The sequence below is a fragment of the Schistocerca piceifrons genome, chromosome 7 (assembly GCF_021461385.2).
Source record: "Schistocerca piceifrons isolate TAMUIC-IGC-003096 chromosome 7, iqSchPice1.1, whole genome shotgun sequence".
NCBI lineage: Eukaryota > Metazoa > Arthropoda > Insecta > Orthoptera > Acrididae > Schistocerca > Schistocerca piceifrons.
The window spans coordinates 122203087-122275175 of NC_060144.1; the positions used below are offsets into that span (position 1 = coordinate 122203087).

General features: G+C 38.1%; 1 protein-coding gene across 1 annotated transcript; it reads left to right on the plus strand.

The window, feature by feature from the left end:
- Positions 1–4137: 4137 nt before the first annotated feature.
- LOC124805376 (COPII coat assembly protein sec16-like) lies at positions 4138–25479 on the plus strand. Its single transcript, XM_047265933.1, has 2 exons — positions 4138–4916; positions 24717–25479. The coding sequence occupies exons 1-2, from the start codon at positions 4158–4160 to the stop codon at positions 25251–25253; spliced, it is 1296 nt and encodes a 431-aa protein (XP_047121889.1). The 5' UTR covers positions 4138–4157; the 3' UTR covers positions 25254–25479.
- Positions 25480–72089: the final 46610 nt, after the last annotated feature.

Below are 72089 nucleotides of genomic sequence, written 5' to 3' on the forward strand. Positions count from 1 at the left end.
ATGAAAAAGTACTGTGTCTGTAATAACAATGGAGTAGACAGAAAAACCTTAAACACAAAATAGGAATAGCATGCCTACATAACAATTTCTATCAATAAACAAAACTAATAAAATCACATCAAATTAGTACTAGACAAGCATACATCAGGAGGTATGAAACATGGAGAGTGATACATAAACCAATTAAAAGAAGACTCCATTATCAATATAACCATAGAATAGATGAGGAACTTAAGCAATATCAATAAGATAAACAGAAATACTTGAATGCACGAAAATGAAGGCGTTTGAGGGAACCTACAGTAGATGCAATCTTAGAGAGTGTGGTGGTACTGCATTTTAACGTTAACATTATAATGAAAACAGTGGCTATGTAACAGTTTATATTAAATAAATGAACAAAGTCAAATATGAGCAATATTTGATGAGACAACTGCAAGGGGAATTAAACATGGACAGTAATACAAGTACCAGTTGGAAGAAAGCCTTAACTATTGAAACTACAGTCTATATGGAATGCAAAGGCAACTTCAACAAAAAAAGATAACTTAATGAATACAGGAAAATGGGAATATGTAGGAAGAGACAGTGCGGGAAGTAATGAACAACAGAGATGATTATATGAAGTTTAGGAGAGGGGAAGTGTTGAGCTGTGTCTGGTCATTTAGGATTAGATCTGGACTGTCAGTAAGAGGTTTGTTAATTTCCAGGGCTTCAGCAGGTTGAGTTTATGGCCTTTGTTTGATAGGTGAGGTACACGGGACACTGGCTGGTAGTGGTGGCCATCACTCAGCACATAGTTGGCAAATCCAGAGTCAGAATTCTGAAACCTCCAGCTGTGTTCATGTTCTGCCAGCCTAGTTGCTATGTCTGCCTGACTGACCAATGTAAAATTTGTCACAATCAGAACAGGTGATTTTGTATACCCCACTGTTGGCTAATAAGTGGATCTGATCTTTGCTATTAAAACACATTGGGCTGTCGTGTTCCTGACATAGTAGGAAAGCCTGTGGTTGCAGAATTTCAGTGCCTTGGCTACAATCTGTGATACGTGACCTAGAAATGGTAGTGTACACCATTTCTTGCAGCCAGTGGATGGGGAAGCAGGTGGGGCATACAGGAAGGGTATAATTTTCCGTTTTTGTTTCCTGTGCAAAATTTGGTCAGTAAGAACTGGTCTGTAACCAATGGCTGTGACAATAAATTTTAGTGTATTTAACACTGCTTCAAAATCATCTCTGGACATGGGGACAGATATGAGACGGTGTAACACTGAGTGGAAAGCTGCATGTTTGTGTGCTATGGGGTGTTGTGAGCAAGAAGGTATTACTGTATCTGTAACTGTAGTTTTTCCGTAAATTTTGAAACAATGTGTGTGTGTACTAATGTCAAAGGTGTGATCTAAGACGTTTATGGATTTTTTGAACTGGATATTTTTATGTTGACTGTTTAGGTTTTCCAAAAATGTGTGGAGTTGTCTTGTAGCACCAGTCCACATACACAGGACATCATCTGCACATCTAAACCAGTATTTGACATTTGCACTCAAAGGTTCTTTTAAAAAAATTTGTTCAAAATGGTCCATAAATCTTCCAGCCAACAGTGGACTAAGAGGGGAAACCATAGCTAAGCCATCTTATTGTTTATAGAGAGTTCCTTGGAACTGGAAATAGTTCTGTCCCGAGCATATCTGCACGGCTAGTCTCAAGTCATTCAATTCCACAGGACTTACATTAGACTTGTGCATCAGCTCTGTCAGAGTATCAATGCATTCTATCACTGGTATGTTAGAAAAACTGCAGACATCAAAGGATACTTATTTATCATTGTGAGAGACAGATATAACTTTTAACTAGGTCCATGGAGTTTGAAATACCATGCTTTGGTTTGAATTTAGTCTTGCTCTTAATTAGGACATACAGTGTACTAGCTACTTTGTAAGATGGAGCAGTGAATGATGATTCAACTGGACGAATAGGAACATCTTGTTTATGCAGTTTAAGAAGCCCATACTTTCTAGGAGGCACTGGGTTCATATCAGTTGACAGTTTTACTTTAAACTCAGAAAATATGCTTTTGCATGAATTGATTACATATTTAACATCCTCTTTTAACAATTTAGTAGGGTCTTTAGGAAGGACTTCGAAGCCTGTGGTATTCATGAAATCATTAGCTTTATCCAATTAATCACATTTGTTCAAAAGCTCAATACTGTGGCCTGTATCAGATTTTGTGGCAATGATATGTTGGTGTTGTAATTTCTGTTTAAAGGACTTGAGGATGTGAAAGTCAATAGACCGTGCGATGTTACACACGAAATTGCTTTCATTCAAATGGTTCAAATGGATCTGAGCGCTATGGGACTTAACATCTGTGGTCATCAGTCCCCTAGAACTTAGAACTGCTTAAACCTAACTAACCTAAGGACATCACACACATCCATGCCCGAGGCAGGATTCGAACCTGCGACTGTAGTGGTCACGCGGTTCCAGACTGAAGCGCCTAGAACCGCACAGCCACATCGGCCGGCTGGTTTCATTCTTTGGTGCATTGGCAACTATATATTTTGCCGTGGTGTCATTCGTTAGAATATATTCAATATCTTCTTTCATAACATCCAATTGTTTTTCTGATGGAGAGTGGGGAGGAGCATATTTAAAACCTTTCTCAACCACTTTTTGTTCATTTGGAGACAGAAAAAAGCGCGAAAATTTTTGTTTACAATTTGAGGTTAGAGGTACACTCACCTTCCTAATCATAGATATTTTCTTGTTCTGCTGCAAAAATACGTCGTGAATAAAATCACTTACACTTTGGAGAACTTCTCTATCGGAAACGTCAAACTCACAGGGTACAACTTTGATGTGATTGCTATATGTACCACTTTTAGATATGTGCACACGTTGTCACGAACACGATACCATTTCTTCATTTCTTCCTTTATCCACGTGTATCTCGCGACGTCAACGGCTTTATTGGCAGCGGCGGATGTTTCTCTTGACTTTATGGAGACGTATTTTGGCGTAATTTTGCGTTGCAAACACTGTTTGTTAAACCAAATGTGTTGCGTTCACTTTGCTTTTGTCTCAATAATCTAATATAAACGACGGATAATTGTGCTGTTGTGGCACATTTTATCCTGTTAACAGAATCTTCCATCAGTTCTTGGTAGAACAACATTATAATAAATGAAAAGCATCAGTTTGCTTTTGTTCTACAATATTAGTTTTACTTTGTTAACCAGTTTTCGGCTTATAAGGCCATCTTCAGACATTTACTGAGATCACCATAGAAGTTAGAATGTTTGCCAACAACGTTGGAAGAGAAGTAACACGTGTAGACTGAAGTACAAACATACAGTAAGTAACATCTTTGAGAGTGTGGTGGTAATGCAACGAAAAAGTAAAATTTGAACAGTAGATAAATAACAATGGAGTAGACAGGGAAACCATTAACACGAAATAGGAATAGCGTGCCTACATAACAGTTTCTATTAATAAACGAAACTAATAAAATAAAATAAAATTGGTACTAGACAAGGCTACATCAGGAGGTATGAAACATGGAGAATGATACGCAAACCGATTAAAAGAAGAGACAGTTACCAATGTAACTACAGAATACATAAGGAACTTAAGCAATAACAATAAGATAAACAGAAATAAATAAATGCAGTTTGTAACTGTTCACATAAACAAATGCAGTTTGTATTTGTTCTCATTCCACTGTACTTTCTGGCTTTTACGGTACCTATTTCTTAAATCTAGTTTTGTGACATTTTCTGGCGTCTGTGTGGATATGCTGTTCCACCCCAAATTCAAGTGATTTACTACTTCCAGTTGCATGTTAAATTAATGGACAACTTAACCACTTCTCATTGAAGAATAATTTAAATGCAATAAAGTGTAATAACCATTTGAGTTGCTTATTACGACTCTTGCTAAGGTGCATTTGCTAGTCTCATTGAACTACTCCTTTCTATACGAACGCAGGAAACGAAGAGTCCCTCAGAGAAAGACGTCGGTACTTCTGAGTTTGTGACGATGAGTAGTGCACCGCCGTGCACCATTGCCTCATCCGTCAGCCAGTCACATGAATCGCCCAACGACGCTCACCAGGCCGACGACCCAGCAACTGACGGCCACGGTTCCAGTGTCATGCTGCCTCCAGCGCTACCGCCATTGTCACGTTCACCACGACCCCTGCCCCCGCCATCGTCTCTGCCTGCAACCTCATTGCCACCGACTGCCGACGACCCACAGCTGTCGCCCTCGGTATCCACAACAGACCCTCCACAGGAACCCTGCAGTATAGACCAGTCCCTGGTTTCTCCGCAAACGTATTCCTCCCACCAGAGTCGCAATCCCATGCTTTCTCCAGCTCCACAAATACTGCCACTTCCACCACCATCGTCTCTACCTTCATCCCCACTGCCAACAGTTACCGAAAATCCACAGCTGTCGTCCCCAGTATTCGCAGCAGTCGCTCCAAAGCACCCATATACAGTTGATAGGGCCAACATTTCTTCACAGAAGCATCTCCCAGGTGTACAGTTCCATCAACTTCAAGAGCAGCTAGAGGCACATCCTAGAGACCTAGGCCCCGCTTCGCAGGGACGAAGCGATCCGAACCCAGCCTGCAACTCAAGTTACTCGACACCAGCTGACGCCCACGAACCAACCGCACAAGTATTGATGCCTGCCTCCCCTGCTGACAGCGTTCAGCGTCATCTAGTGCCCGTCACAGAGATCCATGGCACAGACGACATCAACATCACCAGCTCAATCGCCTCTCAAACTGAGAAGTTTCATGGATCATGGGTGAAGCCGAACGTCCAAGATGACTCCATCCGTCACCCATCTCAGCCAAAAGTTGCGTGGGAAATGCAGTCGCATTTCTTCCCCTTGCAACAGCAGGTTGGTGACTAACATCACGTACTCATTGTCTAGTTTAACGACCTATACGCTACCTACAGTCAACTAATTTCCTTACTAGATAGGAAATAACTCCTAATTCAATAATAGAAATTTGCGTACTTTATTTCGTTATGTTATCCTACTGTTCTTTCTCCTCCTGCTCTTGCTTAACCCTTTTGATGTACGGTACTTCTCTCTATTGACCGTTTCTTATTCACGTCGATATCACTAGCTGAAACGATTTGGAGTGTGAGATTTTTGTAAAAAGAAGCTTATTTGTTATATTCTAAACGATATGGAGAAGGGTTCATGAGCAGATGCAGCAATTTCCTGTTTACAGTTAGGTTTGCAAACTGAATTAGAAATTAAACAGAGACAAACTTTCCTCAATCTACGTGCTCTTTTGTGGTACGTAACTTTCAGACAACCGTAATTTCATTCGAAAATAGCTGAATTTCGTGAGTTGTCTGTTGGCGTAGGGTATACACAAAGTACCCAAAACATGTGACACAAATTTGGTTCACAACACCACAAAGGAAAAAATTTTAGAACCGATAGTTGCTTCATATTACCAAATAAACGTATGGGGAAAGCCCAATGCAACAGAGATTTCCAAAGGGCATGAATTACAACGTTCAATAAATGCCAACTTGGTAATGGAACGATAACCTTAAACATTGCAGTAGAACAAAAATACATGAATGTACAGCACAGCTTTTTAAGACTGTTTGGTGCGGTATATGCGAATATATGAAGAAATTTGCAGTGAAGGAAAGGAAGTACATGAATGTGTTAAGTAAGTAAGAAGACCATAGGTCACGGAGTCAACTTGTTCACCTTTAGTACCTACGGCCCACGAAACCGAAAAACAGTTAAATAATACAGATAAGGAAAAACTAGGCTATACTTCCTACAAACAAATGAAAAGTACCTCTCCCCACACGTTACTCTAAAGTCTCATTGAGCTCTGGAAGAGCATACCTCGACAGGAAAACAATGCTCTGTGTAAATAGTACACTGTCATTCTAGTAGACAGATTAAAGTAGATTTCAATTTTTTCTTATCACGTAACTGGTACGGTCGCTCATGCATACCCCACGCGCCTTTTTATTTTTAGTAGATTTTCTATAACACTGTAGTGCTGCAGGGCACTTTATCTTTAAGACGATGTACTCTCGCCTGTTTAACTGAGCGGTTATGTTTACAGCAGGGAAGTTCGTGACCGTAGATAAACTTTTAATTAAGTATGAGATTTTTGTAAGGAAATAATTTCTGCCATCTCAGATTGAAATGGTGTTATCTTCTGGTAATGAAGCGAACGGACGTGATCCTAAACTCGACGAAAGCGTACGGTGAGTAGCTGCTGAAGTAACGATTGAGTTCAGCGGCAATGATCAATCAGGTATTGATCTGGATTATACAACCAAACGTTACAGTGTTTCATAGTTGGGCGAGGAACTGGAAAATGAAGACGCGTTTGGAGCAACTAGTGATGTAAAAATACGTAATGCTGAACATTTGAATAATAGTAGTAATAATTTATTCAAAAGGAGTTCTGTTCTACTACCAGTGAATGCTCGAAGTCGAGCTCAGAATTTGTTTATACTAAAGGTCTTTGTCTGTCTTGCTTTGAATCCAGCACCATGCACACCTTGTAGCAGACAAGAAGACGACGTATCACGAAGAAATTACTCGTATTGGACGCAAATCTGTAGATGGGAGCTACATGTACAGACAATGAAATTATTAAAATTTCAGAAACATTGTGTGTGCACAGTGGTGTTATCTCCTAGCATGTTGTACTTTACTGAGTCGAGATAAATGTATGTGTGGGATGATGACAGTCACCTTGTCAACTGATCATCTTTGTCCGCCCCCATAATATCTGGAGGTAATGGCTGTCATCTTGTTAGTTGATGTTCATTGCACCACCCATTAGTACCCAGGGGTAATGGCAACAAGCCTCAGTTTTGCTGTAACATGAAGATGCGACTTCATTGCTTGCTTAGCTTTATCAACATAGGGTGACAAACATTTTGTATGAAAGATAAAATCAGTACTCTAGCTTGGAATTGCGATAAAGCCTGGGTAACCTTGAAGCAACGGCAAACTTTGTTTATTAGCTATATGAATGTGTATCACTGCTGTTCAGTATGACATATCCTCCAAGTGCAACATACTCACCATTATGTGACAACACATGTTACCATTACAAGCAGAATACGACAAACGTTTTCTTCTGCAATATGAAATTGATAGCCTAGCATGAAGTCGCTATAATATTCAGATGACTCTGAAAGCATAACAACCCTAATGTCTTACCTATATGAATTTGTATTACTAACTGTCAGTATGCTACTCCATCGAAGCGTCATTTACATTCCCCTGACCAAGGGTTTAAATTCCAACACGAAGTTAATACCCTTGCGTGGGTCACTACCATAGTTAGCTATACTGCAATTGTGTTTTTGCATCACCAGCTTTGCTCATGTTGTGATCAATGTAGACACTGCAGTAGTTCTATCTGTATATTACGAAAATATGCAGTTTGTATGCTGCATCACAATAAAAATATCAAAAATCTCCTTCACTCATTCATAAAATTGTATTTGTTCAGCTAGTTTACCTACAGTTTGGCGTTATTTAGTAGGTGATTATAGCAACAGGGATGGCTCTGGGAAGGTGCTGGGCGAACCGTGCCACCGGCCAAGGCGCCTGGTTTTGTGGGGTGGCAAATTTTAAATTTTAATTAGGTTCAAAAAGATATAGGTTTAGCATCAATAAAAACGTGTGAGAACAAATTGGTAATACTAATGATCCGCAAAATTTATTGTTTACTCGAAATTATCTACGACACTGTAAAACAGATGATAAATGAAGCTCCCTTAGCAATATATTTTCATACCTAAGGTTGCGAATGGCGTGTTCACACCTTAATCCCTACCACACGCCTACACACCAGTTTTCAGCTTGAAAAAGAAGCGAAAAATGTTATAATAAATAAAGAAAAATGAATGACAGCATATGATGGCATAACAATGCTTTATACACGTACAGTAATATCGCTGAGAAAAGCACTTTGTAATGAATAAATAAAGATTGAGTGAAATATGCAATGTGCACCGCATGCCATAGGCTTTTGATTCGAAACATTCTCATTAAGCGGCGTTTATATGTGGATAGATAAATGGTACAGTATATTTTTTTCTACCACTCCCTAGCAACTTGATGTGCCATTTATACGATCTTCACTCCTCTTCCTTTTGCCACACTCCTATAAATTAATTTTTTTCTGCTTTTTCTGTAACGTCTTTTAAGTTTTCCCTCATTCCTCTTTCCTTTCTCAGTGATGCCATAATCAATTGAATGCCTTTGAAAAAATGTGAGAATACGCAGGTTCATTTTTTTTTTTCGATGAGAAAAATTTATGACAGGCAGTCTTGGATGGTTGTAAACCTGCCGTGATGTTAAAGCCACTAAGCACAGCAGTACGGGAAAGTAGGACTGAACCAGTCGTCGCTGTTAAGAATAACGTTATGCATGGGTTGAAATGAGCAAAGATAAAAATACAGACAAAATACTTGCACCTATGGCTCGCAGTTTGGCAGACCTTACCCAGAATTTTGAGTTGTGTGGTTCAGTGGCGACCTGATATGAGATATATCACTCAACATTAATATTAATCTACCGATACTCGAAAAGAGAGTATTTCACAATATACAATATACCAAGATTACGCACTTTACTTAAAGAAACTGACAACCCAACTTTTTTTCTTTATGCAAAGAAACTGACAACCCAACTCCATGCAGGAAAATCATCCGTAGGTGGTACAACGCAGATACGAAAGAGATGGAAGAAAAAACGGTTCCGCTGTCAGGGAGATGATAAGAAAATTGATTCAGAATACGGTACAAAGAAGAATTTTAGTTAGAAGCACTGGATGTTATTATATGTGCTCTCAGTAACAGATGGGAACGGTTTAGAAGTCAGAGTGGACTTTTTGATTTTTTTTATAAGACATTAATGAAATTAAAGACATGTCACCTGACGTTATATGTCATAAAAGTTCCAAATTGTGTGATAGTTGCAGTCATAGACATTCTAACGACATCAGTACTGTCAGTTTTAAAGATGAAGTTAAACTGATCTTAACATTGGTAAAGCCATGTAGCACACCAAGCCAGACTTTGAAACTCATACAAAGAGTACCGATTTGTGCGTAATGTACAGATAAGCATTACAACTTTTGCGAATGCATCTACTGACAGTGGTCAGTGATAAAAACAGTTTTTCGAAACTTAATCTGATTAAAACGTGACAGTGGTTAACAATGTGATAGGCGGTACTTTGTGACCTGGCAGTGGTGTCGACTGAACATGAGTTAGCTGAATGTTTGGATTTCAAGGAAGTGATGCAAAAGTTCATTGATGCCTAAGCAAAAAATCTTAATAGAAGGTAAGTGTGCAGAAATATGTTTATCACTAATTTTGAAAGTTATTCGTTCTGAGTCTATGGCATGAGCATGAGCATTACATTTTTTGCCAGCTTTTCACTTAAAACTGAATGTATTGTCGTCTCTTATGAAAAGGTTGAACTGAAATTACTATTGTAAACAACGTGCTTCGGTGTACATATTTTCGTGATGACAAAACTAATTGGCTTTCACTGTGCAGGAAGTTAAACCAAAACTGTTACATAAAAACCACTACCAAAATGAAAATGTGCACTGCCCATAAAGTTGAAACACTGAAATCACACACCAACACACACTGTACACTGGCCCACTAATAAAATAAATTACAAATAAAATGCTTCGAATTTGCGTAGTGGAAACGTGAAACGAGAAACGAAAGAACCGACAATATACAAAAGGAATCTCACCTGAAAAATTACAGGACAATCGGCAGCTACAGCACAGCATGAAGAAATCGCACCAGCTAAAATATGCGAAAGTAAAACTCAGCTGCTGGGAGAAACATTGGTGTTCATTCAAATGACCATCAAAAACTTATCATGAGGTGTTTGGTGTCTGGGCAAGGGACCAACAGAAACTCCTCTTGCAGTGAAACACTAAGCAATAACAGAAGTCTGACCAAGCAACAAGAAGTCAATCAGTATCTAAAATAATATGTTCCATAACAAATTAACAAGTGGACCAGTATAAATTCCTACGCTCATTGAAATTGTCTGTTGCAATAACAGCTGAGGGTTTTGGCTGACAAATGGTCTCTTGCCTGCTAATGTCACGTATTGGAGAAAAAACTAAGTGATCCACTAATTGTTTTATCCTTTTCACTTGCAAAGATATTACAAAGTATAAAAACGATGTACAATATTTCTACATGACACAGAATTGTATCCGCAAAAAAATCACATAAACATATATAAGAAATTACATAAGACATCACATATACACTTATCCAATATATAGGTAATCATGAAAATTCAAACATTTGGAATAAACTATTCATGATAAAGTAAAAGGTATGAGATATTGGACAAGCAAAGAAGTCACATAAGATACACGTACGACATCTAAAAAACGAGAAACGCAGTAGTGTAATAACAACAAATTCATTTGTATTCAGAAGAAATCGAAAACATATTAGAAATTATGAAAATTAAAAAAATAATGTATCACTTGAAAATTATAGTCTTTCATATCAAAATTATCAACACTTTAAAGTTCCAGATATTTGACTTGGATTCATGATCAAGTTTTTAGGGAAGGGAAAATGGAGCTGTCTTAGTCATATATCAACAAGCCATGTTCATTAAAAATAGTCAAACATTCCCATGCATGCATCACATATCCATTTAATCACCTGTACTTGAGATATTCCTCAAATTATTTCCATCCTTCAACCACTTCAATCTCAAAGAACTTATTTCCAAAATCCCTTATTCAACACTTATCATATTCTTTTACCAAACCTCATACGTCACATCATCATTTCAAATCATTTCTTTAACTCTCATTTTCTCAATTCTGGTTAACTATCATTTTAACATATACCTCTGGTAAATTATTGCCAACTCATGAGTTTCTACCTTATATCTAGTATTGGAGATCTCGCTGATATTAGAGTAGCATATCACACCCATTCACACAATGCAGAAAAAGAGCAAAGCATCTAACTACAAGCAGAAGAAGCGCCAATCTTGATATACAACATAAGATCCAAAAGAAATTTCATCACTAACGCAATTGCACACAAAGAATCCTCGAAACCACAAAATCATAGAAGATTAAGTTGTCATTGCACATGCAACAGTGTACCACATCCTAGCAAAAATTTGTTTAACCAGTTCAAAATCTACCGCACAGCAACATGAATCAATCTGCCTCTCAAGTCACATAATCCTTATATTAATACGTGTTATGTAGTAAGTTCAAACCTTAGATGAGAAATATTTTAGTAAGTACTATAATAATTATAAATTAGTAATTATTTTGCCCTTTTACCTTCGTGACGGATTTCCTCTCTCATTTCTCACAGTTTCTGAGGAAGTCTCCCCTAATAATCTTTCAGTATGCAAACATTTTCCAGTAAAGTTTCTCATCACAAACTTCCAAATGGTCTGGTGAACAGAAACAGTTAAAGATTGGTACAAAGTGGTAAAACAATTTTTAAGTGTACATAAGTATCTAAGGGAAATTTTCAAGAAATACTGGGGTCATTCACACAAAACATCATTCACAAGAGATGTGGTATTGATAGGAAAAGCAGCAAAATCCATGTAAAGTTTTGCTAATCCTTACGTCAACTCTTTCAGGTACCCAAGCAAAAATTTTCATGTCGAATGTGTAAATTATTTCATATCATTCAATGTCAACACTTACACACTTTTTAACTTGCAACCTAATCAGTGTACTATTCTCCTAAAAACACGTGTCAACAAAAAAGAGAGTGCCTAACCAATCCCTAGTCATCATTACCCCAAATACATCAAAATATAGCCAGCCGGTGTAGCCGTGCGGTTCTAGGAGCGTCAGTCTGGAACCGCGTGACCGCTACGGTCGCAGGTTCGAATCCTGCCTCGGGCATGGATGTGTGTGACGTCCTTAGGTTAGTTAGGTTTAAGTAGTTCTAAGTTCTAGGGGACTGATGACCACAGATGTTAAGTTGGTTGGTTTGGGGAAGGAGACCAGACGGCGAGGTCATTGGTCTCATCGGATTAGGGAAGGACGGGGAAGGAAGTCGGCCGTGCCCTTTGAATGGAAACATCCTGGCATTTGCCTGGATGTTAAGTCCCTTAGTGCTCAGAGCCATTTAAACAGCAAAATATATCATCACAGTAATTAACATTAACTTCATCATACATCATCACACAAAATGTAGCACCAATGGCTTCAGTGTGCAAATTACCTCATGTCCCATAAAACTTCATTAGTTTTCAAATACAGTGCTTAGTCTGTACAAATTGCCATAACAGAATAACCACATCGTTATCTACTTAATAAGAAAATTATTAATAGTACTATTCCCACTCTTCACTTAAAACCAGAAAACTTGAATAATGTTTACCACTGTTACCCTACATACATCATGGAATTGTATACAACATCAGCAATATACTTGTTAATCATGCACTAGCTTAGTAGAAAACAAAACTGCATTCATTCCTAATGAGTTACATGAAATTCCGTTTGTATCACTATCTACAGCATTAGGTACTCCCAAGATAGTATTTACTCAACAAACACCTTCGTGTGTTATTAGGTGCATTCCTTGGGATTTCTGAGTATATAGTATTTCAACTATGATGGCATTATTTGGTGGCTTTCTGTTGTAGGGAGAATAATTTCTCACTAAGAGAATTACCTTCACTTGATACTGGATGAGATATGACCAAAACTTACTGTCCTATGTGGAATTTCCAGGCTTGTGTCTTCATATTATTAGATTTTCTGCATTTTTCAGCTGTATTCTGGACATTTGTTAAGGCTAGTTGTATGATAACTTTGTGCCATAATTTTCTGCTGTGAGGAAACTGTACGAAATCTTTCATTTTGTCTGGTGGTTGTTGGTATTTTAACACTAAGGCTGGTAGTATAGAAGTTGAGTCGTGAAGAAACACTTTTAAGATATCTTGAAATGAAGGGATATATTTATCCCAGTTTCTATGTCAACAGTGGCAATAGATTTTGCACATTTTGTTAATCTCTTTCATTACCCATTCCGATAGGTTTGGGATTAGAGAATGTAATGAAATAAATATTGGCTGGATCTTGTATCTCTTTAATGTAAGTAACCAAACATTTCCAGTTTTTTGGAGTCAGGTGCAATACCTTTCAGGAAATGATATGGCCTAATCATTTTACACTCACCTTACTAAAATGCAATTTTTCTGTTACACTGTCGAACGTAAACCTTCAAAAACGTTCAACAAATTTTCTAAGATTTTGTTATGTCTTGATCAAGTTGATTCTGCTCTAAAAATATCATCGATGTAGGTGCTGTGTCACTTCAGATGGTCTGCAAAAGTATTATTTAGCCCACAAATAAATACTGCTGATGATACGTGTAAACCAGAACGCAATTTACAGAACTGGTAATATGTCCCAAGGCATGAAAAGGCTGTATACTTCCAGCAGTCAGGCTGTAACTCTATTTGCCAAAAACAGGAGTGTAAATCTAGAGATGACAATAATTATATGCGATAGAAGTTTTATAAAAACTCTTCAAGTGCCTGGAACTGTCTGTTTGCGGAAGAACGGTAGTATTGACCTGACATTAATCCAAGACCAACCTAATTAAACCACCTCTTTTTTCAACGATGTGCAATGGACTGTTGTAGGAGCTGACAGCTGGCTCAATATCACCATTTTCTAACGTCGACTGGTTATGAACTGGTATTACATAACATCATACACAGAATTTGCTGTGATCTCTGACTGAAGGTGGTATAGCAATCTCTTGATGGTGCTGGGTCTAAGTGTAAACACTACAGCATGTTTTTCTAAAATTTCGCTAAGTTCTTTGTTGTCATGTTCATGAAAATTCTTTGCTTCCTTTTGCTTGCCAGCCGCGGTTACCAAGCAGTTCCAGGAACCACACGGCTGCTACGGTCGTAGTTTCGAATCATGCCTTGGGCATGGATGTGTGTGATGCCCTTAGGTTAGTTAGGTTTAAGTAGTTCTAAATTTAGGATCCTCATGACCTCAGCTGGTAAGTCCTATAGTGCTTAGAGTCCTTTGAACTATTGGAACCTTTTGCTTGAATAGTGTACTTACATTGATTACCTTATCGTAACTGTCGTCGTTTGTCCAGTGATATGCTGTATATCTGTCAACATAAACAGCTGATCATTGAAAAGGATTATTATGCAGGAATATGGACGGTTGGTCTCTTCTTCTTGTGATCTTAAACAATATTCAAATTTCCTAACAGTCTCATAGTTACGAGGGTCAGTCAAAAAGTAATGCCTCCTATTTTTTTTTCTACGTTTAATTGTCAGGAAATTTAAATGCAATTACATAGGTTGAAAACCACAACATTGAGGATCATTTTGTCATTTTTCAATGTAATCTCCGCCCATCTCTACAGTTTTGGTCCATCTTTGAACAAGGGCATGTATCCCAGCACGGTAAAAATCACAGCTCTGCTTCCTAAGCCATTGACGCACGGATGTTTTGACGGCCTCCTCATCTTCAAAATGAATCCCACGATGAGCTTCTTTTAGTGGCCTGAACAGATGGAAGTCTGATGGTGCCAGGTCAGGGCTGTATGGGGGATGAGGCAAAACTTCCCATCCAATTTTGACAATCTCGTCAGAGGTGTGACGACTGGTGTGTGGTCTTGCATTGTCATGCAAAAGAAGAACATCTGCCATTGATTTTGTTGGGCGAACTCGCTGAAGACGTGCTTTAAGTTTGTTGAGGGTTGTGACGTATTGAACAGAATTTATTGTGCATCCCTGCTCCAAAAAATCAACCAGAATCACACCCTCTGTATCCCAGAAAACTGTTGCCATAACTTTCCCTGCCGATCGCACAGTTTTGAATTTTTTCTTCCTCGGCGAGCTTGTGTGACGCCACTCCATTGACTGCCTCTTTGATTCGGGTTCAAAAAAATGCACCCATGTTTCGTCCCCGGTCACAATTTTTTTCAGAAACTCATCTCCCTCCAAACGGAAGCGCTGCAAGTGTTGGGAGGCTATTGTTTTCCTTGCCTCTTTATTCTGATCGGTTAACATTCTTGGAACCCACCGTGCACAAACTTTTGAGTACCCCAATTGTTTAATAATCGTGATCACACTGCCTTTACTAAGAGAAATAATGCGACACACTTCATCTGCAGTCACCCGACGGTCACCACGAATGATGTCATCAACTTGCTGAATGTTGTGTGGAGTCACTGCACTCACCTGCCTGCCGCTCCGCTTTTCGTCAGTCAACGGTGTTTGCCCTTCAGCTTCCTTACAACGACGAACCCATCGTCTAACAGTGCTGACATCCACTGTCACAACACCATACACCTTCTTCAGTCTTTCATGAATGCGTATGGGCGTTTCACCTTCTGCATTCAAGAATTCAATCACACAACGCTGTCTCAAACGAACATCGATGTCGGCCATCTTACAAACTTCTTCTGTGCTGCCACCTGTTGACACAGAAAGTTACTACTGCAGTGGATTGCAGAAGAAGGTTTGAGGAATGGCGCCAAATTCAAATTTTTCACTTAACTTAATTTCTTTAAGTAGAAAAAAAATGGGAGGCATTACTTTTTGACCGACCCTCGTAACATCACCTGTTTTTCCCAAAATGGTCCATTATGTTTCAATTTCTCTAAGAGGTAGAGTCAGGCAAAATGTTGTTTTTGTACATTTATTGTATGCTGAAGCGCTGATAACTGCTATTGCTCTGCCTGTGTCCAAAATGCCGTAAAATTATTATTGGCAATGCAAATGTTGATTATAGGGTGTAGAATTTCTTTTGGTCCATCTTCGTTTTCCTTGAGCAGAATGTCCCTAACATCTTCGAACTGCATGAAGTTAGTAATTACAGCAACAGAGTCATCTGTTCACTGTATTTTCCCTTCAGCTGCCGGGGCCTGAAATCACTAGTTTCTCTTTTTATTCTCTCACTGACTTTCGTTAGTTGTCGGTGATCTAATTTCGACTATTACCAGAGTTGTGTCTTATAGACCTGTTTTGCTGACTGTTATTCTCATATTTGTTGTTGCCTGAATTTCCAAGATTATGCCAGGTGTTGTTTTGGCTAGTCTGCTTACATTGCTGATGACTTGATTGTCTATGATTATTACTATCGTTGTTATTATATTTATGACTGTTTCCTAAACGATGTTTATTAATGGAATTAGAATTCGTAGCTTCTGAAATTGCGCCTGTCTTTATAGTTGTTTTGATGCCATAATTGTGTGTCGTAAAGATGGTGTCCATGATGGTGTTGTGATAGTTATTACCATGAAATTTATTGTGTGATCTACCATTATTCTTTTACGAGCAATCGTAATTATAAAACTTGTTCTCAGCTGATTTTCCTGTTAGGGCATGGTCATTGTCTAATTTCAACTATTGCAAAAGGCTAAAAAATTCCTTTAAATCGTACTCACTAGATTTTACAGGTTTTCCAAGGTTATTTGACGTAAGTTGGTAGGTAATTTCGTAAAGCAAATTCTTATTAACTCAGGTAGGCTGAGCAGATGGTATAGGTATTGGTTCCGGAACGTCATGTCCTCAAAATGTTGTACTGAACTTAAGAATTCCAACTGTTCAAAGTTGTTCGACATGATTATACGGTGTTTCACTCTGTCCTGCTTTGATCTAGACAAGTATGCAGTTAAAAATGCCTCCTAAAAGTCCTGATTGAATGACTTCTCGTTCATTTTCTAGGTATTTGCACGTGAATTCCAGCTTGTGTTCAAGGTGCCAATTTGGTGGTAACGCATAGATAAACTGATCAATCCATACCATAGGATAAATTTCGTTGGTGAATTTTAGGAAAACTTTGAATTTTCCTACAGTGAGAATGAGATTATTATCAAATGAGTTTTTGCGCCTCGGCACAGTGTTTTCGCGGTTGCGCCAAGCGCTCTTTTCGCTGTCATATCTTGACATCTATAACGGTTCACATTGGTAATCTCGCAAGCGCTGTAGGTTACTTTTGTCGCCTAGGTTTTCATAGTATGGACTTGTGTTACTAAGTATGAACTCTTGTTTACGGTTATTATTGATCAGTTTTTCTTCAGTACACGTGAGTTGTGACTGTACGATTGCAATATTATTCCTTTCCTGTTTATTGATTTTTATCTGATTTTCCTTGAAGTGTTTCAAACATTGGCATTAGATTCTGTCCTCGAAGTGCACAAGCACTTGTCATTGAAATTTGGATAATTGTTGGCAGACGAATTTGTTATTTTTGCGCATAGTTCATCTGTTTGTTCGGGATTTTTACTTATTTGTTCTTTCTGTATTTCTGATCGTAAGTATAAGGTTTCGGATTTTTCGTTAATTTTTTTGACATTCCCTTGTAAAAATGCGGTCTGTTCTTTTACCTGAATAATTATTTCGTTGGGGCGGACGTCGCTAATTTTCACCATTATTTCTGCGCGGTCGGCTTTTTGTGTGGTTTTAATTTGCTCAATGTCGGTTTTTAAAGCTCTTAATCGGTTAGTAACACCGTCAAATATTGGTTGAAAATCTTTCCTTATTTCTTCTCTGAGTTGATTAATAAACTCTGTATCTTTTCTTGTGTCTGTTTAAACTGCTCATTAGTTTGTTCTTGTGACTGTTTTATCTGTTCTCTTGAAACTGTTCGACATTGTGACAGATTCTGATCTATTAAAAAAAGATGCAAAACCTGAATCTGTGCCATCCAACTGAACATCCCTATCTGTGTTGTTCACTGTTTGCGGTCCGGTTTGCATGTTGCAAACTGACGACTTATCGCTTAGCGATTCTTCTTCTTTTTGACAACTATCGCTCTTTTTCAGAATTTTGTTCTATTTCAAATATAGGCACCTCTACCTATACTTGCGTAATTAGATTACGTTCGTGTCAGTTGTAGTACTGATGCTAAACGGCAACTGTTCGTTATTAAATGAGTTAAATGACATGCTTTCTCTGTGTTGCGTCAAGTTCTGTTGCTGCTCATCGCTGTGCTGAACGCGTCTGGTAGTCGCTGTTATAACAAAATGAGATTGGCAACCGTTACCAAAAGTGCTAAAACTGTAATATGGTCCATCGCTCAGTATAAATTTCTAAAAACATTGCAGTAACTGAAAACATAACGTAGCCATTGCCCAACAGGAAAATCAAATAGTCAAATTTTTACACTTAATTAAACTTGAAATGAATTAAACTGAAATTACCTAAACTGTGGTGGGAGGTGAACTGTTGTGTTGTGACATTATCAGTATGTGCAAGTAAAAGTTACTACCTTAAAAACATTTCAAAAATGCAAATCCATTCTGTCTGCTCGACAAATGCTGCTGCGTCTGCAGGTCCTTCCATCAGATTAATAATTCCTGACAATTTTATAAAGTAAAATCCTCCTGCAATATACGCTACGCTAAAAGTCCCGCCATCTTACTCCATGTCCAACACTTGACTGCTCTCCAATGTCCAGCAGAGCCAAAGCTACCCAAGGTCAGAGATACTACTGTCACTGCTGTTGACCATTTCACAGACGTCACATGGGGCTGCTTCGCTCTCGTAAAATGAAACTTCCACTCATTCTGAAACTACCCGCAAATAAATGTCCAGTCCACTTATATAACTTCACCTTTCAATTTTAGTTTTGATTTATTTACCTATGTGGTGATTTTTCATTCTTTTATGCCGCATAGGTTGCCAATTGTCACTCACCTGTTCGAACACATTCTTGGAGATCATGTTTCACATACTATACTCCGTTTACTTTTCCTTGTTCACTGGGACCCATATTTGTGCTAGGAACTCGTTGACTTAGTTTCGGAAGTTTCATGCGTTTTGCAATTTCTGCCAGTGTATACGTTGTAGAATTGTTCAGCACTGCAGTGAATAGTTGTTCAGTGCACTGTGAGTTGGTGTGCGTTTGTTTCTTCACGCAGGGTGGTGCACGGAATGTGTTACCAATTGTTTCTTTCACAATTTACGGCGCACATTATGTATCCCACTGGGATCTCTACAGCAGTACCAGCACAGCTTGGAAAAACAAATGAGTTACGAAATGACGTGTAATTCACGATACTGCCGCTAGGAGACTTGTAAGCAGCAATGGCTGACAATGGAAGAGACAGCTACGATCGGCAATTGTGTTACTTTTTCATGAAACGAAAATCCTTGTTGTGACTCACAGGCGTTTTCGACAACGATTTAACACACGATGGGTCCCTTGCAAGAAGACCATCGACACGTTGTACGATAAATTTGTACAGGAAGGAACAGTATTGGAAGCGAAGCGACCTCGGCCTAAGCCTGTTTGTTCGCCGGAGAATATTGAAGCGGTACGAGTTGCTGAACAGACAAGTCCCGGGAAATCGTGTAGAAAGGCAGCAGTGCAACTGGGAATATCCAGACGCTGCGTTCAACGCATTCTTTAAAGTGACCTCCATATATACCAGATGACCTGTCCACAGAAGCTCACTGAAGAACACAAGCAGCAGAGACTACTGTTTGCTCGGTGGGCGGAGGATAGGGAAGAAACTCTCAACAACGTTTGGTTTTCAGACGAAGCACATTTTCATTTAGACGGTGTGGTTAACAAACAAAATGTACGCTTTTGGGCCACTGAAAATCCACAAGTGCATCATGAACGACAACATTATGCTCCGAGGATTACAGCGTGGGCAGCAATTTTCCTTTCAAGAAACTGTGAACAGCAAGCCATATTTGAGCATACTTCGCAGTAGCTTCATTCCACAGCTTCTTGCTACTGCCTTGCCCTTCAACACCCAGTGTTTCATGCAAGATGGAGTAAGGCCACATACTGCAAACACTGTGTTGGAGTTATTACAAGAGTATATCGACATGCGGATCATTTCACTCAGGTTTCCAGGTCCCTTCAATGACGGACAAAATTGGCCCCCCAATAGTCCAGACCTCAATCCATGTGACTTGTTTCTTAGGGGGTACCTAAAGGAAAAAAATTTCCCGGAACGTCCACGTGATTTAATGGAGCTCAGAAGACTTATTCTTCAAGCTTGCAGTGAAATTACGGTAGACATTTGCCGTAGGGTAATCACTAACTTCAGTGTTCGTTTGAAGGAAGTTAGGAAACGAAATGGTGGACATATTGAGCATCTGCTGAGTTAGAACAAATCTCCATGGACGGCTCTTCATTGTAGTATATGTGCCTTTCAGATTGTATTGATAGTAAAGTTTCTATTCAAAAACGAAGTGGTAACACATTTCGTGCGCCACCCTGTGTTTGTGGTGTGCTGCAAATATGTACCATAAGCGTAGAAAAACGTGTAAGTAAATTCGCGGTTTCTCGAAACCTGTCTCCCCTCCGCATTGTTTACATCACAATAGGCAGCCGGTATGAAATCCAAATAGTGAACGTTGGAAGTACTGTGAGATTTACTCCCAGCCTGGTATCCTCGTGGCAGTGGTCATGGTGCTCTTCCCTCTGCAGCGCACGTTCAAATGGCTCTGAGCACTATGAGACTTAACTTCTGAGGCCATCAGTCCCCCAGCACATGTTCCTCTGAGCTCAGTGGACGAGAAAAAGGGAACTGATTTTACAGTTATACTCTCCGGAAGTGACGAAACCTTATTTTAGTTGACATAACTAATTTTTGTGTTACAACGCATAATACTTTACGCTGTTAAGTTTCACTTCTGCTTCACTGACTGGTACCCTACACCTTCTTCTGGTCTTCAAGGCGCATTTACGTCATCAAGACGTATCAATAAGTGCTATATGTCAAAATAATACGTCAAAGATTAATGGCAATGTGAAATAGTTTCGTTACATATGATAATACAAGGAGAGCGTTATGTGGGGAGTTGATTTAGAGGTTGAAATTTTCATATAGGGCGACACTATCCCTGGGACCAGGTCTGCGTAGGAAATTGATGCAAATATTTTGGAGACCTTTCACATCATAGTTACGATCAATATATATTGCAACTTCCCTCAAAAGTTTGTCTTGTATGTAACTTCTAATACCTTTGCTCCAAATGTAAAAAAACGGTACCTTTATTCCAAATGCAAATAAAAGAGCAATATTAGGCTGTTAATGACATCGATTATTTTTTGACATGTAGAACAAGATGCGTTATCTTCGTTCCTTTAAAAATGATACTTGCTAAGAAGAAGCATTACTGGGAAAACGCTCATTGATGACAGTTTGTTCTAAGAACTAAAAACAACATTTCTTCAGATTGAAATCACAATACCGTATACAAATTTTAAGAATGGAGATAGTATGGTAGCACTTTATAAAGCATGATAGTACCACTTAGGCGTGGAAACATTTAATCTGAGGGTGCACTGTGTCTTACACAAAGTGTAGGACTAAATAAAGGAATTCATTACGTTCTTACAGTAGCTGCCAATAATTCAGACTGCCAATTTGTTTTCTCACTTGCCTGTTATAAGCTTCATCTGGTCAGTTTCACTATACCATTTAACTTAGGTTTAAACTTGAAATTTACTTGCCTCTTTAGCATGTTATTTTTAGCCACATATTATTAGGCATCGAAATAGCATTTTGGCTCTCTCTCTCTCTCTCTCTCTCTATCTCTCTCTCTCTCTCTCTCTGTGTGTGTGTGTGTGTGTGTGTGTGTGTGTGTGTGTGTAAAAAATGTGACACTCAATGTAAACAGTCTATTACCACGTTAGTGATGCATTTTTGCAGATTTTTAAGTACTGAATTAACATGTGACAGTAGACAAGAACTTTACAACCTTTGCAATTATTTACTTGAATGAAACAATGGTATGTCACTTGAGGTAAGTGTTACATTTTTTTATTGTTGAAGTATTCTGCAGACATTTTAGAGTCGGAAAGAACACTGTGACAATGAACAATATGAGGACTTTAATTTGGGGCTTCCTTCCACATGTAATTTCCAGAAACTGAACTTTACGTGTCCCCTGATCTGCTTAACCTGTACATTCATGGGATAAACATTGTTTACACGTTGTGTGTGAGTGCATGCATGCATGTGTGTGTGTGTGTGTGTGTGTGTGTGTGTGTGTGTGTGTCTTTTATTGGCTTATTTTAGGTGTTGAAATACTGCTAGAAACACCATTTATGTATGTTTTGGGAACAATTCTATTGCAAATGGTGCAGAGGAAATACGGATCATCCAGAATGTTTTGATTACAGCCAACATGGCTGCTGCAGCCTACATTGTCATTTCAGTTTAATGCCCACTGAAACAGTATGCTGTTATTGGGTTATTCGTTTCAAATGGTTCAAATGGCTCTGAGCACTATGGGACTTAACATCTTAGGTCATCAGTCCCCTAGAACTTAGAACTACTTAAACCTAACTAATCTAAGGATATCACACAACACCCAGTCTTTAGAGAAGGAACTGCAGTGTGGTCTTCCTCTGTGAAACAGCTTTGGACATCACACACATCCATGTCCGAGGCAGGATTCGAACCTGCGACAGTAGCAGCCCCGCGGTTGCGGACTGCAGCGCTAGAACCGCACGGCCACCGCGGCCGGCCGTTATTCGTTTCAATTCCGTGTTGAGGTTATCTGGAGATGGAAAGGAGCAGGATGGAGGGGGTGAAGGTAGGGCAAAGAGGAGGTGTGGAGACAATGAAAAGGGATGGGACATGTCTTGCCATGCGATGATGGTGACATGATTGGTAAGAAAGGGGTCGCATGTCGTGCAATAGATGTAATTTAGGTGTGGCTTGTGGCATCAGTGGTTGGGAGCATGCGGTGGGCACATACATCCTTTGCAACGTTCAGCAGATGACTGAAGATCAAATTTATCCAATTTGTCGAAAGGTATACTACACATAAAATATCTAAACCGTCAATTGACTTAACTAAACAAGTAAGGTGTGCCATGTGTTCGAAATTAGAAGACAGAAGAACAAAAGTTTGATGTATTAGTTGTAGCACACTACTATAAAATGGCTATGCAAAATGTCTTTGTAAGGTCTGCGTATTATACAGGAACCAACATAGTTTTTTTTCCTTCCTGATACAGGTAGTTCACAATTTGCATTATTCCACTCCTGTGTTTCCTATTACTACTATCAATTAATATTTTCTAAATGTCAACATCTTTGTAATGGAATACACACCATATCCTTCTGATATGGGGAGGATTTGTCTGGAAACCAGAAATAATCTTGTATTAACAGGAATATCAAGGTTTATTGATAATTGTCTTGTACTTACATATTAAGTCCTTTGCCGCAAGACCTTAATAAAATCCAAAAGAATGCAAATAATTAATGAATAGAGTTTGACTGTGAAATATAGCAATGACCTAAAATTACAACAAGAACACAACCTTAGCAATGACCAATCAGCTTAAATACTAATGAAAAATCAATGTTAAATTTGGCTTTCGAATACAAGATAGCAGCAAAATGAAAGGTGCTAATGAGTAGCCACCATTAAACTAAATGGTGGCATGTAACATAGCAGCAAAATGACAGTTTTCCTTGAGCCATGTATTTGTAGTACTTTGACAACCTCAGCAGTGACTTATAATGAGTAGTCACGCTAAGTAACCATGCAAGATGACTTGGGCGCCTACGAAATCCTTGGTAGTAATGGAAATGATGTCTATTGCTTTCAAAGCTGGCGTACCAAAAGAAGACACAGTACTAAAATGGCAATAATAATAATTTTCAAAAATAATATTTGTTTAAGTGCGTTTTCATTAAGTGTGAAATCAGCATATTTCAGGAGTAATTTATCACATTAAATACTGCTGAGTAATTACACGTAAAACATTCAATATGACCTGGCAGAAAATTGCAGATAACAGATTTTTAATAATTTTTTTAAATTTCCTTAAATATCAATCATGAAATCCATAGAAATGACCTTACCACATATGCTGCCAACTATTGACTAGATAATGCTATATCCAATTAGTATCAAAATTAAGATGAAGCAATACATAAATACCGAGCAAAAGCCCCTCCTGGGTTTTCACACTCTCGTTACAGCTACCTGTGGGCGACTTCCATAGTGTCTCAACCAGTTCCTTGCAAAACAAGTGCACTCGTTTAAGGCTGTCCGCTACTACAACACATAAATCCACCATTAGATAAAAGCAAATATTCAGTATCAAACAGCACTACAACCGAAACGTTTGGCGAGCAGGATGGATGAAGCTAGTGTATGTGGATGGAGGAACAGAATTAGATAATTGAAATAAGTTATATTTTTTTGCAATGTTGAAATTTGTCCACTGACTAGGGACTATGAACGTTCGTCATGACAGAACATTATAATTCAAAGTCAACAGTCACTTCGAGCCATACAAAAATGTTTTATCCTTCCAGCAATGGAGAAAATACGGTCTGAGAACACGTCAAGTATTCAGTTTTTTCTCAGCATAAGCTTCCTCTTTGCGCCACTGATTCTGAATGGGCAACGAAGGTCGGATAGCTTGTCAACCAGTTAAAAGAAATCTGATTTCTCCTTTACCTATGAATGATGCTACACTATCATTCCACTTCACATCCCTACAATCATTCCTAATTATCCTGAGTATTACAAGAGAGAAATGAGTCACTTTTTATGCAGACTGAATAGAACGTTTACTGTGTGTTGTATTTGGGGGAAAAACAATTGTATTTGTATAAAATGACTTTTCCTAGATGTAATTGTGTAACACAATGACGTTTTGTTGTGCAGGTTAATCTACAAGAAGGGGGCTTCCAACTGGGGGAGTCCACCCGTGAAGGGCAGAGCAAGCTGTCTCGAACAGACGCAGTCAACAACGAACTCCAGCAGCAACAGCAGCAGTCGCACGCCTGTCTCAGCTCGCTGGTATGCTGCGATAGGGTGGCGCCAGGCAAGCTGCCTGAGGGCATCTGGCTGATGGAGAGGCAAGCCGTCCAGGCCAGTAGCCCCCCGCGCATCTTCACCGAACTGTTACCTCCAGTGAGCAGTTCCCAGCCTGCCGTCAATGTGCCAGTCGCCATGACTTTCACGGGAGACGAGAAGCCGGACAGCTGTTGTCCAGAACTAAAAAACGACCACAATGCAAATCCTACCTACGCAAGAAGCGAAGAACCACAACTTCAGATGCCACAGCCGATATTGCCCAATGACCAGCAGCGACAGTTTCTTAAGAAAAATACTCTAGCCCACGAGAAAGAATATGTTTGCAAAACATGCTCCAAGAAGTTCGCCACACGCTATTCTCTGAACGTAAGTTGCCATTTCTAGTTGTTGATATAGTGGTTTCCAGTCGGACGACTGGCTTAATGCTGCTCTGCGCGCTACTCAATCCTGTGTAAGCCTCTTCATCGACGAATAACTGCTGTTACCTACACCCATTTGAATCTCTACATCTATATTAACATCTACAGTAGGTGATCAAAAGTATCCAGGCACTTGACTGAAAATGACTTAAAAGTTCGTGGCGCCCTTCATCGGTAATGCTGGAATTCAATATGGTGGTGGCTTACCCTTAGCCTTGATGACAGCTTTCACGATCGCAGGCATATGCTCAATCAGGTGCTCGAAGGTTTCTCGGGGAATGGCAGCCCATTCTTCAGGGAGTGCTGCACTGAGGAGAGGTCGGCCGGGCGGTAGGTGAGGCCTTGCTCGAAGTCGGCGTTCTAATACATCCCAAAGGTGTACTATAGGATTCAGGTCAGCCCTCTCTGCAGACCAGTCCATTACAGGAAAATTATTGTCCTGTAACAACTCCGCCACAGGCCGCGCGTTATGAACGTGTTAAAGGATGCAGTCGCCATCCCCGAATTGCTCTTCACCAGTGGTAAGCAAGAAGGTGCTTAAAACATCAATGTAGAACCTGTGCTGTGATAGTGCCACGCAAAACAACAAAGGGTGCTAGCCCCCTCCATGAAAAACCCGACCACACCATAACACCACCGCCTCCGAATTTTACTGTTGGCACTACACACGTTGGCAGATGACGTTCACCGGGCATCCCTCATACCCAAACCCAGCCATCGGATCGCCACATTGTGTACCGTGATTCGTCACTCCACACAACGTTTTTCCATTGTTCAGGCGTTCAATGTTTACCATCCTTACATCAAGCGGGGCGTCGTTTGGCATTTACTGCCGTGTTGTGTGACTTATGAGCAGCCGCACAACCATGATATCCATGTTTTCTCAACTTCCTCCTAACTGTCATAGTACGTGCAGTGGATCCTGATGCAGTTTGTAATTCCTATATGATGATATGGACAGATATCTGCCTCTTGAACTTTCGGCGATCTCCGTCAGTCAACAGACGAAGTCGACCTGCACGCCTTTGCGCTGTACATGTCCCTTCATGTTTCCAACCGGCCGCTGTGGAAGAGCAGTTCTAGGCGCTTCAGTCTGGAACAGCGTGGCCGTTACTGTTGCAGGTTCGAATCCTGCCTCGGGCATGGATGTATGTGATGTCGTTAGGTTAGTTTGGTTTAAGTAGTTCTAAGTTCTAAGGGACTGATGACCTCAGATGTTAAGTCCCATAGTGTTCAGAGCCAATTGAACCATTTTTCATGTTTCTAATCCGCTATCATATCGGAAACAGTGGACCTAGGGATGTTTAGGAGTGTGGAAATCTCGCGTGCAATACTATGGCACAAGTGACACAAAATCACCTGAATACGTTCGAAGTCTGTGAGTTCTGTGCTGATATGGAGTACCTGGCATTAGATGTCAGTCCAATGCACCTAAAATGAAGAACGAATGCTTTTGGGTGGCCGTCCGCGATGGCCGAGCGGTGGCGCTTGAGTCCGGAACCACCCTGCTATTACGGTCGCTGGATCGAATCCTGAGTCGGGCATGACTGTGTGTGATGTCCTTAGGTTAGGTAGTTTTAAGTAGCTCTAAGTCTAGTGGACTGATGACCTCAGTATACTAGTGCTTAGAGCCATTTGAACAATTTTTGTTTTTGGGGGTCTCCGGTACGGATTCTTTTGAACACATAGTGTTCATACATACCTCACAGGCAACAATACAGTGGGTGGTGGAGGAAACTCTGTTTTACTACTTGTCATTTCTTTTCGTGTTTCATTCGGAAACAGAGAGAGGAAAAAAGAGGGAGTCTATATGCGACCAAACAAGCATTAATTTCTGTTATCCTTAAGCGAAATGTAAGTTTGCAGTAGAATGGCTATGCAGTCAACTTCAAAAGTTGTTTCCCTAAATTTACTCAGTAGTGTTACTACAAAAGAATGTCGCCTTCCTCTAGGGTTTCATATTGTATCTACCAAGGATCTTCATGTTGCTGGCGTGGTGTTCGAACGTACTGGAAATAAATCTACCAGCCTACCCTGAATTGCTTTGATGTCTTCCTTTAATATGAGCGGGGGGAATCGCAGACACTCGAGAATTACTCAAGATTGGGTGGTGCTAGTGTCCAACACATGGCCTCCTTTGTAAGTGAGCTGCACTTCTCTAAAACTCTCCTAATTAACCCAAGTCCACCATTCGCCTTCCTTATCACAATCCTTACATGTACGGCCCATTTCACATCGTTTTGTAACGTTACACCTTGGTATTTAACCGATATCATCGTGTCAAGCAATACACTACTGATGTTGTCTTCGACCATTACGAGCTAGTTTTTGCTGCTGCTCCACGTTAATTCACATTACTCTACAATGAGAGCCAACTGCTATTCCGTACACCGGCTAGAAATTTTATCTGAGTGATATAGGATCTTCCTACGGTGTTCGACACCTTTCTGTACACCACAGCATCATCAGCAAACAACGGTTAAAGTGAAATCTGATGCCTTCCGACCTGGTAACTTATTTGCTTTCACCTCTTTCAATTGTTTATCTGCGCCAGGGATGCTTGTTAGCATACCCTCCATTCAGGAGGTTGTGTGATGGTCAAACGACGTCATGTCTCTACGAGTCTCTTTCGAGAACGATTTTTTAAATACGAAATTTAAAACTTTGGCTTTTCTTTTGCTGTCTTCTTCTGCGATACAGACTGGTCAACCAGTGACTCGATAGAAGCCTTAGACCGGATTATGTGTCTTTCGTAGGACCTGAATTTTCTTGTATTCCCGGCAAGAACTTTTGCTAATGTAAATTGGTGGTAGTTCCTGTATGCTTCGCGCATCGATCGGTTTACAGACACACCAGTTTCTGTTAACTATTGATTGACCTCAGTTGGGCATTCTCTTCTGAACCGAGGGGGCAACAGCCTTTGTCTCCTCAGCACTTTCGAATTCCATTGCTAAACCACGGTTGGCTCTTTCATCCTTAAACCGCGTACTTGGTACGTACTTCCCGAAAGAACAATTTGCCACTCAGTTAAATTTCACCCATAGTTCTGTGTCCATAATACTGGAACTATATAATGTCAATTTAGTGTCTAAGTGCGTTGTTAACAGTTGCCTACCTGCTCTTTCTAGCAGAGATATTCTCCCAGCCTTCTCGAGTGATTTTTTAACTTTAGGAACTATAGCCCCGTGATGAAATTGTCGTCATTAAACCCTCTCTCATCACAGGCGCCGTTATTAAAGTCAGGCATATGTCTCCCTCTGCAATTTTTACTATTGAGATCTAATTCTAATACAAAATTCGTGATAGTTACTCGGTCTACCCATCTGATCTGCAGCATTCTTCTGCTGGGTAGGAGTTTCAAAACTTCTGTTCTCTTCTTGTGTGAACTGCCTCCTTTACCCATTTCACTTCCATACAAGGGCACCTTCCAGGCGAGTACCCTTGGAAAAGATTCCCCATACTCAAACTTTTACTAGACGTTATTAAATTACTCTTTTCAGATTTGCGTTTCGTGCTGTAGAGTTTGTGTATTTTATGTCCTCTCTATCTCAACTACCATCTGTGAGTGTACGTTTATTTGCCTTTTGAGAGCATCCCAATGGCGAGGGCAGTGCCCTTACATGTGTTGAAGGAAATGAATGTGGATAAAATTCCCAACATTTTTGCTTGTCAGAAGTGTAAGGGAAGTGGATTCTGTTATTATATCAAATATGTAAATGGACGCTGTAACTATCCTGTTGTTTTTACAGGACCAAATAGTTGGAAAAAGTTTATTGAATGTATAAAAAAGAGGTTTCAAGAATTAGAAGAATTTATTCTGAAGTTGAAGAAACGAAATCTTTAACTTCTGAAGGACAATCAAGATATACAAGATTCAAGAATGTACATTTTGTAACTTTCATTATTCACTAAAACATGAAAAGGATCATCTTCCTGATGATTTAACTGGCGAATGTATGAATCCATTATGTAATAAATGTTATTTGCAGCTAATACATCAAATTTTGTACCAATTTATTTACATAACCTATCAGAATATGATTCGCATCTGTGTGTAAAAGGACTTCGCTATGATAGGAAATACATAGATTTAATACCAAACAATGAAGGTAGGTGTGTTAGTTATGTTAAGAGAACAGAAAGTTAGAAACATTTGTACCAATTTATTTACATAGTCTATCAGAATATGACTGACATCTGTGTGTAAAAGATCTTGGCTATGATAGGAAATACATAGATTTAATACCAAATAATGAAGGTAAATGTGTTAGCTATGGTAAGAGAAAAGAAAGTTAGAAATGAGATTTACTAATGGATTTAAATTTATGGCTTCTTCACTAAATAAACTTTCATCAAATTTGAAAAGACATCAACTGAAAAACGTTAGAAAATGTTTCTCAGAAGAGTTATTTAATTTAGTGATCACAAAACATCTATATCCATATGACTACATGGATTCTTGGAAAAAATTTGAAGAGACACAATTACCAGCGAAAGAAAAAATTTACTATAAACCAACTAACTGTGAAATAAGTGATGAAGATTAAAAATATGCAAAAATACTTCAGAAAAATTTAATGTTAAAAGTCTAGGTGAATATCAGTATTTATATCCTAAAACTTATGTATTGTTATTGTCTGCTGTATTTGAAAATTTTAGAAAATCTTGTACAATAGCATGAGATTTTCATCCATCTAGCTATTTTACTGCACCAGGATTATCTTGGGATGCAATGTTGAAATTTACTAAACAACCACTTGATTAATTACTTGATTGTGATACGATTTTAATAGTTGAAAAGGGAATAAGAAGAGGAGTATCACAGTCTTGTAAAAGATATTTTAAAGGAAACAATAAATTTATGAAGGGTTTTGATAATGAAAAGATATCAAATTGTCTAAGATATATGGATGCAAATAATTTATATGGGTATACAATGAGACAGTATTTACCATATGGTGAATTTGAATTAGATGAACCAAATAATTTTGATTTTGCAAAAATAAGTGAAATTTCAAATACTGCTAAAATAGGAAATATGTCTGAAGTAGAATTATAGTATCCCAAATAATTACATGATTAGATAAAGATTTACCACTAGGTCCTGAGAATGAAATTGTGCATGGTGATAAGGAAAGAAAATTCTTAACTACCTTAGAAACCAAAAATTAAATGTAGTTCATTATAGAAACCTTAACCAGTACTTACCATTAGGAATGAAATTGACCTGAATAGGCAGTTTTAATATTTAAACAATGAGATTGGTTGAAGAAGTAAAGAGATTGAAGTACAGAAATGAGAACTATAGCCAAAAATGATTTTGAAAATGATTTCTATTAAATTTTGAATAATTCGGTCTCTGCCAAGACAATAGAAAATTTTAGAGGTAGAGTTGATACTTAATTAGTGTCAGATGGAGAAAAAAGTGATAAATTAATAGCAAAGCCAAACCTTAAAGCAAGAAAAAGAAAGATGAAGGCTATGGAAAAATAATGGAAGAATTTTGTAGTATGAGAACAAAAATGGATGCTTATGAAGTTGGTGATAAAATAGAGAAAAATTTTAAGGAGTTAAGAAATATATTGTTAAAAGCAGAATACGCTTAGAAGATTATCAACATTGTTTGTTTAACAACAGAGAACAGCACAGAAGAATTAATATGATTCAAAGTAGAAAACATGATATAAACATAGCAGGCCATGAACCTACTACGGTGTCGTAGCAGGCGGAGAAGTGATACTCCAACGTGGCGCGTCCCAGGTGGCCGATAGGGGGGTCCTCACCGGTTTACTGGCAGACTTGAGCGAAATAAAATAGCTCTCACAGACCAAACACTAAACAACCTCTACGGCTAACAACCGTAGTTGTAACTCGGAGCTTGCTCCATACAAGGTTGACTACCTTTGAAAGTCAAACATGGAAGGAAATCTTTCAAGGAATAATCCACCGCTTGGCAATAACCAAGGAAGACTGCACTCGAATACGGTGGGCAGTCACCTGAAAGATAACTTGGATGAGTCGGAGCATCTGAAAATACCCAAAACGGACAGACGACCAAAACTCAAGACAGGACAAATAAACTACATTGCGACACACAATATAAATTCCCTCATACAACCAGGCAAACTCAAAATTCTGACGGATGAAATGGATCGCAAGGGGATTCTCATAACCGGACCTCAATAAATGATAAATACTGATCAGGAGCCGACAGAATCACAAGGATATAGGATTTATAAGGGAATACCAGGGAAAAGAGTCATAAAACAGTGTCCACAATTTGGAACAGGATTCGTGATGAGTCTGAAAATAATAGAGTCCATAATAGAATTTAAAGCACAATCTCCCAGGCTCTCAACATTAACTTTAAAAGCTGCAAATAAAATGTACAGAATAATAAATGCCCATGCCCGACAAATGATAAAAATAATAAAAAAGAACGCAGAGAAGAGGTAGAAAAATTTTGGGAGCTCTTAGATCAAATGACGAATAACATTAATAAAAATCACATCAAAATTTTAATTGGAGACTTCAATGCCCAGTTAGGAAGGGAAAAGAGATATAGAGACATAATAGGGAAATGGACAGCACAAAGAAGAACAAACAAAAATGGCATAAGATTAGTGGAATTTTGCAGAAACCATGACATGATCTCAAAGTCGACGTATTTTAAGAGAAGACCAAGTAAACTAAAAACTTGGAAACATCCAGACTGGAAAAAAGGAGAATGGCAACTGGACCATGTCTGCATGGATAAGAATTACCACAAGGAAATTTACAATGTGAAAGTACTGAGAGGGACAGATACCAGATCAGATCATTACATGATAAAAATTAAAATTAAATTAACCCCATTAGCAAAGAAAAAATCCCACCAGAAGAAGAAGAGAACCTATGACCCTCATAAACCGATACAAAATGAGGATTATGAAGCACAAACCAGGGATATAAAAATAACAGATGATCTGGAAGAAATAATTCCCAAATTGAAACAAATAGCTGAACAAGTTGCCCCTATAAATCCAAGGAAAAAATACCAGTGGTGGAACGATGAATGTGATGAAGCAGTGTTGGATCGACACCAAGCCTGGTTAAGGCATCAAAATAAAAAAAACAGAAAAATCATATTTGGAACTCACAAAACAAAGGAAGGCAACACAAAATATAATAAGGAGAGTTAAACGTCAGTACCAAAAAGATATACTTCTAATGATAGAAACAAATTGTGAAAAAACAAACTCAAGAGACTATTACAAAATATTTGGCAGACAATTACAAAGATATGATCCTCCAACATTAATATTAAAAGATAAAGATAATAACCTAGCCCATAGCAATAGTAAAAATACAGAAATTCTAGCAGAAACATTTAACAAGTTACTAAATTGTGAAGATCCCCCAGAACTTCTTCAGATAAACACAGAAACCCCAATTAAAACACCAGCAGAAAATATAAGTCCACCTACAATTAATGAGGTCTATAGAGCTTTGAAAGAACTCAAAAACTACAAAGCAAGTGGAGAAGATCAAACGTTTGCTGAACTTTGGAAATATGCAGCAGAACCAGTAAAGATAGCATTACACCAATGTATAGTAAAAATCTGGAATGAAGAGAAATTACCAGAAAATGGGACTACATCCATTACATAAGAAAGGAGAAAAATCAAATCCAGACAACTATAGAGGAATTTCCCTTTTGGACTGCACGTATAAGATCATGTCAAGAGGGGGACTGATGACCTTCGCTGTTTAGTCCCCCTTAAACATCCCAACAACCACCACCATCATGTCAAGAATACTATACAACCGCTGTAAAGATCAACTAGAACTGGAACTGGTAGAATATCAAGGAGGATTTAGATCCTGGAGAAGCTGCCCAGAACAGATAATCACCTTGAAGTTAGTTATGGATGTCTACAAAAGAAGGCAAAAACAACTAGTCATAACCTTTGTAGATTTCAAAAAGACATATGATTGCATCCATAGATCTTCAATGATGAAAATATTAAGGAATTTTGGACTTCATCCTAAATTAATAAAAATGATACAGTTAACCTTAACAAACACCAAATCCAAAGTAAAATTTAGAGGAGAAATATCTGAACCATTTACGATTAAAACATGGTTGAGACAGGGAGATTGTTTATCACCATTGCTATTCAATTGTGCTCTTGAATATGTAATGAGAGAATGGTACAAGGAAAATCCTATGAATATTAAAATTGGAACTAAGAAAGATAAAATAAACCTAAATTGCTTGGGATTTGCTGATGACCTAGCCTTACTAGCTAATAATATTCAGGAAGCCACGAAACAAATAACAAGCTTACAAAATATAGCACAAAAATTAGGACTCCAGATATCATTTGAAAAGACTGAAACGGATCCACTTGTAATAGATCACATCACAGTGAACAATAGGGAAATTAAAATAGTGAAACAATTTAAATACCTGGGTGAAATTATAACACATAAATTGGACGAGAAACCTGCATGGCGAGCAAGAACTAATAAAATGATAAAAGCTCAAAAACTAACATGGTCTACATACAATAAAAAATGTCTATCAATTAAAACGAAAGTAAAACATTACAAGATGGTGGTTCAACCAGAGGTTACATACGGAAGTGAAACTCTTTTTAAAGTCACCCAGAAAAACAGAATTGACAAAATTTTAAAAGTAGAGAGAAGAATTGCTAGAACATGCATAAATAAGAAATATCAAAAAGCTGGGCAATGGCGGATAGTTCCAAATGAAGTGGTATACAGAGAACTGGAGCCCATCACCGATACTATACGAAAGAAAAGGATCTCTTTTTGTGGTCACATTCTGAGGACACCAGAAACCAGATTATCAAGGAAAATTATTGAGAAACTCTGGAATTTGAAACAACAAGGAGGATGGCTTAAGGAAATAAGAGAGGATATGGAAGAACTGGAAATAACTCTGGATGATTTGCAGAACAAAACGCCAAATTTAAAGAAGTTGAGGGACACAGAAATAAGATTTAAACCAAAAATTGACAAACGTCATACAATGAAAAGGGTATTTACAGATGAGGAACGACGAAAAGCATCGGAAAGAATGAAGAGATACTGGGCCACTCGGAAGGGGAAAATATCAAAGAAGAGGACCAGAAATGATTGACTGAAGTGGTCCAATGAGGCCGTAAAAGCAGAAGAAGAAGAAACATAGCAGGATAAACAAAAAAGCATTGCATCCTATGAAGACAAAAGATACGTTCTGAAAAATAAAGTAGAAACATTTCCATATGGTCATCACAGATTGTAAGAAAAAAGAAATTTAACAACAATTAGTCTATATAAATAGCGACTCTAATGTAGAAGCTCAGTAATGTGAGTGTATCTAAGGAGATTACAAAAGGAAGTGAGATAGGTATAAATGTTTTATCTAATGTTACTGGGTATGAATATATATATATATATATATATATATATATATATATATATACTAGATATGGAGAAAAATTTTGAATTGAGCTTAATAATGTGCTTATGATTCATTTAACAGGTAGATATTCTAGATTAATTACTGATTGGGATCTTCAATTAAACAGTAACAAACAGATGAAAATGAGATACAAATGAATGAAGACACTCAAAACAGATACAACGAATTTCATGGTATTGAATTCATAGTGTGAAAATTTAGCAATCCTTGATAATGAATTTATTATTCATATCTGTGGGTTTACAGATATGAGCACCCTATAGTGGCTCGACATCATGCATTCTTTTTATTTAATTGTGACTTAAGCTCTTCTGGGCTGTTATTTATTTTATATGTGACATGTAAGTACTGCCTCTGTCTTGTGTTGTTAGTCAGTATTTACACTTTCATATAAAAATTTTATTATCCCATAAATTTGTAATTATGTTATAGGTCACTGAAAATATTTAAATCCTGATGAAGGCACTCTTAGAAGTGTTGAAACCTCGTTAATACGAATAAAAATTGTGCCCAAAGGCTCATTTGTTTCAACTTTAATTTTTAAACAGCTACTGAACCAAAAAGCCATGTTTAAAACTTTGAGATTTTTGTATGGGATTAGCTAGCCAAATTTGACTGGCTATGTTTTAGCTCCTCTGTCATTTTACTTGGAATTTACTCACTTCTATAGCATGTTAACACCCTTTCTCCATTGTCTTAAGGCGTGTGAAAAAGAGTGTAAGTGTGGGTCAGTGAGAATGAGGTGAGATTGAGTGCATGAATGCAGTTTCTTAGGTTTCGTTTGCACAGTGTGCAACAATTTTCGCAATTTTATCCACACCTGTTTCCTTTAACACATTTAAGGGCATTGACAACCTCGCCATTGGGGCGTCCTAAGTAGAAATACAAATACAATCACTGATGCAAGTAGAGGTAGACAGGACATAAAATACACAAACTCAACAGCACGAAACGCAAATCTGAAAAGAGTAATTTAAGAACGTCTAGTAAAAGTTTGAGTATGGGGAATCTTTTCCAAAGGTACTCGCCTGGAAGGTACCCTTGTATGGAAGTGAAATGGATAAAGGAGGCAGTTCACACAAGAAGAGAACAGCAGTTTTGAAACTCCTACCCAGCAGAAGAATGCTGCAGACCGGATGGGAGACTGAGTAATTGATGAGGAGGCACTGAATCTAATTATGGAAAATAATATGTTCGTGGTCTAACTTGACTAAAGAAACAATCAGTTGATCGATTGATATGTCAAGATATCACGAATTTTGTATTAGAATTAAATCTCAATAGTAAAAATTGCAAAGGGAGACATATGCCTGACTTTAATAACGGCGTCTGTGCAGAGAGAGGGATTAGTGACGATAATTTCATCACAGGGCTATAGTTCCTAAAGTTAATAAATCACTCGAGAAGCTGGGAGAATATCTCTGCTAGAAAGAGCAGGTAGGCAACTGTTAACAACGCACTTAGACATTGAATTGGCATTATATAGTTCCAGTATTATGTACACAGAAGAACTATGGGTAAAATTTAACAGAGTGGCAAATTGCTTTTTCAGGAAGTACGTCCCAAGTACATGGTATAAGGATGAAAGAGCCCACCGTGGTTTAGCAATGGAATTCGAAAGTACTGAGGAGACAAAGGCTGTTGCCCCCTTGGTTCAGAAGAGAATGCCCAACTGAAGTCAGTCAATAGTTAATAGAAACCGGTGTTTCTGTAAACCGATCGATGCGCGAAGCATACAGGAACTACCACCAATTTACATTAGCAAAAGTTCTTGCCCGGAATACAAGAAAATTCAGGTCCTACGAAAAACAGATAATCCGGTCTAAGGCTTCTATCGAGTCACTGGTTGACCAGTCTGTATCGCAGAAGAAGACAGCAAAAGAAAAGCCAAAGTTTTAAATTTCGTATTTAAAAAATCGTTCTCGGAAGAGACTCGTAGAGACATGACGTCGTTTGACCATCACACAACCTCCTGAATGGAGGGTATACTAACAAGCATCCCTGGCGCAGATAAACAATTGAAAGAGGTGAAAGCAAATAAGTTACCAGGTCGGAAGGCATCAGATCTCGCTTTAACAAGGAGGGCTCCACAGCACTGAACTCTTCCATAGCTTTAATTTATCATGGAACTTCGGTCGAGCGACTATAATTAAATCGCAGGTGACTTAATGGGGTGCAACCTGGGCAGGAATGTGCGGTTGTTTGCTGATGATGCTGTGGTGTACAGAAAGGTGTCGAACACCGTAGGAAGATCCCGTATCACTCAGATAAAATTTCTAGTCGGTGTACTGAATAGCAGTTGGCTCTCATTGTAGAGTAATGCGAGTTAACGTGGATCAGCAGCAAAAACTAGCTCGTAATGGTCGAAGACAACATCAGTAGTGTATTGCTTGACACGGTGATGTCGGTTAAATACCAAGGTGTAACGTTACAAAACGATGTGAAATGGGCCGAACATGTAAGGATTGTGCTAAGGAAGGCGAATGGTCGACTTGGGTTAATTAGGAGACTTTTAGAGAAGTGCAGTTCACCTACAAAGCAAGCCATGTGTTGGACACTAGCACCACCCAATCTTGAGTAATTCTCGAGTGTCTGCGATTCTCCCCCGCTCATACTAAAGGAAGACATCAAAGAGATTCAGGGTAGGCTGGTAGATTTATTTCCAGTAGGTTCGAACAACACGCCAGCAACATGAAGATCCTTGGTAGCTACAATAGGAAACCCTAGATTAAGGCGACATTCTTTTGTAGTAACACTACTGAGTAAATTTAGGGAAACAACTTTTGAAGTTGGCTGCATGACCATTCTACTGCAAACTTACATTTCGCTTAAGAATAACAGAAATTAATGCTTGTTTGGAGGCATATAGACACCCTCCTTTTTACTCTCTCTGTTTCCGAAAGGAACACGAAAGGAAATGACAAGTAGTAAAACAGGGTTTCCTCCATTACTCACTTTTTAGTTGCCTGTGTGGTATGTATATACACTGTGTCATCAGAAGCATCCAGACACCCACAAAAACTTTCCTGTTTCATATTAGGTGCATTGTGCAGACACCTAATGCTAGGTACTCCATATCAGCGACCACAGCAGTGATTTAAGATCGTGAGAGAGCAGAATGGGGCACTCCGCAGAACTCACGGACTTCGAACATAGTCAGGTGATTGGGTGTCATTTGTGTCATACAACTGTACACGAGATTTCCACACTGCTAAACATCCCTCGGACCACTGTTTCTGACGTGATAATGCTGTGGAAACAAGAAGGGACATGTGCAGCGCAAAAGCGTATAGGTCGACCTCGTCTTTTGACTGACAGAGACCGCCGACAGTTGAAGAGGGTCGTAATGTGTGGTAGGCAGTCATCTATCCAGACCATCATATAGGTATTCCAAACTACACCAGGATCCACTGCACGTACTATGACAGTTAGGCGGGAAGTGAGAAAACTTGGATTTCATGGTCATGCAGCTGCTCATAAGTCACACATCACGCCAGTAAATGCGAAACGACGCCTCGCTTGGTCTAAGGAGGGTAAACGTTGGACGGTTTAAGAATGGAAAAACGTTGTGTGGAGTAACGAATCACAGTACACTATGTGGCTATCCGATGGCAGGGTATGGGAATGACAAAGGCTCAGTGAACGTCATACGCCAGCGTGTGTAGTGCCAACAGTAAAATTCGGAGGCGGTGGTGTTATGGTGTGGTCGTGTTTTTCATGGAGGGGGCATGCACCCCTAGTTGTTTTGCGTGGCACTATCACAGCACAGGCCGACAGTGATGTTTATTTCATTGCACATGTGTTTTCTGGATTTTGTTGACATTTGTCAATCTTCAATACCAGACTTTAAAAATCAGCATAAATAACGAGTGGAACTTTATATGTATGTTTATAATTTATAAAACTTACGTAGGAACCTAGTTACAATACATTTTGAATGTTACTTAAGTTTCTTCTGCCTGGTCCATTGATGAATGAATGCGAAATTTTCGTGTGTCACAAAATTTATTCAGATTAATTGACATCCAAACTGCTCAATCGTCATGCAAACAAAACACGGATAAATTTCACTGATCTCATTCACTTCCGAAAGTAACTTCAGAACTAACTTGTCCCAGCATCGCTGCATCGCTTGATATAGAATTTTAACAATAGCTTCCGAAATAAAGCATTATTAATTCTGTGCAATGTAGATATTATAATTAAAATATACAAAACGTAAAAAATTGATGTCTCAGCCGAATATGGTATATAATACAACCTTGAATGACAATCTTTTATAGTAATATCCTTAGTTTTCCATAAGAAAATCATCCTGAACTTAATTTACAATAATGTCTCTTGTATTATTATAGTTACAAATCAAATACTGTTTGAATTTGATTACTAACATTCTGTAGTAGTACAGAGCTTGTGCTTTATCAGATTACATACATAAAACGTTCAGATAACCCCTTAAATTCTGGGAATTGGAAAACTGTGAGATATAAACAATTGGGGAGTTAATTAGAAATGTAGTGACAAAGAATATTAATTACAGATAAAGAAATAAAAATAAACAACAAACGCAAATACATCATTTGGTTATAATATTTAAGCTGTTTCTCAAGATAGTAAGGTCTTCTGTTACTGAGCATGGTACAACACAATAGGAATAACATCTTCCTCCATACAAAAATGCCATATATTATATAGACTGAATCTCCAAAGGTACCTGATGAAAACCACCTTTTAAGTTTAAACTAGACATGTACTTCATGTGTTCAAACTTATGTAATAACTCGTCTATGTTCTCAGGGTGACGAGTTTGCCTCTCATGGTATTTGTTTAAATGTCTTACTCCACCATCATGTTTGGAAACAACCACCATCGGGTTATAGTATGAAATATTGCACCTTTCAATTACTTCCCTCTCTTCCATCTTTTGTAGTTCTTCTTCAACAGCTTTTCTTTTTGAGATGAGTGCTCCATAAGTTTTGATGAAAAATGGTTTGTGAAAATTTAGTTTAAGTCTACATTCATAGTTTTTCATTTTCCCAGGTTTCTCACTAAACACATCTTTGTATTCCCACAACAAACTACCTAACTCGTCTGTCTGTTCTTCATCTAGACTTTAAGCTTCTTTTAGTTTGGTAGCCACTAATTCAGCATACTTGTCCTCACTGTTTCTTCTTCATTGCCTTCCTCATTAACATCGATCTTTTTATTTGCACAAATCACTCTTCTAATTTGAAAATTGTTCTCTAGATAATTTTGGATGGTTAGTTCAGTCACATGTATTACCTCTGTCTTTTGATTCGTAAGTGTTAACTTTTTGTTATTCCAGTCCTTGTATCCAGCTCATTTCGAAGAAAATATTTTCATTGAGGTCAGGTACTACAAACATCCTTGGTTATATTGTACATCATTAATGGTGAAAGATATTAAGGCTTGCTGTTTACAACTCTGTGTGCCTACCAGTTGCTGCCTTAACTTTGATTCCAATTACAGGATATTCTTCAAAGTCAGCACCATGTCCTATCTGGTCTCTACATTTGTCAGAAATGGCGCAGACAGGGCTGCCTGTGTCTAAGAGGCAAACTCCTTCATATTTTGCAACTTACATATATATATATATATATATATATATATATATATATATATATATATATATATATATATATATATATTACAGGCAACCCAAAACTTTTTCCTTCCTGCTTCCCTCATCTGATGCCATAAATCATTCTCAATATCAGATGATCGCTTGATTTCATGTCCCTCTTTTACACACTGTCTACACACTATCCTGGAATTGGTCTCACTGTAAGCCTGCTGATTGGTTCTACTTTCCCAGTTGGAATGCAGTTTTTCACAAATAATCTTGATGACCCATTTTACTCTGTTGGTGTCACTATAATGCTTGTAAGTATCCCATAAAGATTCTAGCATCACATCTAAATCATAATGTCTGTACACATGTTCCTTACCTGATGGTACCTTGCAGTTTCCACGGGTACAATCTGGTTCTCATATTCTTCACAAATACTACTGACATCATTTTCTTCACCATTAATTAAATCTTCTTTAACCTTCATATGCACCATGCCACCAAATTGTTCCTCCCATTCATCATTACTACCGACATTTTCACTATCAAAATTGTCACACATGCTATCAACTCCAGTACTAGACACTTCTACAACATATTTACAATGATCATCAGAATTGTTGACGAATACACCGATACAACTATCATCACTTAAGTGCCTAATAGGGATAGATTCTTCCTCCATCAATTTACCTAATCCAAACTCATCAAGATTACCATCAGAACGAACATTTCCGACGCAAACTTCTTCACCACACTGATTATATAGACTTGAGATAGTTTCTTCCTCTAACAGAAGCTCTCCAACTTTATCACAGATGCTATTACTCCTATCTACAACATTTTTATTTATACTTTTCCAGAATTTACTGTCAAACTGTAACTTTCTAATTTGATATGCTCTTCTTATATTAGTTCCGTCATTTCCACCCCAATATCTTCGGTTACTCTGTATTATGTAATTATTTTCAATGTTTCTGGGCCAGTGGTGTTTAGTCTGATTTCGGTACTTATTTCTCGCCCCACACTAACAGTCTTCCAATGAAGTGTCTATCAGTTTAAGTTGCCTGGTCTTGATTGGTGATTATCCAATTGTCTATTATTATTCTCCCAAGGTCTCTCCCTGTTATCACATCCTTTGTTTCCATTCCCATTTCTATTGTTATTCCATCTATTATCAATTTTTTTGTAATCACTATTATTATTCTGATTTCAATTGTCACTCCTACCTTCATTCCTGATCTGATCCCCCCCACCCCAGATGGTCGACTGCCAAATCTGCCATTACGTAACTGCCCATTTCTCTCAAAGGCTGAATCCAACTTATCAACATATCTCAAGAACTCATCTACAGAATTGTCTGGTCCGTAAGTCAACACCCACTGTACTCTTTTCAGTAGTCTCCTTTTCAAGACACCTATTTGTATTAGTTCACCAAAAGGTATGTGTAAGTGTACTAATTTCCTCAATTAGTTTTCACAAAAACACTTCAAGCTACCATCACCTTCCCTATACATTAGACCATTCAAGAACTCAATCTTAATCCTTGCTTACTCAGAGTCTGACCAAAACTTATTTAAGAACTTTCTTTCAAATTCATCATATTACATTAAACATTATAATTAGCCTGTGAGATTGCTTCTCCATCCAAAAATCTCTTAACAGATTCAATTTTAATATTGTCTGTCATGTCAGTACTAAAATTATCTTGACATTGCTATAAAAATCAACAGGATGCTATTTACCTCCTCCTGGAAAGCATTTTAAAGGTATACCACCCTGTACAAAATTAATATTGCAAACAAAATTTCTTTGAGCTACACTCTCTTGGATTTCTACAACTTTCTTGCTTAAGTCTACAACATTATTTTTACACAAATCTATTTTTTCATCACACTTCACTTCTACACTACTTATTTGCTTAGTAATGTCTGTATGTTTTGACTCAGAGTACCTTCTGTAAGATTCTACTTCTTCTAAAATTCCCCTACTCTGGATAACCTCTACTTCCAGTTTAAAATTTTCTATTTCTACATGTTTATCTGATTTTACGAATCTCTCCTCATTTCTTGACAACTCTTGTGTGAAGATAGTTTCTAATACCTGTAACCTTCTTTCTACTGCTTCTACACGAATATTGAGTTCACCCTGCCCTGTCTCAACAGCAATTTTTAGTGCTGGCAAAGCCTCCTGTATTTCCCTTATCTTATTTGTATTTTCAGTTAATTGATGACTCGTGTTGGGTTTTCTGACCAATATCCTGCCTAATCTGTCCCATCTGTTCCTTCGCTTCTTTCATATGCTGCATTAGTAACATTAATAGATGATCTCCGCCTACTCTTCCCTGTGCAGTTACAGTACTCGTGGCAACATTTTCACTGGAACCCTCTCCACAAAAGCTTCGATCTACACTTTCATTACTACTGGGCGATAGTTCACTGATACTTGCTCCTAGGTCCAAAGTGTTTTCTACAGATTCACTACTAACACCTTTTTTCTCACTCATTTTTACATAGTCTTTATCAGCCATGGCAAAAAAAAATAAAATATAAAACTTCCCACACAAATGTATGGCACATTCACAAAACACAAATTAAGAAAATAAACTATTACTTATCTGAAGGCTGACAGTGCTGTCCGAGAATTAGGTCCTTTTTTATCCACACCAACTCTTCCTATGTGGCAACATCCATTCGTTCAGGGTGTTCATAACACAAAATTTTCGAGAGAATTCATGTTTGGCATTCGTTGTACATTCACTTGAAACAGTCACTTATTAAACATATTTCCATATTTCAGACACTGATCCAAGCTCAACTCCACCATTTGTATCGTTTCGTGTTGAATGTTAATTAACTTAAGTTTCTTCTGCCATGGCCCATTGATGAATGACTGCGAAATACTCATACTTCACAAATTTTATCAAAATTAATTGACATCCGAACTGCATACTCGTCATGTAAACAAAAGACAGAAAGACTTCACTGATCTCTTTCGCTTCCAAAAGTAACTTCAAAACTGACTTGCTGCAGCATCACTTTAAATAGAATTTTAACAGTAGCTTCCAAAGTAAAGTGTTACTAATTTTGTACAATTCTGATGTTACAATTAAAACTTACACAATGTAAGGAAACTGATATTACAGCCAAATAAAGTATAAAATACAATCTTGAATGACAATCTTTTATAGTAATATCCCTAGTTTTCCATAAGAAAATCATCCTGAACTTAATTTACAATAATGTCTCTTGTATTATTTTAGATACAAATTAATTACAGTTTGGATTTGGTTACTAACTTTCAGTGTTGGTACAGAGCTCTTGCCTTGTCCGATTACATACACAAAATGCCTAAATAAGGCCTTAAATTCCGGAAATTGGAAAACTGTGAGATATAAACAATCGGAGAGTTAATTAGAAATGTAATTACAAATAATATTAACTACAGATAAATACATAAAAATAAATAACAAATGAAAATAAATCACTTGATAATAACTTTTAAGTTGTTTCCCAAGATAGTGAGATCTTCTGTTACTGGATTTTTGTATTACCATTTTGTTAATTAGAAGCATTGATTTTTCATGCTAACATCTCTGCACTCTCGAGTTATTTATAGCAATAAATAACTCACTACTTCAATTTCTTGATTAGTTACTTCATTTAGTATATATACATAACATAATCAGTGACAACAATACACTGACAACTATAACAATTCACCACCCTCCAGAACATTCCATATGCTTCTGCAATGAATATCAAGTTTCTTATGAAATATGTCAGAATGATATATATTAATACACATATATGAGGCCTTAGGAAGCACTGAATTGTCCAATAAGTATCCAGATGCATACAAAAAAGGATGGTATCAGGCATTTCACATGAATTTTGTGGATAGCTGCTATAATCTCCCTCTGGCATTTCTAGTTTCAAGGGTTTGTTAAGCAACCAGCTTGATGTGTGATTTTTTCTTTACTAGTGAAATGGAGTAAACACATACCACAAGTAAATGTTAGTTCTTTGAGTTTATTAATTTGAGTCAAAAGAATCATAGATAATTTTTTGTGCAACAATAGTATGAATTATTTCCCATCTTGAAGTAAAGGAGGTTTACATATTTCTCTTTCTTATTTTTGGTAAGTTTTGATGGATACACTTGATAGTTCATATCAAACGAATAATCATCGATGGATACATTTTATATTTCATTTTCAATTTTTTTAATATGAACAACTTATTCAGCAAACTCAAAATTTTCTAGTTTCTGATCAAGATCAAGACCAATGTTTTTAAATTTTGCAACTCTTTCTGATTTTTTAACTACAGGATACAAAGTAGATTTTATTGCCCACAGAAACACTTTTGTTGTTTATTTTTCACATTGATGCAAGCGTTTTTTATTTCTTATTTTATCTGGTTTCTCAACGTAAGAAGATCGTCTCTGTAGAACATATCAGTTGATTCCCAGTTGTAAACAAATTATTCTATTTAATATCATCCTGTTTCACATGCTTGAAGAACACCCATTCTTGATAAAATATTTTGTTTCCCTATCTTAAATTACCTCTCTTTAACTTGTGATCCTTTGGTTTTGTGTCTGGAACTGGAAAACCACAATATTTCTGGTTGTCTGCATTTGGAAGTCACAGAAAATTCTTCAAGTTATTTTCGATCCATTATGTATTCTTATACTATCTTTTACGATTTTCGTAATTTTCGGTTTACCTAAGTTAAGAGTTGATAAAGTTCAGTTAAGTTTATATTATTTTCAAAATCTGTAGTTTGTAACCTGTTTTCAAATGCAGTATCAACTACATAATTTCTGATCTTTTCTCTTATGATTCTCAAATAAATTAGTATAATAAGGAAATAATATTTCCTAATTAATTGTAGTTTTTGGTTTTGCAAACACATTGGCAAAAAAGGGAAATTTTCTGAAAGGTTTATCTTCTATAGTGTCGAAAACATCATCGCCATCTTTAATTGTATGATAAAATATTTATCTCCAAAGACTCCATCCTTCTAGATTTAAGTTTGTCATGTGATATCTATTAAAATCTAATTAAATTTTAAAATCTAATTAAATTGGCTTCATTTAATTTTCTATATCCCTTTAAATAAATCCTTTTAATGTTATCATGAAGTTGAACAATTGTGAACCACTTCATTTCGTCTTCTATTTGTACAGAATGATATTCATCGAATTAGTAGAATTTAATTTTTCAAAATTAATCAGTGAGAAGTCTTACGTAGTTTTTTAGGTTTACTTTTATGAATGTCTTTATGAGATGGATTTTTGTGAAAACAATCAAATACTTCATATCTTGACAAGCTTCACATTTCCAGTGTACGATTTTCTAGTTTTTCTTCAGTATTCATCAACAATTATATTTTAGAATGTTCTTCACTCATAATTCTTTGCAAATGATTTTTATAATAATATTTAAAAAAATTTCCACATACATAAGGAATTTGATTACCATTACATTTTTTACATGATGTTCATTTACACAATGACTACACATTGTTCTATATACATATCTTGTACATTTCTCTGAAGTAAAATTATATATTGACTCCTCAGAATTAAAATATTTACAAAAGTTGGATTTCACAGAAAGTCTTCTGTGGTTGTTGAACCTGCTCTATTTGTATAGAAACAAATTTATTACATTTGTAAAAAGTAAAATTCTCTAATTTTTCTATTCTATATTTTAAAAAATTTATTACATTATACTAAAATGTTGTACTTCTAATACCAAATAAAGCTAAATCAACTGTACCAACTGTAACTACTTTTCTCTGGAAATCCATTATATTCATAAAAAGTATCGCCCTTGAAGTAAGACAACAATCCTTTAGTCTATCTGAATGCTAAATTCATTCTGTTAGGTCACCCTGGAAAAGCTCTAGTTATATATCTTTGCAATTTACATATAAAATTACAGTCACCTAGTTGCACATAGTTAAGTTCATTAAAAAAACAAAAATGCTCTATCAGAATAAGTGTTGACTACACTATGTAGTAAAATGATTTTACGCAATCCTGTACTAGCTATTGATTTTGGATATCCCAGAATTAATTGCAATGTTTGTAAATTTGCCATATATATCACATTTTCATCAAGTAATACTACTTCATCAGTTTGTCTTTGATATATTTTCTATTTTTAGTAAAGATTGAGGTAAAAATTTTAACCAATTAGGTATAAAATGTGAGTTCATATCACCACTTATCCATGTTCATTTCTGATAAAAAGTATATAGAACCGCATTCATAATTAATAAGTGATGAAATTTATTAACTTCCATAGCACTTTAATTGACACATTTAAATTAATTGTTGGTACCATTGGTGTAAACTTTGCATAGTTATTTGTGTTAATATTTTTTACCATACCAAATTTGAATACTATCAATATCATCTTGAACCAATAGTCTACTAAATGTGGACCATGATACAGTGGATATTTTATTGATTCATAAACATCTGAACGATAAGAAAGAAATGAGTGTCCAATTTCATGGACTAAAACTTCAAGTAAATTTTTTTGATATGTTGGTGTATTTTTTATCAATTCCTGTATACCACTTCTCATCTCAATCCATATGCTTCTCTACACGATCATTATTCTTGTTTGGAAAATTGCATGACTTGTCACATAGCCTTTTCCATCTAGTTCCTTCGAACATCGAAGACCAGATATTTCTGGAATATGTCTTTTACTTTTAATTAAAGTATAAGGATTATTAATATCATGAGCACACTGAATATTAATATATTTTTTCCCCTAGTCGTAATGTTGCCTCTGTTATCCTAACACTTTTTAAATTTTGCTCCTTTATAAGTCCATTTCATAATTTTTTTAGTCCATTTATACACACAACTTTAACTATAAAAAACTCTTTTTTCCTCACATCTAGGTCTGTTCATAAAATTTCAGATTTCTTCACTTAATTCATCATTTATCTGAAAATTCATGTTAGTTGAAATAACATTGCTGTTTCTCTTAATAAACCATCATTCACTTGAGTAAGTATTGTATAATTTCCAGAATGACATTTTCACTCCGCAGCAGAGTGTGCACTCATATGAAACTTCCAGCCAGATTAAAACTGTGTGCCCGACTGAGACTTGAACTCGGGAGTTCGAGTATCGGTCGGGCACACAGTTTTAATCTGCCAGGAATTTTCATATTGTATAATTTGTCTGGATATCTAAGAAACCATAATCATATCAATATCTAATTCCCTTATTCTTATCATATGGTGGCTGGACTATAGCTGGCAGTATTGAAACAACTATCATATTTTTTTCTGATTACCGTTAAAATATAATGACGATAAATGTTTGAGGTTATCTGGATTAATATTTTAAAACTATGTAGATGACGTGACGTCATTCGTTTACTCTTAGAAAAAAACGACTGTTAATTGTGCTTTTATGGACGATCAGTGTCGGGATCAGTGATCACGATTCCAGAAATAATTGACCGGACGAAGTTGAAATGCACACTATCGTTTACGGCGAATTATGACCTTGAAATTGGTTGTAGATGTATGCAGGTCAATTTCGTGACAGGCTAGTAAGTATCGCTAGTATGTCGCGCTATCAAGACTGCTTTCACGCCGACGATGGCTTGCTTTAAACTCGCGAGAATAGAGTTTACGCGAATTCTTAATTATCGTGAAAGGGTAGAATATCTGATGAGCCATTGTGGAGGACGGAAGTTTGGATAGAAAGATCATTTTCAAAATCGAATTTAAATTCTGTTGATCGAAGTAGCCAAGCAACCCAAACGCTCAAACGTGGTTATCAGCAGAAACAGTGTACTATTTTTCATGCACACGTTTACACTCCACATCGAGGTGTGGATGATTTCTGGACGTGAAATAAACATTTGAAAGCATTTGATTAAATAAAAAGGAAGAATATAAGAAGTTTATTCGTATGTTTTGTTATATCATGAACAGTGATATTTTCTTATAGTGGTGTAAAGCCTTACATATTATTAATGTTGTGACAGACTGATCGCAAGTACTCTCGTTACAAGTCGAGTTTTGGGCCTGATTAAGAGTAGCTGGATCCTAAAGTTTCTGAGGTTAAGTGAAGAATAATATCACACTTAAATAACACAGCATCGAAACCCACTATCTTTGTACTATATCACGCTAGCTATTCCGGAATCAGGTGATACCGCAGCCGTGCAGTTGTGTGTAGTCGACAACAAATAGGTGAACACTAACATAAACATTTCTTATGCTCTGATATCGATGAGCGAAAGAAGAGACGACAACGACGACATAGACATATATATATATATATATATATATATATATATATATGCAAATGGTATATGTGGTGCCTTACCATACAACAAAACAACGGAAATCACAGTATATGTGGCGCCTCAACGACTGGCTCGATCACAGAGGATTTGCTGCATTGAGTCGAGTGCCATCCAGATTCACGAACCATGGAATAGAAGAGCACTGTAGCAGCCAGAGAATCAGTCCAGTGAAGGAGGTACACGTCAATAATCAGTTAAAGTAAGCGATACCACCAGGTATGAGTAAAATAACATTTTAATTAAAACAGGAATTTAGATACCAGTGATTTTGATATATATTGAAAAGTGTATAATTTAGTGGTGAATTATCATGTCGAAACGAACCAAAAGTGTATGTGATAGTGTAAAGTCGAGTATGGAAACGATTTGAGAGTGGGAGGAAAGTGATGATGATACCGTTAAAGTCTCCAATGAGCCTAGTATAGAACAGGAGACATGTACAGATGATCATACTGTTATTGATTTAGAGCTATCAGTAGAAACAGATACAATGGCAAGTAGGATAAGCAATGTGGAGAAACATAAAGACATCGAGGTTTCGGAAATATGTTAATTAAAAAATCTTCGATACGTTAGTATCAGTAAATACTCAAATAGGTTTGATGAATGGAAGACTCAGTTCGCTAGAGGAGGACAGTAAAAAGTTAAACGATAAATGTGAGGCCAAATTATGTTCGTTGGAAGGTAATATGGAGTCGTTGGAAAGAAAACTTAGTACCTTTGATCATAAATTGGAAAATACTAAGAAAGAATTAAAGGCCGACTGGGAGACCCAGTTAAATGCGAAATTTAGAGAACTAGACTTAAAGTTTTCTGACACCTTAGAAAATCAACAAAATATATTAATGAAAAAATTCACTGATGTAGAAAACAAATATGGAACAGCTTCGAAGAGTTGTGGTAATCTGTGCAATAAGATGGTAAAGTGTGAAAGTAGTTGTTTCAATGCTAACACACAGATAGAAGACCTTTCGAAACAAATAGCAGAGTTTGAGTCGGATCGACAAATATGTAGTAGATCAAACAAAAAGGCTTGACAAAGATCTTTCTGAATGGATAAAAGTAAAGAAAAACGAAATAGCACATAAAGTCAAGACTGCTATTGAATCTCATCAAAATGAAGCTACAAATGAACACCAAAGTAGTAATGATGAATTACTTAAGGTATTCACTAGCGAATTTCAGCTAATTAAACACAAAATAGTTGATGATTTCCTTTAATGGCAAAAGGAAACCAATCATAAACTATCAGAGAAGAACGAAAATCATTACAGAATTTGCTAACTGAAGACGAAAGTTCAGAGAGTAGGTCGAGAAACAAACGAGTTTGTGGTGATTCGAAATGCAACTGTTATGAATATCTACAGTGGGATGTTGATTATTTTTGGGAAAGAATATGATTCTTTTAGTCAGCGAGGATATTTGTCTTTCTTAAAGATGGAGAACAGTATTTTCAAAAGTAGGCCATTTCCAACATTCTACACTGAAAAGAACAATCTCCATCCGAAAATTTTTATCAATAATTTCAAAAGAATATTTCCGCGCAGCTGGTCGGAACACGACAGACTTCAATTTATAGTATCCAAAATTACAGGAGAAACAGCATTGTGGTCTGCAGAAGCAAGCGAAAGTGGCAACACTTGCGCTGAGTTTGAACGACTTTTCTTAGCTAAGTACTGGTCACCGAGTAAACAGAAGAAATTACGAAAAGAGGTTTATGAACTCAACCATTTTAATAGCAAAAGAGGTACTTTAGGCAATACTTTGAAAAGCACATAAATAATACATGGTATTGGAGTGATCCGATATCTCATAAAGAAGTGATCAAAATTTTTAAGCGAAGGTTGCCCATCAATAAACGCGAAAAATTAATAAATGTTCCTGACTATGACGTGGAGGAATTCTTATCAGTTTTTGACTCTATAGATACGATTATAGAAGATGCGAGACATATGAGTAGCAGTCAAATGTCTACTCACCGTCGTAGCAACTCGCTTAACAATCTCGTGTTGGTCGAGATCCAATGACTGTTAGCAGAATATGGAATCGGTGGGTTCAGGAGGGTAATACGGAACGCCATACTGGATCCCAAAGGCCTCGTATCACTCGCAGTCGAGATGACAGGCATCTTATCTGCATGGCTGTAATGGATCGTGCAGCCACGTCACGATCCCTAGGTCTAGCGATGGGGACGTTTGCCAGACAACAACCATCTGCACGAACAGTAGGACGACGTTTGCAGCAGCATGGACTATCAGCTCGGAGACCATGGCTGCGGTTACCCTTGACGCTGCATTACAGTCAGAAGCGCCTGCGATGGTGTACTCAACGACGAACTTGGGTGCACGAATAGCAAAACGTCATTTTTTCGGATGAATCCAGGTTCTGTTTACAGCATCATGATGGTCGCATCCGTGTTTGGCGACATCGCGGTGAACGCACATTGGAAGCGTATTTTCGTCATCGCCATACTGGCGTATAACCCGGTGGTATTGGGTGCCATTGATTACACATCTCGGTCACCTCTTGTTCGCATTGACAGCACTTTGAACAATGGACGTTACATTTCAGATGTGTTACGACCCGTGGCTCTACCCTTCATTCCATCCCTGCAAAACCCTACATTTCAGCAGGATAATGCACAACCGCATATTGCAGGTCCTGTACGGGCCTTTCTGGATACAGAAAATGTTCGACTACTGCCCTGGCCAGCACATTCTCCAGATCTCTCACCAATAGAAAACGTCTGGTCAATGGTGGCCGAGCAACTGGCTCGTCACGATATGGCAGTCACTACTCTTGATGAACTGTGGTATCACGTTGAAGCTGCATGGGCAGCTGTACCTGTACACGCCATCCAAATTCTGATTGACTCAATGCCCAGGCGTATCAAGGCCGTTATTACGGCCAGAGGTGGTTGTTCTGGGTACTGATTTCTCAGGGTCTATGGACCCAAATTGCGTGGAAATGTAATCACATGTCAGTTCTAGTATAATATATTTTTCCAATGAATATCCGTTTATCATCTGCATTTCTGGTGTAACAATTTTAATGGCCAGTAGTGTAGCTATGGATATAATGCTAACCAAGTAAATCAGATTAGTGCAATAAAGCCGAATCTCGTCGACATGGAGACGTGAACGTGCATAGTGGTAATACTAATTAGCGTAACATGTATCTGGAGGATGATCCTAATTGTATTCGACGATGGGAAGCTAATCTCAAGCATAATGTTCTTTGGGATGATGGAAAAAATACATCGAGTCATCATCAAACACATGGAGTCTTACCAATGGGCGATGGAGCATCAAATATGCGGTATGATAGGCATCATAACTCGGATCTTACTGTACGGTTTCTGGAAGTATGTGAACCACCACCAATGAAACAGCAGGAGGATTAAACTAGAATCAGTCACCGAACGCCTTTTTAGGATGACTGGAAAGGAGGAGGAAGACATGCATCATTTTGAATTAAATGTACTAAGGTATAATAATGATATGGATGTAAGGGTTAATTAATTGGAGAAAAACCTAATGCTACTAACAAGCTTTTACAAATTCTACAGGCAATAATTCCAGCAAGCATAAAAAAATGTTAATGTTGAAGTACTGGTTGATATTAGAGCGACTATTGTTGTTGTGACTTGGGACTGTTTGAAACAGGGAAACCAAGGAGTAAAAGTGCTCACAATTCCTGTCACAGGATGTACCGTGTCTGACGCATTCAACGCAAAAGCGCAAAACTTCTTAAAACAGGTATGTGTCGACGTTACAGTACGGGGGGCTCAAATAGCAAGCGCATTCCTGGTTGTGCCTAAAATGACAGTACCATGTATTTGGGGTTTGGACTTTTTGTGTGAGAGTGGTGCAATCATTAATCTGAAGGAAGGTGAACGTGTATTTAATTCTAATGGTAATGTACAGCCAAAATGATAAACGGTGGAGTATTTCCCAGTCAATTGTGTCTGAACTTAATGGTGAATTATGTCAGCATCAATAATGAAACAGTAGATAACACTTACCTTATAGAAAGTTCTGAAGAGACGATAAGTGTCACTTCCAGAAATGATTTTGGAACCCGAATGCTTATCTGCGATCCAAAGAAAGAGGTAGTAAGAAAATAAATCAAAAAAATGTTAGAATGGGGTATTATTATTGAGCCCTCATATTCTGAATTTAGTAATAGCTTCTTGGCTGTAATTAAACCCAACGGGGACATCAGATTGGTGTTAGACGCAAGAGAGATAAAGAAGATCATTATACCTGTACAAACCAGCCCCGAAACCTTAGAGGGATTGATACAGAAATTTTATGTTGCCTGCTTCGTAACTTTCTTATACATGTGTAACTCGTATTGGCAAAAACGACAATATCGAAAGAATCTAGGAAATATACTGCGTTCGTTTTTCTAGGCCGGAGTTACCAGTTCACAGTCATGCCGTTTGGATTGAACATAAGCGGTGGTGTTTTTATATCTGCATTGGACACTACTTGGCAGAGACCTCTTGGATAAAGTTACTTTCTATGTGGATGATTTATTAATTGTTTCTGAAACCTGAGAGTAACACCTGGATTTATTAAGAAGAGTTTTAGAGTACAGAGTTACTGTAAATTTGAGCAAATCCAAGTTTGCTCATAACCAACTGAAATTCCTTGGACATATATTTCTCCTAAAGGGATGAAACCGAACCCTAAAAAGATGGATGCGATATCCGAAGAATAGAAGAGAATTAAAGTCTTTCATCGGCCTGGTTTCTTTTTTTTTTTCGACGTTTTTTACCCAATCAGCTAGTCAGCCAAGACTGTTTGTTACAGCTGTTATGGAAAAATGTCATGTGGAAGTGAATGACCGAATGCACGCAAGGTTTTGATAACATTTGCCATGCATTGCTCAATGCTCCACTGTTGCATCATCCAAGAGTTGATTAAAATTTTTATATTGCTGGAGACGCCTTGGATACGGAATTAGGTGCCACTCTTTTCCAGATGGACGATCCGAAAGACATCAATACAATCAAAATAATTGGGTTTGTTAGCAGAACACTTTCTAGCTGTGAACGTGTATATTGTACTAATGAACTGGAAGTACTGCCTGGTGCCTCGTCCCTTAGAAAGTGTCGCTATTTTCAGTAATTAAAACTTCCGGGCTAAGAGACCGTGGTCCAATAGTAGAAATACTTCTCCCTGACGTTTCGTTGCCAGCTGCGGGCAACATCATCTGTGGTGAGTCTACGACTTGCTGCTAGGCCGTGGAGGTCCTGTTTATATAGAGCGCGTAGAGGGCGCCACCACTCGTCACGTGTTGTCAAAAGTAAAACTATCTCTGGCTGGCGTCATTACTCTCGATCGAAGGTAATGAATTGTCACATCTTTGGTACAAAGTCGATCGCCATATCTTATCTAACTTCAAGCCTTCTTCTTTCCTGTTAAAATTATTGCGGTGTTTAAAAATCTCTACAGCCTCTCTATACATACATGCATAATAATGCGATGTCTTAGCTAGCACGCTCGTCTCACTAAATTTTATTTCATGGTCACCCGTTTCAAAAACATGTTCGGCTACAGCCGATTTGTACGTGTGTCCCAGTCGACAGTTCCTTTTGTGTTCAGTTAGGCGAGTATTGATACTTCTGTTTGTGGTTCCAATGTAAACTTTCCCACAACTACACGGAATTTTATACACACCAGGAGTAGCTAAAGGGTGTCGTGCATCTTTCGCCGATCTTAAGCATTCACTAATCTTCTTGGTGGGTCTGAAGATTGTTTCAACTCTGAACTTGACCAGCACTTTCCAGATACGGTCCGTATTATTGTGGATGAATGGAAGAAAAACTTTCCCCACTGATGGTTGTTGTTGTTGCACCTTTTCGGACTTTTTCTTCTGGGATGGAGTGCTCGACCTACCTCCTTGCCAGCGTATCCATTTTTCTGGAGAGCGGTTCGCAAGTGGTTTAGTTCCTCTTGCAAATAAGCTGGCTCACAGATTTTATTAGCCCTGTCCACCAATGTCTTGATAATACCTCTCTTCTGCCTGGGACGATGGTTCGAATCCCTATGAAGATAACGTCGGTATGCCTCGGTATGCCTCTTAGCCCGGAAGTTTTAATTACTGAAGACGCCGGCCGTGAAAGCCTACACGCTATGATTTGTCGCTATTTTCTTTACGGAAAGAAGGTTATTATATACTGTAACCACAAAGCTTTATCTTTTATTCTAATGGAAAGGGTGTTTCATACACGTTTGACCCAGTGGGCTTTGCTACTCCAAGACTATGATATTTCACTGCAGTACATCAGAGGAAAAGGCAGCATCACACCTGATGCTCTTTCAAGGCTACCGAAAGGATAGAATGACGACGAATGCGAAGAACGAACTATTGACTTTAATGTCATGAATTTATCAATGCAATATTGTGAGAAGCAGATTTCGCAGCAGTGTCGAAAGCTACAAAAGCTACTAGATGACGATATGTTGTGGAAGCCCATTAAGGATGCAGTTGAAAGCAAAAGGATAAGTCGCGTCAAAGATCAGTATCAGTTAAAATCCGGACTGTTATAGAGAAGAAAACATGAATATGACGTTTAGAAAGTTTGTGTTCTGAGTGGATACTTGGAATCACTAATATCGTATACTCACTTAAAATGGGGTCATTTTGTTTCCGCAAAATGTGCAACCAAATTAGCGCAATACCGTTGTCATCTAAATTTGGGACATCTAGCTACGGATATTCTGAAGAAGTGCAAGATATGTCAGAAGGCAAAACCCATAAATTATTATCGTAAGATGGAAGTACATCTGATAATTCCACAGTAGCCTTTGATGTTGCTGTCCTGTGACGTGTGTGGACCATGCCCTACGACACATGGATGGCTCAAATATGTTTTGGCATTCTATGATCTTTTTTCAAAATATTAGAAATTATACCTTTTGAGAAATCTTTATGTGTGACCAATGTTATGCAACTTTATTAACAACTATGTAACTGAGCTTGGTAAACCTATGATGATTTTGACAGATAACGCTGCATATTATACAAGTATAGAGAGACGCTATGAAAGAACAAGGAATGAAACATATTTACATCTCACGATTTCACCCATGTGGCAATCCTGTTACAAGAATATTCCGACAGCTGAATCGATTCCTACATACATACATACCGAACCAATACTATAAATTGATCGACAGGATTTACGATTTTGAAAAAGTGTATAATGACTTACCTCACTTATCAACAGGCTATACACCCAACCAAATAGTATTTGGTGAAAGTAGCTGGCCGGAATGGTTGAAGGAATTACGTCGAGTGGAAGGAAAGAATATCAAGAGAGAAGGTATTTTGCAGAAGGTTTGCGAAAATCTGAAGCACCAAGCACGATTGAGAAATGCTAGGTTTGATAAAACCGTGAGAAAGTAGTCACATAAGATGTAGGAGATGAAGTTTTATTGCAAAATCACCTGAAAGCATCAACTAGAAATAGATTGAATAAAAAGTGGCAATATTTGTATAGAGGTCCCTATAGGATAATTAACATACCACATGAAGGGAGCTACATCCCAGCAGATTGCGACACTGACATGATTAGGGGCTTGTTCCCGTACACAGACATTGAGAAATATTATCAATGATGAAAGAGATATGGATTCGAGAAATACAGAATAAACCAATAGCACACTGTTAGTAGAATTCGACCACATGACAACTGTAACATGTGCAAGTACAATATCAGTGGATGAAGAAAAGAAGATGCTAAATATAAGATTATTATGATGTTATTAACTGTGAAATAAATGGATAGTGAAACAAAATGACTATTCAATCTTGTAAAAGAAGAAGTCATGAAGAAGGAATCTATTTTATGTATATGTGTAAATGAGAAGATTAGTGCATAGGATATATATATATGGTGAAAATATTACTGTGTCACAACCTAATAAAGGGCAAAAAGACAATACTGCATATCGTTATGTATATATGTAAATAGTCTTAGAGAAAATGATACAAAAGTAGTGTTAAGATGTAAGAAGAAGATGTATTGGACTTCAATGTATATATCTTATACCAAGAAAGCTTATGTTAGCCATAAGAAGAGTTTATTTAGTAATTGTTTGAATATTTATTAATTTTGTAGTGTTATAGATAAGTATGTGAAGCAAAATGGAAAGAACACTGTAATCATGTGTGCTGAAAAGTAATGACGTGAGGAAATTTAATGCAACCCCATCAAATGAGGAAATTTAATGCAACCCTATCAAATGATGTAGTAACATGAAATAGAGGAAGCGGAATAGCATGTATAAAGCACTGGAATAATAACAGGAAGCAAACCAAGACAACCGTCTAAAGAAAACAACTACTCTATGTTTATGTGGGAAATGCAATTGACCACGACAACGAAAAAAAAAAGACTAATGAGAACAGATGAACTTTTTTCGTAATATTACTAGATGAAAAAATAAAAATACCTGTTAATAAATACCTATTTGTACTAATTTAAAAAGCAAGAAACAATTAACTATGTAACAATGTAAATACTGAAACTTGGCAAGACAGCCTACAGTATGGTATTAAAAATTATTTTACTGTACGTTGATGTTGGTTAACGACCAGAAATAATTGAAGAATGATGTGAAATAAAGACGCAAATAAATATTGAAAGAAATTGCTATCTTCACATAAGAAATTATGGACCTCGCCGAACGAGATAATTTGAAGAGTGTTAAATGTTGGAAAAGGGATTTAATCGAAGTGTATTATGTACACAATCTACCTGTCAACTGTTAGTGATCAGTTAATGCAATTAAACGATTGTAACAGAAAATGAATAACCTAACCGTATTGCAGAAGTCATAGAAGTTTTAGCAAACTACTAATTAACTAGAGCGCCTGAGCTAACAGAACGCAAACATTATGGAAGTCAGTAATAGTGCGAAAGGTACTCACATTAACGCCAGGAGACGATTATTTCGTAAAGCACCAAAGATTTCCATCCCATAGCTTCGAGAGGAATACTCAGCTACGGTAAACAATCACAGTTGATCGGTCCTTCAAAGCGCGCTCGTCGCGCGACGCAATAGATAAAGTTCATGTGTACCAACTTGTGACAAACAATATATTGTCATAAGTCAACCATTACACTTCAAAATTTTAATGAAAGCATTGTTCTGACATAAACGTAATCGATTCTCACAATTAATACAACAAGGAAGTTTGTGGGCGACAGTGATTTAATGTACTTTAATGTCTCTAAGTCAGTCGCAGTATGAATAACATAACTACTTTCATCAGAGATGGATTTACAATGAACTGTACAACGGCAAAGACAATACTGAGATCCGATTTGTCATCTAACCTGACGGCAAGAGCGGTTGATTTGAAATTGGAGTTGGGAGAGGAGGACAACAACCAGGTTGTATCCAGCCAATTATGCCTGCTATCACTGCTTTGCACAGTCGGCTGGAGAACTGAGGACTTCGTCCAAGAGAATGTGTTGTGTGATTACGTATTTTATTTCGAAATGTTTCTGATACAACCCAATAGACAGATTTGAAATTTATTTAAGGGCGTTTTGTCTAGGCCCGCTCCTTAATCATAAAATTGTTGTGACATATATGTACTTAGTTACTGAGTGAATCAGACTGTGAGTGAATTCACAAGGACAAGTACACCATCCTATCAAAATACACAACAGGTAGGCCTGTTCTGTCTGGAACCCTCTTCAAGACACCACAGTCCGGGGGGCCGTATAACATTACAGGACTGTATAACATTACAGGTCTTGAATTTCTTATTTGTATCTGTCAGTTGGTATGGAGAAATTGAGATTTGGTTGATTTCTTGATACAGTTTTGTGTGATTAAATCCCGACGCTATATAAAACTGTCATTTAGTTACGTGCGATTTGCGAACTGTTACGTGTTACTTTCCGATACTAAATCATATTTTTTTCTGATTACCGTTAAAATATAATGACGATAAATGTTTGAGATCATTTGGAATAATATTTTAATAACTATGTAGACGACGTGACGTCATTCGTTTACTCGTAGAAAGAAAAAAACAGTGTTAATTGTGCATTTATGGACGGTCTGTGTCGGGATCAGTGATTGCGATTCCAGAAATAATTTATTGGACGAAGTTCAATTGCACACAATCGTTTAGGGCGAATTATGACCTTGAAACTGGTTGTAGATGTACGCAGGTCAATTTCGTGACTGGTTAGTAAGCGTAACGAGTGTGTCACGGTATCAAGACTGCTTTCGCGCCGCCGATGGCTTGCTTTAAACTCGCGAAAATACAGTTTACGCGAATTCTTAATTGTCGCGAAAGGGTGGAATATCTGACGAGCCATTGTGGAGGAAATAAGTTGGGATAGAAAGATCATTTTCAAAATCCAATTTAAATCCTGTTGATCGAAGTAGCCGAGCAACCCAAAAGCTCATACGTGGTTATCAGCAGAAACAGTGTACTATTTTTCATGCACACGTTTACACTCCACTTCGAGGTGTGGATGATTTGTGGGCGTGAAATAAACATTTGAAAGCATCTGATTAAATAAAAAGGAAAAATATAAAGAAGTTTATTCGTATATTTTGTTATTTCATGAGCAGTGATATTTTCTTGTAGTGGTGTAGAGCCTTACGTATTATTAATATTGTGACAGAATGATCGCAAGTCCTCTTATTACAAGTCGAGTTTTGGTTCCTAAAGTCTCAGAGGTTAAGTGAAGAATAATATCACACTTAACTAACGCAGCATCGGAACCCACTTTCTTTATACTATATTAAGCTAGCTATTCCGGAATCAGGTGATACCGCGGCCATGTAGTTGTGTGTACTCGACAACAAATAGGTAAACACTAACATAAACAATTCTCATGCTCTGACATCGACGAGAGAAAGAAGAGACGACAACGACGACAGACACGTATACATATACAAACGGTATACGTGGCGCCTTACAATACAACAACACAACGGACGTCACGGTATACTTCCACTCTCCTGTAAAACTAAATTTTTTGACATTCGACATTGCTGCTCAACACCATGTTAACATAACTGGCTCACATTCTGACCTCTTACGTGGTGTAGCTTTGTATCACTGCGATCGTTAATGTAAATGGCACGGTATTTCCTTCTTCTGTTTTCACGGTAAATGATAGCAGCCAAACAGTCGCAGGATAAAGATTTGTTGAAACCCTTGACCACGGTTTCGGTATATCTAAATACACATGAAAAGGAAGACACCTTCATTAGCAAAAAACTTAGCAACATAACTGAGATAACAGAAAACAACCACTTATATCTTTAAGTAGCGTGAAAAATTACCACAGTATTACAAGCACAAAAACTTTTAGTCACTTACAAATTCACATCTTGCAGTGGAGGTACATAGAACAAACGTGCTAAAGGCGTCGTCAGTAGTTAAAGATCATCTCCATCTGTACAGCATATTTATGAAGAGATGGTCGATGCGAACACGGCATGCTATCAATACTTAGCCTGTGAACTAGCATGAAGAGAATGTGGAAGCACTATGGCAGATAGTTTCACCGAGAGAGAGCACTTGTGGCACGCGCATTAAAACCCGGGATACATACTCAAAATTTTAAAGGTTGTGCTACGTCAAACCCTCTACCTTAATAAATAATACATATCAGAACCATTTAAAACACCTGCATACAAGAGAAAACATGAACACCAATTTGCCTATGTCCTAGTATCAAGCAGGTAAAGCTTGCTCTAAGGAACTTATCCAGAGAGGGAGCGCACTTGTGTTATGAGCAAGAATCTTGCCCAAATTAAAGGCTAGGATACATACTAGCGAAAACGAACAAAATGTTGTAGTAAATCGAAACCATCTCTCGTAATGAATAAAAATCATAACAGAGACATTTTAACCACACATAGCCAAAAAGAGCTGCGAACAACGATAAACAAAAATACGTTTCTGTTTCTCTACCTCCATCCATTGTTTGTGAAAGCCATTTCAGACTTTGAGCTATTGTTTTATATGTTCCTGAGATAGATTCTTCTCGATGCAATGACCTAGTTTTAGCAATCATTACTTTCATGAAAGAACCTTCTGCGTCTCAGAATCTTCGTACATTGTCATCGTTATGCTGCCGTCCACTAAACCGTTTTCGAAGTAGCATACAACAGCTATATACTCTAAAAATACTTCTTGTCTATGGCCTTGAAGAAAATAAGTTCATCCATCGGTATTTTTGGATCACTTCAATTCTGTCATTTAACATCTCAATTTTTTAGATATTACCTTGACAAGACTTACCAGTCCCGTTAATTTTGGGTTGACTGCCTCGGTTTTTCTGTCAATGTATAGACGAATGTGCTTCGCACATTACGGTTAAGTGTGTGACACACGTGTAAATATGTGCTTAGTCTACAGAATAATGAGACAATTGGTCATGAACACAGCACCTTTTAACCCTTGCAATACCAAATGATGGGGGAGGCTACTTTGTCCCCACATTTGAAAATATCGTAATGCAGTTTGGGACTTTATATTTCAAAATTTTGAAAGATATAATATTTATTGTTTTTCATTATCCGTTACATGCGATTTTGTAACTGTTTTAAATATTTTAGAAAAACTGTACCCAAAAATTTATGTCTTAGTATTGAATGTGACCTTTTTAACGATTTTCATGTTCATGTTTTCGTGTTCCGGACTCTTTTTACACATCGATATAACCTTAAGAAGAATATTACGACTGAAAAATCAACGACAGTTGACGAAATTTGTATTTCTTTAAGATTTTTCTGGTGGTCATGAAGTAGTCCTCCACTCTGTGTAAATACTACATAAAAGGTTTCGCTGTTGCTAAGGTTGTACGTTTAGGTATTTTCAGGCTTTGCACCCTACTTATACATCAGTATAAGATATATCATTAATAAAAATTCATCACATATAAGGAAATTTGCTTTTTTGTGGGCATGAAGTTTCTCTCCCCTTAGTATTATGTGTTATGGAGAATGAATTGTTACTTTTAGGGTTAACAGAATCCCCTGGATGTTTCATATCTATCGTCATTTTCAGTCACATTAAAGCGACACGGCATGTATTCCAGAAATGCCACATATGCTAACAAATTCATCAAATTCCATGTTGTTTCCTATGTGTGCTTGGTAAATTTGTTTTAAATCTATATTTCCTGTTTGAGTGTGATCATAAGAATCTCATAATCTCTTACCAATTGCTTCAGAACCCTGGAATCTATCTTGCTCAAATATAAGACATCCACTTTCATGTGATGGCAACGAAATGTATTTCCGTATCTGAGCCTGTTTGTTACTACAGTGTCATCAGATATGAACGAACTGCTTGACTTTACTTTCGCAGGTGATGGAATATCACTGCCTCACTGAATGTCGGGTAGGCTACTCATTCAAAGCAGTCCAAAATAAACTTGTAATATCTAATAATTGAGCTGAAACAGTGTTTTTGAAATATGTATACGCATGTTTGAAGTGAGCCTCCTCAGGGTATGTTAACAATGACACAACAAAATTAGCCTTCCCACAATCAGTAGACCAATTATCAAAGCACTTACATTATCACAAAGTGACGAATCATTTTACCTATTTCCTGGTTAGCAGTATCGTTACTTGACCAGTCATTACTACAAGGCTGTTGTGGGAGGGATGCTTCATCTGCTGAGTGATGGTGGCAGCTATACAGTTACGTTACGATACAGGGTGCTTTTGTAGCTACATTTCTTTGTGTATGTATTCTTACATATAGCAGGGTATTTGAAGATACTTAAGTAAGATCGTAGTTCTGTGTCCACATTTAGTTCAAACATCTCTTCCTCGTGTATTGATATCCAACATGAACAGTAGAGTTCAGTGAAGGCTTTTACTGATGGGTGAGGGGTTTTGTACGCCATCTCCAACAGTTTTCTCTACATTCCCTTGTAGAATCGATAGTCCTATGGTTCCCAGTTCTGTTGATAGTCTAGATGGTGTTGAACTGCATGACTGAAATACATTAAATTCTTAAAAGCGCCTTCGTGTGAAACAGTGCACCGTCTCTCGCTAAATATTTTAACTGTACATGGGAATTTTCCTCCTGTCATAGTATGATCACTTAGTATCACTGACGGGGAATGAGTATTTCTGTGGAGTAAAGCAGAAATCTATAGCGAGACACTATATAGACAATTCCACCGTCAGGGAGTAATATTATTCCAACTTCGCTACATCATGGATTTTCGAATACCTCTCTGGAGAAAACTCATTATCTGACTTCAGTGCCATTATGACTTGCTTAAGGGCACTCACCTGACCTTCAACAATAGTATTTCCACACCAGACAACTGCAATGAGTTACAATCGGACATTATTATGTTTCGAGTGATTTATCGACAGTTGTTTGCAAACATAGCAGCAATATAAAACAACGTTTAAAAAGAAAGACATGTTCTCTAAAATATATTTTTGATCACCTTTTTATTGTTAGTGCAGAAATCTAGAATAATTTTCTCTCCTTCTTCTCTGTGAAGTTGCTGATTACGCTCATTAGGGTCACTGTAATAAACGTATAAGGTACCCACCAAGGCCACCACCAGAAGATGTGCCGTGTGCTGGTCACTGGGGAAAGGGGGGGGGGCATAGTATGTGTCACCACCGACTTTGAATGTGACATGCACAATTGCGTCTGCTGTGCTATGATGCTGGAAAGTGCTGACTTTACTGTTCCCATATTGACAGACACACCTTATTAACGTATCGTGAAGCCATCAAGCTCCCTTGGAGTAACGTGTGGGTCAACGAGACGATTAGAAAACACCCCCAACCACTCATTCAGTGAGAAACGTTATCGGTGAGGTGAGTTAAGAACAGAGTGTGAGTGTACGTCGAGTTTGAGCCAAATTAAACAGAAACTTAGTCGAAACGCGTAGACTTCAAATACTTTTAATTAACTATGATAATTTATGGTACTGAAGTCAGTGACAGCTTGTAGTCACAATTTCCTAATATCTCGCAAGCGCTCGTTTGTGTATCAGTATTTGCAAGAATTTTAATGTTTCGATTACCGCATACTTTCAATTGCGTCAGTTCACGTCATTAATTATGATACACGTTTCATAACAGATGTTTATGTGGATGTTTCCCACTTACTAATACAGAAATTGTTAAGCGAGAAAGAAATTGAAATTTCTCTCTGTAGGCCTTCAATGCGATTTTCTTTTGCAGTATTTTAATTTATAGCAATTTAGGGAATTGATGTCATTTTTAAGAATCAAATTTTTCTTATAGAACTCAATAATTTTGGTAATCTAGCATTTAACTGGATCTGATTAAAATAAAAATGAAGCAATTGGCAGAGTTTGTCTGTTGAAAGTGCAGTGACGACAATAAGGTCGTATTCTTGTAATTAGTGAATTAATGTTATACTACTAGAGAACCTGATAACTACATCTACGTAAAAACTCTGTAAGCCAGTGTTCAATACGTGGCAGTGAGTTATTCGTGCCAATGCTAGTTACCCCACGCAGTACATAATTTTCGAACTGAGCGAACAGAAGGTGATTATACATGCCTCACTATTTGAAGCAGTCTCTCTTATCTGCATGCAAGATATACGATGGAGACAGGTAAATTATTGCACAGCCTCAACACCAATGCTCTACACTTAATAGTCAGGTTACATATGAGCGACTTTGAGTTTCCTTCAAAGACTAGCATTTAACTGAAGGTATTCCTTACACTTTCATGTGGCATAACTTTCCTCGATGTGCAATCTAAATTCGCTTGATAGGTATTCTTAAGTCTGCATATTGATTACTCTTAATATTGAAGTAGGACTTCAGAATTTATTACTACAGCATCTTGAATACGATTTCCTTCACAGATTTAAAAGATTTTCCCAGAATCTTCCCATCAAACATGTCAGCCATTCGTCTTCTACCCTACTTATTTTACGTGTGCGTAGTACTTTACATTTCTTCGTCGTATTACCAAAAAAATATTTAAACTTTGTTACAGACTCCAGAATTTTATCATTAATTTGGCAACCGGGCACTAGCCGAATCCTTGTCTTTGCGATGCTATTTGTGTTGCATGTAATCATATTAAAAGATGCATTTAAAGACATCTGTCATTTTGTATAGAAAGTAGAAACAGCTAATAACCATGTCGTTCATTTCCCTACAATTTTCTCGCGATAATTCTTTAAGACAGTTTAATTAGAGAATAATGTTATACGAAAGGAAACATAGCCCTTTCCTACGAGTGCTAGAAAGGGGTGTATTATAATGCATAACTGGATTGTACTTGTGCTACACAAGCACATGAAAGCGATTTGTGCCATGACGTATGTACTGGCTATTTTTTCAAATCTAATGTGATGCTACAGGCTTGCTATAAGTGCATGAAAATAACAAATAGTCGAAATTAACTTACTTCAAGAAAAATAAATATATTACAGTCTATGTGAACCAATTCTTCTTTTTTTTTTTAAAAAAATAATCAGTATCAGTATATTTTGAGGAGGTGGTTTCCTCACGCCTTACACCTTGTAACGTATGAAGATAGTTATTTAAGAAACATCAAGAGCTGCTGATGAAATAATCCAACGCATAGGAGGATTGGACCTGTATGTAGACTGTTTCTTAATGTCATTTAACTGTATTAATGCATTTATTGTTGAACTCAGTTTTAGTGACGCAGGGTTTGGTGCTTACGCCACAGTATACGGACGATATCACCCAAGTTGAAAACAATAATTTTAAGTTACCTGGTGATGATCGGTTGAAGGAAACTAGGGTAGTGAATTTTATTTCATTTGGAGCTCTTGATGGCTCAAAAATGTGAAGACCTTTAACTAATAACTTTACTGCTTTCGACCTGACGTTGTTTAATATGAATCTTCTGCCTGCCAACAGCTTCACTCGCGTACTCATACAGGAGAAAAGCCACACATGTGCGCACAGTGCGGGAAGCGGTTCAGCCAACGTCGGAACTACCGCTACCACCTGTCGCTACACTCCGGTTCGAGAGAGTTCGAGGCATCGTGTCCGGTGTGTGCCAAAGTGTTCAGCGACCGGGGCTACCTGAGCTCCCACATGAAGATCCACCGCGACCAGCGCGAGTACGCCTGTACCGAGTGCGGGAGGCGGTTCAACCAGCGCGTCGCCTACAACACGCACGTGCGAACACACACCGGAGAGCGGCCGCACCGCTGCACCGTCTGCGGCCAGACCTTCTACCGCAAGGCGCTGCTCAGGCAGCATATGGAGGACCACACGAAAGAGAAGACCCTCGCATGTCTGGTACACACATCACTTTCTTCTCTTAATACCTTAAGCTACACTTCGACTCTCTCTCTCTCTCTCTCCCTCTTTCTGTATGTATGTATGTGTGTGTGTGTGTGTGTGTGTGTGTGTGTGTGTGTGTGTGTGGTTACCACACTCTCTCACAAACACACACTATCTTTGCTGAAACCCAATAGCGGCAGTTTGCGTGAATTTTGACCAACGCGATTAAAAGATAATGGATTGTGTTGAAATACACTATTGGCCATTAAAATTCCAACACCACGAAGATGACGTGGTGCAGAGCCGAAATTTGACCGACACGAAGAAGATGCTGTGATTAGCTTTTCAGGGCATTCACACAACGTTGGCGCCGGTGGCGACACCTACGACGTGCTAACATGACTAAAGTTTTCAACCGATTTCTCATACACAACCAGCAGTTGACCGGCGTTGCCTGATGAAACGTTGTTGCGATGCTTCGTGTAAGGAGGAGAAATGCGTACCATTACGTTTCCCACTTTGATAAAGGTCGGATTGTAGCCTATCGCGATTGCGGTTTATCGTATCGTGTCACTGCTGCTCGTGTTGGTCGAGATCCAATGACTGTTAGCAGAATATGGAATCGTATCACTAGCAGTTGAGATGACTGGCATCTTACCCGCATGGCTGTAACGGATCGTGCAGCCACGTCTCGATCCCTGAGTCAACAGATGGGGACGTTTGCAAGACAACAACCATCTGCACGAACAGCTCGACGACGTTTGCAGCAGCATGGACTATCAGCTCGGAGACCATGGCTGCGGTTACCCTTGACGCTGCATCACAGCCAGGAGCGCCTGCGATGGTGTTCTTAACGACGAACCTGGATGCACGAATGGCAAAACGTCATTTTTTCGGATGAATCCAGGTTCTGTTTACAGCATCATGATGGTCGCATCTGTGTTTGGCGACATCGCGGTGAACACACATTGGAAGCTTGTATTCGTGATCGCCATACTGGAGTATCACCCGGCGTGATGGTTTGGGGTGCCATTGGTTACACGTCTCAGTCACCTCTTGTTCGCATTGACGGCACTCTGAACAGTGGACGTTACAATTCAGATGCGTTACGACCCGCGGCTCTACCCTTCATTCGATCCCTGCGAAACCCTCCACTTCAGCAGGATAATGCACGACCGCATGTTGCAGGTCCTGTACGGGCCTTTCTGGATACAGAAAATGTTCGACTGCTGCCCTGGCCAGCACATTCTCCATATCTCTCACCAATTGAAAACGTCTGGTCAATGGTGGCCGAGCAACTGGCTCGTCACAATACGCCAGTCACTACTCTTGAACTGTGGTATCGTGTTGAAGCTGCATGGGCAGCTGTACCTGTACACGCCATCCAAGCTCTGTTTGACTTAATGCCCAGACGTATCAAGGCCGTTATTGCGGCCAGAGATGGTTGTTCTGGGTGCTGATTTCTCAGGAACTATGCACCCCAAGTGCGTGAAAATGTAATCACATGTCAGTTCTAGTATAATATATTTGCCCAATGAATACCCATCTGCATTTCTTCTTGGTGTAGCAATTTTAATGACCAGTAGTGTATAATATTGAGTTGGTAAACTGGTGTATTCAGTGAAGTGGAAACTCTGGTGGTGTGCACAAACAGTTCTGTGAGAGACAGATACCACAAATGCATTATCAGTTCCTGCTATAGAACATAAATAGAGACAAACGTTGCGGTAGCGCACAGAACGCTGAAAGACAGTAGCAGAGTTTTGCTATGGGAGAACATGGGAACCGCTCTCTTCGTTGAAGCTCATCAACACTGCCAATACGCAAAATGGGAGGGGCGCATTTCTATTGCACGAAGTTCTATCCGATGCTGTCCACTGATTGACCAACCGATACAAAAAGAACACTGGCTAAAATTAGATAGAGAAAATGCAGTCGGTAATGTTATTTGTCTTTTTCAGGCCCCATGAATAATTAAAAACGGTGCTCCAGGTGAAGACGGTATTTACTCAGCAAAACTATGTGACATTGCGCCGGAAATAATCTTCATACCTGAAGCAGGCATTGGATAAACTCTTATGACAGTGTAAAGTGCTGGCAGTCCGGAAAATAACAGACACATTCTGAGAAATTGCATTTAACAATATTGACAAATGTTTCTGTAAGATTCGACAGTCATATTTTTTGCTAAGAACATGAGAGACTCATTTGCAACGACAGCTTTTTAGGTAACTCCATAGACGTAGCCCACACCAGTTTGGGTTTAAAAAGACAGGATGTACTAATGAAAAAAACGATCAGAAGAGTAGTAAATATAGAAAATCTAGTGTGAAGCGCATGAATAACCACAAATATATTGGGAAAAATCACCAAGTGATACAGTTATCTCTGTGATACATCTTTTGCGATCCACCAAGAGAATCGCTTTCACGCTTGACGGTGGGCGAGGATCATACAGATTGTATTATAGTCTAGGAAGACTGGCTATTGATGGTAGTCTCAGGAGAAATGAGAGGGCAGTTAACGGACTCAGACACTGTACAATAAAGCTAATGAATCATGGTGTTAACGGAACGTTAACGAAACATGTATATAAATCGACGAGGAAACAGGAACGAAAGTAAAAGTTCTATCACTAAATACTTATGAATCCAAATGGACCATTGACTGACTTTAAACGACCACATTCGAATGGTAATGAATACAATTATTCTGAAAATAAAGAACAATAGCATCTCAGATACATAAGGAGTCACGTGGTTGCACCAAGGTTCATGTTGTGCTCAGTAAGTCCTGAATCCATATCTGACAAAAAAACAGTTTGCAAGCGAGAAGGTTCAGTTTATTCAGCACACAAATAAGAAACTAAGATAAATATACTAGAAAAATAGTAAAACCTGAATCTGTTACATAATATGGCAACAGTAAACGACGCTGAGTACAAAATGCCGCTATTCTCAAGGAATATGTGAACTACAGACTCTTTTAATCACAGTAAATATCGCAGTCGGCACAGTGGTATCTACTAGGTCACACAACTGATGTTCGACGTTGGCGGTGATTATGAAAGGTCCTCGGAACCAGGTCACTGGAAGCTGTGCAGTGAGGCAGCGACTGTGGCATTTCAAAGGCGAAGTTAATGACGTAACTAAACACTAGATAACAACTAACCGAATTGAGCAGAAAAAGTGCAGGGATGGGAGGTTAGAGGTATGTTTTGAGGTTTGCATTCTTAGCACGCAATGGTGGTGGATTTATATTTCAATTCTATTTCGTAAGTTTCCTGTTCTCCATTATTTTTTAATGGAATGTATCCCTTTTACAATTAATGAAATATTCCTGGTTATTATCCTGTGATCGGACTGATTTCAAATTAAAACCCAACTTTTCGTCCCCATCTGCGGAGGACATTTTCAAGTGGAATCGTAGTCTCCGACTCATTGCCTGGGTCGCTACTCACTGCAGCAAATTTCCGTTTACGTGTTACCCCACGAAATGGCATGACGTCATATGCTTTGAATACCCGAGCGCAATCGAAAGCTGTTGCTATCAGCCCATTGCGAAAGTAAAGTACACATCTTCTTCAGCACTGGGATCCAGACGTCATACACTTTCAAGATCTCCTCCACTATATTCATACGCCAGAGGTGCAACAATCTCCATGGTCTCCCTGTATAGCCTTTCATAGTTTCTGCTTGTGGCTGCCAGTACTTGAGCCCTATTAAAACCAAAAGTGGCGGTCTCCTGGCTGCAAAACATGTTCCGCGCCAGCTGATCTGTCCATCTCCCCCTTTCTACAATTGTCGTTGGGCTCTTCTTGCCTTTGAAAGTTCTTTTTGTAGTACCCAAGTACACCTCCACATAACTACGCAGATTCCTGTGAAGTACAGTAGGATCACCAAAATATGGCCAATGATGTTCGCAAACCTATGGACAAAACAGGAATTTGTAGGATTCCTTGTAGTTGTGGGGAGGAGCACGTGGGTACCACAAACAGAACAATAGGAAAACGAGTAGAAGAGTGCAAGAGCAATTTTGGAATGGGAAAGATTGACAGATCTGCTGTTGCGGAAGATGCTGTGCAGCAAGGAACATCACATTCATTTTGATAGGACTCAAGTACTGGCAGCCAGAAGCGAATGCCGTGAAAGCCAATACATAGGAGCCAAAGGGATTGTCAAACACACCAGGAATTTCAATAGAAGGGAAGAGAGCGTGAAACTGAATGAAATTTCGATCCTGGTGGTGAATAAGATGGATACTGGTGTTCCACTACGATGTGACAGCTTCAGCCGACGACGGTAACCGGCAACGGCCGATTGCGCTCGAGTATTCAAATTACGTGACGTCAAGCCAATCCGCGAGTGAAGGGTTAAACGCAATCCTGCTGTAGTCAGTAGCGAGCCAGGGTGAGGCCTGGATGTAGAAAGAAGCTACGATGCCCCTTGAAAATGTCCTCCACAGATGGGGACGAAATTTTGGGTTTTAGTGTGAAATCCATTCCACTACGGCATAATAGCATGGAATATTTCATTAGTAGTGACACTTTCAGCCGCGAAAGTTTACGTTTCACAATTATACATTTTATTTTCAAAAATAGTTTTATCATTCTATGATGCCTAGAACTGATGGCGATAAATTGTAAAACTGAAACATAGTGCAAGTGACTGAAGTTGGCAAGAAAGTATTAGGAATAACAGTAACACATAGCAAAGTAGGGCTTATACTATGATGAGACAGCGGTCTTAAACCCACTCCTTTGGAATAAATGTCCGCTCTTCGTAAATGTGTCACCTACTTCAGTGACTCGTGTGCGAGGTTTATGAACACAACAAAGATTGTTGTTGTTGTGGTCTTCAGTCCTGAGACTGGTTTGATGCAGCTCTCCATGCTACTCTATCCTGTGCAAGCTTTTTCATCTCCCAGTACCTACTGCAACCTTCATCCTTCTGAATCTGCTTAGTGTATTCATCTCTTGGTCTCCCTCTACGATTTTTACCCTCCACGCTGCCCTCCAATACTAAATTGGTGATCCCTTGATGCCTCAAAACATGTCCTACCAACCGATCCCTTCTTCTGGTCAAGTTGTGCCACAAACTTCTCTTCTCCCCAATCCTATTCAATACTTCCACATTAGTTATGTGATCTACCCATCTAATCTTCAGCGTTCTTCTGTAGCACCACATTTCGAAAGCTTCTATTCTCTTCTTGTCCAAACTATTTATCGTCCATGTTTCACTTCCATACGTGGCTACACTCCATACAAATACTTTCAGGAATGACTTCCTGACACTTAAATCAATACTGGATGTTAACAAATTTCTCTTCTTCAGAAACGCTTTCCTTGCCATTGCCAGCCTACATTTTATATCCTCTCTACTTCGACCATCATCAGTTATTTTGCTCCCCAAATAGCAAAACTCCTTTACTACTTTAAGTGTCTCATTTCCTAATCTAATTCCCTCAGCATCACCCGACTTAATTAGACTACATTCAATTATCCTTGTTTTGCTTTTGTTGATGTTCATCTTATATCCTCCTTTCAAGACACTGTCCATTCCATTCAACTGCTCTTCCAAGATATAAATTTAGTTACAGGTATCACTTAAGAGTTGGAGTGACTATCATTTCATCCGCAGGATGTTTCATAATTCACCAGACCTCACTGTTGTGGAAGAAGTTTGTTTTAAAGCGGAGCGTCGATGCCAGGTACCGACGGTTAGCTATTTCAGCGCCTCCATAGAGTTATTGTAGAAATTTTAATGAATCTATCACAGATGAATCATTTCACTGATTATGATGCGACTTCACTGAGTAAAAACGCTGAAAGCAACCACGGATCCACCGAATGACCGATTTATTGCTCCCGATACAATCATCCCTAGGGTTTGTTTCTGTCAGTAGTCGCTTTTTCGTGTGTGACAGTGAATCGTTAATGTGAAAATCGGAAACGGCACTTCGGTTCGGTGGGTGTGTTAACATACAGGATGGGTTAGTCAGTTAAAACGTCGAAGGAAGGCTGCATCTACCGTTAAGTCCAGACTCAGTACGGCACTGCGTTGTTGAAACCATCCTCAGGGTTGGGTACATACCTGC

Coding starts and splice junctions, on each gene's coding strand:
- LOC124805376 (XM_047265933.1), top strand. CDS start 4,158: ATGCTGCCTCCAGCGCTACCGCCATTGTCACGTTCACCACGACCCCTG. Junction 4,917..24,716: donor TCTTCCCCTTGCAACAGCAG/GTTGGTGACTAA, acceptor TTTGTTGTGCAG/GTTAATCTACAAGAAGGGGG.